The sequence below is a fragment of the Saccostrea cucullata genome, unplaced genomic scaffold (genome assembly GCF_032062105.1).
Source record: "Saccostrea cucullata isolate Sc308-1 unplaced genomic scaffold, CSIRO_AGI_Scuc_v1 ctg617, whole genome shotgun sequence".
Taxonomy (NCBI): Eukaryota; Metazoa; Mollusca; class Bivalvia; order Ostreida; family Ostreidae; genus Saccostrea; species Saccostrea cuccullata.
Window position 1 is genome coordinate 362,161 of NW_026932360.1, and position 72,089 is coordinate 434,249.

Below are 72,089 nucleotides of genomic sequence, written 5' to 3' on the forward strand. Positions count from 1 at the left end.
ACCTGAGTTACTTCAGAGCAATTAACACCTTTCGTGGTGGATGTGATAATCCGTGTTTACATTAGCATGATTAGTGCCATGAGACGTACTCTGTGAAATGCGGCGGTGACGCAGCCCACTTGAAAAATATATTATATGATTAAATTACAATTTAAAAAAATTAACTTTGTTTTAACTCCTTTTACCACATTAAAACATAAACACAAAATATATGTACGCGATTTACAAATCAATATATAAATCGGGATCGAAAATCGAACGCATTTCAAAATGGCGCCATAACACTGTGGGGGAAGACGTAGTTTTTTTTACATAAAAATCAAAAGTTCAATCTAATAATTAGCACATCGTAAATAATTGCGCATTGCTGTTAATACATTGAATGAGATCTTTGACAAGCGAAACCCGGTCCGCTTGATACATAGTAGGCCTATATTATGCGTGCCTGTCCTGTATATTTTGATTGAGGTAACATTTCACCCGACTTTCATACTTCGTGATTGAACAAATAAGAAAATACATTTAAGTCATGTGAGACTATTCTATAATTTCAGACTCCAAAATATTGATTTATTTCATCATTTAATTTTATTTATAATATGTATAGATGTACTTGTAAATAAACAACGAAATTTTCGAAATTGATATTTTCCTGCATTTTTCCTGCACTCCGGATTCTGTCTAAACCGGCCAAATTTTATGGAACCGGCGGTAGCCGGTTTGGACAAATTATACTGTAATTCTGTGTATCGGTTTTTGATTTCGACGAAGGGTGTTGGTGTTGTTACTAAAAATAGAAATTTCTGTGAAATTCTTTCAAAATGCTACTCCTCCTACAGTTTTGGTCTGACTTCAATATAACTTGGCACACAAGTAAACTACACTAAGATACATAATTCTGTGTATCGGTTTTTGATTTCAATGAACGATGTTGGCGTTGTTACTAAAAATAGAAATTTCTGTGAAATTCTTTCAAAATGCTACTCCTCCTACAGTTTTGGTATGATTTCAATATAACTTGGCAAACAAATAGACTACACTAAGATACATAATTCTGTGTATCGGTTTTTGATTTCGACGAACGATGTTGGCGTTGTTACTAAAAATAGAAATTTCTGTGAAATTCTTTCAAAATGCTACTCCTCCTACAGTTTTGGTCTGACTTCAATATAACTTGGCACACAAGAAGACTACACTAAGATACATAATTCTGTATATCGGTTTTTGATTTCAATGAACGGTGTTGGCATTGTTACTAAAAATAGAAATTTCTGTGAAATTCTTTCAAAATGCTACTCCTCCTACAAATTTAGTCTGATTTCAGTATAACTTGGCACACAAGTAGACTACACTAAGATACATAATTCTGTATATCGGTTTTTGATTTCGACGAACGGTGTTGGCGTTGTTACCAAAAATAGAAATTTCTGTGAAATTCTTTCAAAATGCTATTCCTCCTACAGTTTTGGTATGATTTCAATATAACTTGGCACTCAAGTAGACTACACTAAGGTACATAATTCTTTATATCCGTTTTTGACTTCAATGAACATTATTACCTTGGTTAAAAAAGATAGCAATTTCTGTTACTCTCAAATTTGCTACTTCAAATACAGTTTTAGTCTGATTATAATATAATGTGGCTTGCAAGTAGACTACACTAAGAACATAAAGAGACTTATTCAAGGATCATTATTCTCTTTTTTGCCTGTGCAAATTTTCAATTCCCAACTGCTTAAGTACTTTCCTCTTCCTTTGCTATAAGTACAAACCAGTAGAGCTTCAGTCTCGACAGAGACTTCTGGTTTAAAGTGATATGACAATGTCATTTTCAACATAAGATAACACTTGCATTTTGTGCCTAAGAGATGACTCTTGTGTTTATATCAGTGAGTTCAGGAATTTCAATTGCGTATGTGACCAGCGTTGGATTTCACAGAGAATGCGTCGGATTGGATGGCTTCATGCATTTTTCTATGGAAATGTAATCGTGTGTGTTATTCGTAATTCTTTGATAGGATGTGAGGAATTCCTTTGTAACATTAATTGTGATAAAACAAAAGCTTCTTTGCTTAAAGTGATATGACATAAAGGGTTTTTCAGCATAAGATAACACTTGCATTTTGTGCATAAGAGATGACTCTTGTGTTTATATCAGTGAGTTCAGGAATTTCATTTGTGTATGTCACCAACATTGGATTTCACAGAGGATGCATTGGATTGGATGGCTTCATGCATTTTTCTATGGAAATGTGATCATGTGTGTTATTCGTAATTCTTTGATAGGATGTGAGGAACTCCTTTGTAACATTAATTGTGATAAAACAAATGCTTTTTTTTAAAGTGATATGACATAATGACAATGTCATTTTCAACATAAGATAACACTTGCATTTTGTGCATAAGAGATGACTCTTGTGTTTATATCAGTGAGTTCAGGAATTTCAATTGTGTATGTGACCAGCGTTGGATTTCACAGAGAATGTGTCGGATTGGATGGCTTCATGCGTTTTTCTATGGAAATGTGATCGTGTGTGTTAATCGTAATTCTTTGATAGCTAGGATGTGAGGAATTCATTTGTAACATTAATTGTGATAAAACAAATGCTTTTTTTTTAAAGTGATATGACATAAAGGGTTTTTCAGCATAAGATAACACTTGCATTTTGTGCATAAGAGATGACTCTTGTGTTTATATCAGTGAGTTCAGGAATTTCAATTGTGTATGTGACCAACGTTGGATTTCACAGAGAATTCGTAGGATTGGATCGCTTCATGCATTTTTCTATGGAAATGTGATCATGTGTGTTATTCATAATTCTTTCATAGGATGTGAGGAATTCATTTGTAACATTAATTGTGATAAAACAAATGCTTTTTTTTTAAAGTGATATGACATAATGACAATGTCATTTTCAACATAAGATAACACTTGCATTTTGTGCATAAGAGATGACTCTTGTGTTTATATCGGTGAGTTCAGGAATTTCAATTGTATATGTGACCAGCGTTGGATTTCACAGAGAATGTGTCAGATTGGATGGCTTCATGCGTTTTTCTATGGAAATGTGATCGTGTGTGTTATTCGTAATTCTTTGATAGGATATGAGGAATTCCTTTGTAACATTAATTGTGATAAAACAAATGCTTTTTTTTTAAAAGTGATATGACATAAAGGGTTTTTCAGCATAAGATAACACTTGCATTTTGTGCATAAGAGATGACTCTTGTGTTTATATCAGTGAGTTCAGGAATTTCAATTGTGTATGTGACCAACGTTGGATTTCACAGAGAATGCGTAGGATTGGATCGCTTCATGCATTTTTCTATGGAAATGTGATCATGTGTGTTATTCGTAACATTCTTTCATAGGATATGAGGAATTCATTGATAACATTGTGAAAAGGCAATTGCATTTTTTTTTGCAACAAATTGACACTTTGAGCATGAGATTACACTTATCTTGCATTTTTACATGAGTGATTTCAGGATCTTTAATTGTGTGTGTGACCAATGTTGGATTTTACTGTGAACACATAGGATTGGATCTCTTCATGCGTTTTTGTATGGAAATTTGAATGTGTGTTAGGCTTCTCCATGAACTGTTTAACTGTATTGGCCCCAACACAGTTAAAATTTTCTCAAATACAGTAACCATTCACATTTTATGCGTGCAACACAGTTAAAGATGACCTAGCTGTGATAATCGGAAAATCCAAACATCTAAATTATTATTGAGTGACACTAAGTCAATTTAACTGATGATTGTACAGAAATCATTTTATTGATGTAAATAAACTGTTTATGGTACCCAAAAATGTATTAATTTAGTATTGTGAAAATATTTCTTTTTTTTTTTGATTCAGTAATTGAACAAGACATCTGACAAAATCAGAGCAAATTTACTTTAAAAATTGGTAACCAGTTCGACTGTATCGACTAGAATATCCTCTGCTTTTCAGAACATGTTCTTACTTCATTCAGTATGTACGGCCATGTAACCATTTGTGTAACGAATTACTGATTTTGAAAAAATGAGTATGTGTGTGTATTATTTTTAAATTATAATGAATAATGGTTTAGTTGTAAATTTGATCACAAAGTATTCAAAATTTTAATGCTTTGCGTTAACTCTGCAACAAGTAATTAAATTTTAAATGACGGAGAACCCTGATGTGTGTTATTCATATATTCTTTTTATGTGTGTTTCAAAGCCATTGATATTGAAATATATCTTTAGGTAGTTTAATTTTCATTTTTTGAAATAGTTTTTTTTTTTTATCTTTTCTTGGTCTAATCTTCTCTGTTCTCTCTTTGCCGGGACTTTATTGTTGAAGATGGTGGAATAAGGACTTGGAGGCAGCTGGCTCTTCATCATTGGAGGAGGAGGCTGGGCATATTGGATTGGAACAACATGCCAACAATGCTGGACTGCAGGTATTTCTTAGTCATTAAGGAATAACACAGGTAAGTTGGTTTCATTATCATTTTGACACTCCTACTAAGTACTAACATTTCCCTCCCCTTCCCCTCTCTCTGCACATCTTACGTAATAATGATTTTGTTTTTTGTTCTGTTGTTTTTTCTTTGTCTAATCTTCTCTGTTCTCTCTTTGCCGGGACTTCATCGTTGGAAATGGTGGACTTGGAGGCAGCTGGCTGTTCATCGTTGGAGATGTTGGAACAAATCACTCTAACAAACTTCCAACAAATCATCCTAACAAATCATCCTAACAAACAACTGTAATTTTTGGGGTATAGGTTGATACTTTTTTTTCTCAGAACCATTGGCCGTCACCCTATTTAAAGGATCGACCTTATAAGACTCAAGTGACCCTAAATCTGTAAAATTTGGGTCAATTTTAAAATAAATATGCACAGTTTTCATAAATTTTTAATAATTTTATCATTTAATAAAAATAATTCAAAGTAAAGAATTAAATGTATTTTCGATTGATTTCTTGCTCATTAAGTTCCACTGAATATCCACTGATGTACCAAACAAAAAATTATTTAATCGTCTCAACAAATAATGTTTCATTAATGTACATTTTACAATGTGCTATCTGTCTCCATCTTGTGAAGTTGGAAGTCACACACGTTTACTGAAAGTAAAACCACAACCGTATCAAAAATTAAAATCCAAAGTTTTTACAATTGCAAAAATAATTGTCTTTTTTTTTTAACCATTTATGTGTAACGATCATATCAAGAGGTAAGCTAAGTAGTTTTCACGTGTTCAGATGCATAGTACCTATAAATATGTAAGAATCTCTAGAAATCAATAAACAACGCTTTGTCCTATATTCAAAATTCACCCTATTTATGATTTTTCTAAAAATTAGAGCTTAAAATGAGACTATCGACCTATTTAAACCATCAATGTATGCCCCAAAAATTAGGGTACTAACAAATCATCTTATTAAAGCTACTAAAACTACTAACAGTCTGCTTAATGATGTGTGATGCGTCTGGTGTGTTGGTGTTAGTGTGTGTGTGCTAACTGTGCTTGTCACCTCTCACTTCATCCATCACCGCTGGCTACATGTAGCAGCAATGCAAAAAGGGAATGTCTTCCCCTGCCAGTACATAGCCTCTCCGCAACAAGTCCTATGCGATGCCTCCAAGTGGAAGCAGACGGATACTGGGCACTTTTTGTCCCAGGCTAAGTTCGCAAGGGCGTCTCAAAAGCCTTGGCTAGCACCTCACCTCAGAGAGTTGTAGTGGTTAAAGCCACAAAGTAAGGAGTTGATCCTTACATCGCGAGTTCCTATTTATATGGAATCATCCTCAGGTAGAGTAGATTCTAGTTCGTTCAAATCATGACCCCCTGAGGGGTTAAAAAACAGTCTAAAACAAGAAACAAAACAAATTTAGCAAAAAAAAAAGCAGAACAGAAGTTTTGGTCTATGAAATATATTTACATAACAGAATTTAGCCCTTAAAAGCAGAGGAGAAGTTTTGGTCTATTAATATATTTACATAACAGAATTTATGGAGTGTCAATTTTATTAACTTGATCGATCATTTTGCTGAAATGAGCTAGGTGCAAAATCAATATTTTCAAATTAATGCATCTTGGTTGCCAATTCAAATGAATTGATGTCAAGGGATGCAAAAATTGTGGTAAATTAAAAATTATTCTTGTGACTATAAATAGAGATAAACTATAAACAAGAGGTCTATGGCCACAATGCTCATCTTAGATACATGTGCATTGATCCTGCTCAAGGTTCTTGTGAAAGAGAAATTTATACCAGATATGAATGCAGCCTGGCATATACGGTAAACACACATGCTTATATACATATAAAAAACATGCTTATAATAAATTGACGCTTTTGGTGAAGTGATTTTCATTTCTTAATTGAAGGTTTAAAATATATTTTGAAGTTAATTATACAGGTATAATGAATTACATTTCTAACATTAAATAAAATTGCTACTCCCTGGCAGGTCATTATAACCATGTTTTGAGTACTATAGTATTTATATCTTTGATGTTAATTTAACAAAGTAAATTCGCCACTCCCTGGCAGGTCATTATAACCATGTAAGTACTAGTACTTATATCTTTGATGTTGACTTCGTCTTCTGTGGCCAGGTTCTTCTATCATATCTCAGCTTCAATTAGAAAGTAATTCATAATATTTTTATCAAAACTCATGCTTTTATATATTTCCATTAAAACTGATACACTTTAAATACACATTCAATGGTGAGAGATTATTGATATTCAATTAGAACACGTAGTGTCATAATTTTCTGACAATCTTGAATCCTGTGAACTTGCAACACCTAATTTTAAGCAAAGAGGATCGACACACAGGGTACTATTTTTTTTATTCATGTCGCATTATCACAGAACATAATAGCAAAGGTATTTATGTCCTGTAGAAAACATTCATGTTTACCTGAACACCCCCCCCCAAGCTACATGTACATGCCGGCTTAGCGGATCTCTAACTTTGAAAGAATTTTATTCTCTATTGAGAGAGGTTTTTCCTTTTTGCTATTCACATGACAACAGTGTAATTGATAGTGCAATTATATCGAATTTAAAATTTTTAATGCAGAAATCACTTTCTTGTCTAACAAATGTATGAAAAACTTCAGTCAGCATTTGACTCAATGATAATTAAATTGTATTTACTAACAAGATCATTATATTGACTATAGAATTTACAAATTGAGAACTTGAAATGAGATGGCTGATAGTCTTGTTTCTTCAACTTATTTGTTAAAAATGTGAGAAATGCTGTTTATTTACAATATATTATGCTTGTAATGGGACTTAGTCTGGGCCCCATCCTTGATAGCTGCTAGCCTGTTAGTTTATATAAAAAATTGTTGACAGAGAAGGCTCAGCTGGGAAATAAAAATTTGGAAAAAAAAGTTATTACAATTTTAATTTTCTTAAATAATTTTTTATTGCTTGTTAAGTCTTAAGTTTACACTTCACAATCTAAAGTTTAAATTTAAATATTTAAGCTATATATGGTGTATCTGAGCTAAAAAACAAAAATATGAGATTAGGCGTAGATTTACAATATGATATTTTTTATTGATGTTCAATTAATTTATTTTGAACTTAATTTATTAATCCCCACGTTTCTATTAGTTAAATTGACTTTGAACTGTATCTGATATTTATTTCCGACTTATTTCAATCCTTTTAATTTTAGTTAGTCTGAACTTATCAAAATTACTCCATATATCGCTTTAAAACTTTGATTCAAACAGTCAAATTTTGAATAAAGAAAACTTTTTACATTTTCAGTTTTTTTTTTTTTTTAGAATTAGAACTACTTCAAATATCCAAATTTTAAAAAATGCCAAACCCAGTTTGAATTTTTTAAACCATGTCACAAATGCTTTTGGTCCAGCAAAAGAGTTTTGTTTAGCTGCAATAATGTAGCCCCCTCCTTTTTTTCGGAGAGGCCTTCTCCAGAAAATATAAGATATGATAAAAAGCGGAGAGGGCTATACATCAATGCAGCTAAACTTTTTTTTATTTATTTAGAATATTGAATTAAATTGAAACAGGAAAAGTTTAAATTAAATTCAAATCAGGTTTGGAAATTTGAGAGCTAGTTTGGATATTTGAAGTAAAATTCTGAAATTAAAAGTGTTTTAATTATTTGAAATTTGAATCAAAATTCTAAATTTTAATAAATCAAAAACTTCTTGAACTTAAGAAGTTTAAGAGGCCATTAATTGTGGTCATGCATTTACAGACTATATTGATCTCTTCAATTAGAAGTAAGAGCTCCATATAAAGATATACAAAAATGATCATATTTTAAAATTAAATGTGTGAATTTTTTTCTTTGCCAAATGATAGTTGACAGCTTAATTAGGATACCATTTCAAAAAAGATATATCTGATGGTTAGTTTAAAAAAATGAAAGAAAAAGAGCTTGCTCATACCCCACGCTCCCCCAAAACTCGAAGTGCTGAAATTGCCGTGAAAAATAAAGGAATCCCAATATCCTGGTAATATGCACATCTACACATTGTGTATTAAATATCTGCAAAGTTTGACGCATGCAGTTCTGTGCAGCGGTCTATGAGAAGTTGCTCTGACAATCTGTTTATTTCTATATTCAAGATATGGCCAAAAATATTCAAGTTAAAAAGTGCCACCGAAATTCCCAGAAAAATAATGGAATCGGAATTTCCGAGTAATTTGCAAATTAAACACTGTGTACTAAATATTTCCAAAGTTTGAACAAATTCTGTGCAGCAGCTTAAGAGAAGTCGGCTAACAATCTCTATATTAAGATATGGCAAAAAATCTAAGTTGAAAAGTGAGGAAATTCCACGAAAAATTTCAGAATCGGAATTTCTTGGTAATATGCACATCTACACATTGTGTTACTTTTAACGAAATTCTGTGCAGCGGTTTAAGAGGAGTTGCGCTGACACATCTCTATATTCAAGGTAAGGCCAAAAAGCTAAGTTGGAAAGTGCGGAAATTCTAAATATCTGCAAAGTTTGATCATTAATTCTGTGCAGTGGTTTATGAGGAGTTGCGCTGACCCCCCCCCCCCCAAAAAAAAGGACTGACGAACTGACTGACGGATGGGTCAAAAACATTCCTCCCGCAACTTGTTGCGTGGGGTATAACATGCACGGATCTAAAGGGGGGTCGGGGGGTCACCCCCCCCCCCGGAATTTACAAGGTTAAAAAAAATATATCTATATATACTAAAGCAAGAAAAAAGTTTTCATGAACACCCCTTGGAAAAGGCTGACCCCCTGGTAAACGCGAATGTGTGTGAAATGGGTATGAAAAGTTAAAGATTTCAGGTAATACCCCCCCCCCCCACACACACACACACACACAAAATAGGTTTTTGACGTTTGGGCGAGTTTAGTTTTTTTTGTTTTTTTTTTGCTTGTCGAGAAATTTCTGGGATAGGATTTTTTTTTTGACAGGGGTGGACCCCCCCCCCCCCGGAAAAAAATTTCTGGATCCACGCCTGTATAAAAAGCAAAAGATGTACATATGGTACTAATCGAATGTTAAGTGTAAACTTTCTGAACAAATGACAGATTAAAATCTCGTAAGTTTAAAATGCACAAATCATTTTTGAAAATGTTAATTTTGGATAAAAGGGGTAAAATATCTAAAATGTATGGAATGCCATATACGACAGCCACTGCTGACTGCTTACTGCCAACTGTCAGCTGCTTACTGCCAACTGCCACACATATTTGAATAAATTTTATTTTCATATTGATATTTATGTAAATTTAAAAAAAAAGGCGCGGATCTATAGGACATTTTTTCCAAGACGGTCACTCTGGTAAAAAAAAAAAATCCAACCAGAAATTTCTTAACAAGAAAAAAATACGTCAAGTTCTTTCCTAAATGTGAAAATTTATTTCGGCCGGGGAGAGGGGGTTCTTATGCGGCATACCTTCATGTGTATGACATTTTTCATACCAACTTAACACGAATCCACATTTTCGGTTGGGGAGGGGTGGGTGGGTGTAAGGTCCCTTTTAGTTGATTTATTTTATACATTAAATAACTTTTAGTTGGTTTAGTTTGTGCATTAAATAACTTTACAAATTTCAGAGGGGTGTTCCGGACCCCTCTCTCGAGCTGGATCTATGTATGTAAAACATATTTTATTTGTACAAACAAAGAGATATAAATGTTTGATCGGCGTTTTCTAAGTGGAGGGTCCAAGGTCAGTTATACCGGTCGTTCGTTTAGTTCATTTAACGTATGACTGTACTTCGATCTATGCATGTGCAACATTATAACACAGAGTGATATACATCTTTTATTTGAGGAAATTTTTAACTATAGAGTATAATGGAAAACGGAAATTTATTTTCAAAACATCTTTCTCTGCGAAACGACAAATCTTTTTTATTATTATTCTCTCTTCAAAGCTTTTGTTGTCCCCGGGGGAGGGGGGGGCTTCTTTATAGATTAAAAGCAGAAAATAGTCATTTTATTACCTATTTCAAATGGGAAAACAAATAAAAAAAATTAACAGTGTACTTTATCAACCGCATATATTGAATATTACATAAGATAAAACATATTGGTCATTTTATTCAATTCAATTTTACCAGGGTGACCCCCCTGGAAAAAATGTCCTGGATCCGTGCCTTTTTTCCCCCTTTTTTGGGTGAAAATTCATATAAATATCAATACAAATATAAAATTTATTCAAATATGTGTGGCAGTTGGCAGTAAGCAGCTGACAGTTGGCAGTAAGCAGTTGGCTGTCGTATATGGCATTCCATAAAAATGTGACATTTTTAGAAATTTTAAAATTTAGATTAATTAATTTTTGTTTGAACTAAAATATTGAATTTCAATAAATGAAATCAGTTCGAGTTTTTGAAATTTAGAATATGAACTAATGTATTAAAATGCCAATATTCTAAATCATTATAGTATTAACTTGAATTAGGATTTTGAAAACAAACATGATAAACTATTAGGTCATTCAATTCAATCGGGTTAGGCCTTCCTCTCCACATTGCATGACATTACACGGTTATACCGGAATTTGTTTTTCCGAACTGCCTGATTGGGTTAAGTAATAAACCCTTTTGTATTTATTTTCCGTACAAATAGACTATCCATGAACTGTCGATTTTTTCCGTGGATCCGTCTTCCATGTTTTGTCAACCTTCGTAGTCATCAGTCTTGCGCACTGTTTAGTATGACCTCTTTTATTTCCAAGCGCACACGTAACGTTGATTGATTTGTTGTGTGGACTTGTTGTTTGATCCGCTTTACAGCTTCTGATACCAAGTTCTACAAAAGACATATTTATTAAGGACAGATTCTAAAAAGAAAACCATGGGGTTGTTTTCTGGAGATTTATTTCCAACAAAAATGAGTTTTATTATATTTATATCATACATGGGATTGTTCATTAACCAAGGTGGGTACTACAATCATAACAATGTCTAAACTGTTAGACCCGACTTAAAGAAACCATTGCAGCTATTATCAAAACCACGATTAGTTGGCACAAACATTTTGAATGAACAATCAATAGAAACTAAGCGATTTAGTCATAATAAATGATTTATTTGATTCCCAAAACTGTAGTTTACATGTACTGATGTAGCTAAACTTTATATTGTGCATTGAAAGTTGGAAACTCTATACACTTTGTAGTTTTTATTACATAGGCTTATTGATGGTGCAACGTTAAGGGCAAACGCAGAAACTTTTTACCCATTGCTTCAAACCACTGATGCAATGCCAAATGAAATTTCAACACAAAATGTTGTACATTATTTCATTTTGCATTGCTGCAGATTTCAATGCAGAATAGAAATTAACTCAAAAAGTGAAAATAAAATTTATAGGATTATTACATTTTGTATTATTTGATTTTCAATAAGATTAACGCAAATTGTAAAAACTCAAAATGTAATAAATTTTTTTTGATAATTTCATTTTGCGCCCAGATTAAGCAAAATGCAACAACGCAAAATGTAATGACATGAAAAGTCATGATTTTTGGATCAAAACATTTTCAAAATGATTTTGCGATATTATTCTTTCATGTTTAATAAGTTGAATCTGATTTGTTGAAAAATATTTATTTAAAAAAACTAATATGTTGGTGCGACCGTAAATGTGGCCAGTGCAGATATTTATTTTGCTATAATTTTTTAATCGGGCTCGTCAAACTGCATGTGACAATTGGTGCGTCTAGACTCTGTCATCACATGACTATGTATGTAAGTTACGTTTCCAAAAAGAAGCCTGAACAATGCTGATCGAAAGTAAATGAAGAACATTTCATTTACCATGTTTACTATTTATCTTCAATATTTATCCATCAAATCAGGGAATGTTTACTTTTAGTTGAACTTTTGCTGCGATTCTCGTGAGAACGTAGCTTTAACAAGTGATGCATTGTGGGTCCAAATTACTGCGTCGAAAAATTCTATCGAATGAATGTGCAGTAGTTCAAATTTTCTCTTCGCACAGGTGTTGCTTTAAGAGCTCGCAGTGACGAGCGTCACCTCGCGACGCTTACTGCGCTCGCTATATTACCCACTGAATAATGAATTAGCCATGCCCTCCAGCATAGCAACAGTCAACACTGCTTGACGACAATGCTAATTTTATAATCAACCATATATGCAATATCCATTGAATCAGGCATGGTGAGTCAAAATTTCTCTTTGAACAGGTGTTGTTGTTAGAAATCGCTACACTTGCTACAAATTTTATGATGAATACTAATGGCAAGCAGTGAATCTATAAGTACTCTTGACTCTGATATTTTACTCTACATGCAGTTTCCCTTAATACTTCTCATTCTGCTTCAAAATTCATTCAAATAAACATAAATATTTTAGCAATGATACGACTTAGTACATGATATATAATTACAAGGGTTGTCACAAAATTTCATAGACTGAGCTCATGTCTTTTTAAGAAATTAATGTATCTTTATAAAATTTTCTGGATGGATAAAGTGTGTTCTAGGCAGATAAATTATGAAGTTTTATCATGTTTACAATGCTAACTTGAAAATAATTTGAGTAATATAAGATTCGAAGTGATGTCGATCTCTTAACACCCGGAGCAATCTGCATTTATATCAGTCTTTCTCTAATGGAGTTGCACAGTGGCACTCTTGCCCAATTCTTAGGCCTGTATTTTTTTTAGTTTCCATTATTCACATACATAGAGAAACCATTTTAGTCATTTTAAATACTAAAGACCAGAACACATATCCTTGTCTACCAAAGATTTATGACTTGTACATTTCTGTAGTACTTAGTGAATTCAAGATCAAAACACTTGATCATAGTACATTGCACAGCCTATGCCAACGCAGCCACCATTTTTCAAAAAGTCAGATTTCAACCTGATGTATATTATATAAATATGCCTGTTTTGGAGGGTAACAGTTGAAACTGACACCCCAAGGAAAACCATTGTCAACCGACGCGTCAGAGGAGGTTGACAATGGTTTTCCTTAGGGTGTCAATTTCAACTGTTACCCTCCAAAACAGGCACCATTTATTTTATTATACTGAATGTCTTCTTGATTTAGGATGTCGGCAAAAAAAAATTGTCGATCGTCTTTACGCTCACATTTAGAAAGTTTTATTCAAACTCCTTGCTACTTTGAAAAAGATTTACTGACTACTTTATTGTTTATTTGATATTCTAAGAGTCCTTAAATATTATCTGCAGAAACATAAAACTGAGATAGTCTGGAGTCTACAGAACTAGATTTACTAGAACCACCTGTCAATGCAAACTTGTATATACTCATATTTTTAATAAAACATGTATCTGATCGGTCAATATTGAATACACAAAAACGACTTGTGAATTCTATTCAATATTGCTCAAAGTCATACTGTAGGACAGACATTATAGCATTAATCATGATAATTGCAGTGTTACTATTAGTAGTTACACACATTTTATGTAAATTGTTTAATACATTCATATGATATATTTTTTTTTATTTTAAGGTATACTCGTGACTGCATCCAAAAATAAGAATAATACCTATAATTATAACACAGTGACAGTTGTTCTACTGACAGAGTTACTTAAACTGGTGGTATCTTCTATTGTATATTTAAAGGAGTAAGTATCACTGTATTTTTTGTTTACCCATTACAAAAAAATTAATGTCAATTGTGACAGATTCAAAGTTTGCATACAAGTTATTGCCATGCTTTAAAAAGTGTGTGGTGTATCAATGAACAACATGGAATTTTGAGGAACTGCTTGTAAAATGTGTTCTGTAACAAATCTTGATAAGTTAATCGTTGTCTTTAACCAAGTTTATTAAATGTTGTATGTCTAAAAAATTTTAAACATTTTTATGCTTTATTTTCAGCAATCCTGTTTCTAGTTATTTCTCAGAAATCTACAAACACAGAAATGGTGAGTCTTTTATATTGCTTAAAACAGCAGATACAGAGAAATTTGAGACTAGAGATTTTAATGAAATCCTGATTGATCTGAACAAGTTCTTATTTAATGAACAAAAGGACTTTGTTGGAGATCGCAAGAGAAAATATGTTGCATGTACACATAGTCACAATCAATAGTAGTGAAATAAAGACATTGATTTCTAAACTGCCAGTGTGGGGTGGGGGAAGATTTATACAAACAAATTTTTTGTTGCAAATATGTAATATATATGATAATTATAGGTGTAAATTTCTGTAATATTTTCATACTAATAGATTCAAATGGACTGGTATTTTACCAGCCAGGTTTTCATTGTCACTGTTATTTTTGCATTAAGAGAACAATTGGGCAATTGCTTTTGGACAGCTGTTTACATTACCAATTGTGATGTCCCAGTACATGCAATATATTTCCCATTTCATATCAAAAAATTACTTAGCGCCTTTCTTGTTTTTCTACACAAGATCAATGCTTACTTTCAACATTAATATATAATTTTATTCTCTTTGAAAAGGACATTTTCTTTTCTGAAAGACTTATTGGCATGCCGGGGTTATTATATTAATGAATATGAAAAAAATCCAGTTACCTTTTTTTAAAGATTTTCTGATAGATTAAGAATCATAAAATCTTAACAAAAGATTTTTCTTAAATGGAGTGTAGCAAAATATTTTTTAATGTTTTTAAAAAATCACTAGTAAGTTGGGGTCTGAAAAAAATTACATTTTACAAAGAATACAAATTATAATTAGCAATCCCTCTGTAATTGATTTAATTTTATCTTTGTTTAAATCTGATTTTTTTTTCAGTGTTGATGTATTATTTTGTTCCTGCTGCTCTCTACTGCCTGTACAACAACCTGCAGTTTGTCAATCTAGCAACCTATGACCCCACGACTTATTACCTTCTACTGCAGTTCAGGGTCGTAGTCACGGGTGTAGTATTTCAGGTATGTTAATTTTCCACCTCTTCTAATAACTTCAAATCACTTTGCTAAATACATTTAAATATTATAATTTTTTCACATTTTTGAATTTTTTCTGAAGAACTTGGGGCCAATTTCAACCAAACTTGCCTCAAAATATCACCGAATATAGTATTATAGGGGATTTGAATAGGGGTGTGCAATATTACCGGTATATCGGTATATTGCGGTATTATCCACCACGATAATATATCGCGATATGAAAATCAGATACCGGTATTTCACGATATTTATAAAGATATATAAAAACCTCCTTTATTGTAGAAACTGTTAAAATAAAACTGTAAAATTTAAGTCTTTTTCTTTCGTTGAAAGAATTTTTTTTTCGGGAGAGAGAAAGAGAGAGGAGAGAGTATTGGAAGCTTTTAATTCACTGTTGCAGTTTTCTATCTTACTTTGAAATAAAATTACTAATTAATAAGACTTTAAAATAAAATTTATCAGGAAGAAAATATATAAAACATTTTTACAGGGTGTATACCATATGCATTGCGGTTCTCAAAATCTCACATTGAATCTACACGATCGACATCGCGGTGAAATGTCAAGTTCAATATACATGTACACATATTACAAGTATTATCGTTTTCCTACCTCTGCTACAGTTTGCAAATGCTAAAATTTCGCATGCTGAATATATTTAAAAATTGGATGTTTGATTTCAATGGAATCAATAATACTTTACATATGAAACACAGAACCAAGCAATACCATTGACAATACTGACCAATCGCAGTGAATAAACAACAATTACATGTGAACGGACAAAGCAAGTTTACTTCCTATAATGACGATAGCTACATAGTACAACAGTAGCAGAGTAGCCTCACTAATTCCATTCTTTTTAAATTTTCTTATACATGTTAAACGTATTTTTAAAAAACCCATCCGGTCAAATCACAACAGATATAATACATGATTTTAGGACAGAAAACGGGCTTTGACTGACCACGTGTTGCTCCTGACTACAAATGCCGTACTGGGAAACAATCGTTCAATGTGATTGGCCAGTATTATTGGGGTATTGTTGTATTCCGAGTTTCATATGCAAATTAATATTGATTTCGTTGATCCAATCGATGAGTAAAATGATAACTAGCACACAAAATTTTAGCACGCCCCATCAAGCAAACTGTCACGCTGTTTGTAAAATGATAATAAATGGTCATCCATGTTTTCACTTGTAGCAGTGTTGTTTTAATTATTTTTAATAACTTTCATGCCATTTTAAACACCTTATGCTATAGCAGGAGCATGTATATATTAAAAGAGGTCATTAAAGGATTGTAGTCTTGATATCAGTGAAATTAGGTCGGGTTAGACTAAATTACCAAAACGCACGAAAACAGGTCACAATTTCTTTCTGTTTTTTTTTTAAATTTTATTTTGTTACCACAATAAAATTATTTTCATATAGGCCTAATATGTATATTGTTTTAATCTTTAATGACATTTTATGCTACTTCATTAACCCCCCCCCCCCCCCAAAAAAAGAATTCAATGAAAAAAGATTATATAATCTGTAAAAATTTTTATTTCAATGTGAAATTTCTCCAAGAGAGTTCATCTTGTTTTACTATTTTACCTGGAATTTGATTAAAAGTAAAGTGTTAATTTGGTGTGCAATCAATGTCTTATCCCTCCTCCCGCTTTTAAACTTAAAGATAAATTCAAATAGTCTTTGAACTTGACAGCATTTCAAACATTCTGCTCAAATTTATTAATGATAATTAATCTACAATATATTGCAAAATATTGCAATATATCGCAATGTGGATTTCCTTCGCAATACCCAACTCTAGATTTGAATATACATGTACAGTTAATTCTCGATAAACCGCCACCTTTTGTAATTTAGAAATCATGGCGGTATAACGAATTTGGCGATGATTTGAATTTCCTATATTTTAAAACATAGTTACCTTTTAGAAATACCATAAAGCGTTTTTTCTTATAATTACATGTACATGTATATACAACAGATTTCTCAATTTTAAATACTTCAAGTAATTTTTTATGTACAACTTCTTTAAAACAAAATGTGCGGTTATGAAATAAAGACATGTACATGTGCATTTATGTACATGTAAATCGGCACGTCTGATATTGAAAAAACATGCTGGGTCGATCGGCGTGATATATTGCTGAACGTACGTTAAATAGTTTCTTGAATAAATTTATTGTTTATGTCATCATTGTTTGTTAAACGTTAAACATTTGTATCGTATAATTATTTTTAAGCAAACTTTGCATTGTTTAAAGCAGAGATCATCAAAATAATATCGTATTCGGCGTACTTTTACAACTACCTCTTTCGTGGCGAAGCCGTGACTAAATGTTTTTTTTTTAAACAAAACAACAGTACAAAATCATTGTAACCGTTCATATCAAAATTATTTGTTCATTTAATTCTAATTTAATTATTTAATTGCGTGTACCTTGTCTGGCTTTGCATGCTTTACAACAGGGATAGCGTCAACCAATTAGCCGCGCTCCACTGACCGCACACACCTGTGGCGGTATATCGAGAAAATTGACATTTAAAAATGGACGTTTGTTTTGAAAACAGGGTGGCGGATGGCGGTATGCGAATTTGGCGTTATAAAGAGAATTTTATATAGCAGGAAAAAGTGTGTCTTGGGGAATCATGGCGGTATTTGAAAATGGCGATGAATCGAATTTTTTTTTACTGTATAGCAAAGCATTTTTTTTAGGGGGATAAATTTTTAAAAATCTTAAGAGCCACTGGGCCAAAAGAATTGAAAATTATCTGAGGCATGATTCAAGTTTGTTCAAATCATGACCCCTGCTATAAATAGCAAGTCTTAATTGGACATATATTCATAGCAAGCATGCACAGGTTGTGCAGAATCAAATTTATCGAATCGTAACTTCTGGAGGTAGGGTGGGGTCACAACAAAGTTGGGGCCAAACGTAAATTCCACTTTAATAATGGTATATCACTATTATAGTGAATTTTCGCTATATTTTCAGCCAAATTTGCCCTCGATTTTAACCAGATATCATGCTTGCTGTTCATAGTGCAAGTCATGTGCACACATATTAGAGAAATTGAGAATCAGATTTTTTTGAAAGCTACCGCAATCACTCGTCGCTATGTTAAAATGCAATTTCCGCTTTAAAAAGTATGTTTGCATTATTAAATGCATCGGAAGAAAATTTAATAGAATATATAATATGTAAGGGTGCCAATTTGTATCCATTTTTATACCCACAAATTCAAATTCACTCAAAGAAATATGAAATACATGTATCAATAAAAACTTGTGTTCTGAAGAACAGCAAAGCCATGATTTGTCATTTTGATTTAGAAGCATTCACAGATAGTGTAGATTCAAGTGTGTTTTATCATGGAGGTAGGGTGGGGACACAAGCCCCTCAACCCAACCCCTTCTCCCCATACCAATTTTATATGGAGAGGACTTATTTAGGCAGTGCCTGCTGTCCAATCCAGTTATGTTTATTCATAATAGAATATTGTTTAAATTATTAAATTATTTATATAAGTATATTTAACCTTTTCAATACTGAGCTGATTTATACTTTCACAAGCCAAAGTGTTTGGGTGAGCAATATAACCCATGCGTCTTTTGTTATGGCTAGAATCGTAAATCTCGAAAAATTAGCTATCATATATTCCATATTATCCGCCCCGGGCGCTTAGAAAATTGCGAAAAGGGGGTGGTTATTTTGGTATTCTCTTTATAATCTTTAATGTCATATTTTAACTTTAAAAAAAAAAAACTTTTTAAAAAAATAAATATAAAGAACCACTAAATTAATGTCTAACTTTTCTAACTTTACTTTAAGTAAAGATAATCTACCCAAATTATGCTAAATGACTAGTTTCATTTTCTTTTTCTTCAAATTTTGGCAGACTTTTGATATGATTCTAAATGATTTTAATCACTGTACATGGGGCCCTTATCTCCTGATAATTGAAAAACAACTATGGGGTGCTTACAGGGGTAGGGGTGGTTAATAGGGATTATACGGTATTATTTTTATTTAGGTAATGTTAAATCTGCAAAAATAAGAAAGTTAAAACAAATGTCAATGTAGAATATTCTTTTTCTGATTTCAGGTCATCTTTAGCAAGAAATTAAGTAGATATCAGTGGGTTTCGCTGACATTTTTGACTCTGGGATGCATAGTAAAAGAGTACGGCCATGACAGCAAGTCATCCCTTGCCACATCTGCTGCTTCTACATCCAGTTCCCTCTCGGTCTACTTCAACCGCCATCTTCTCCTCATTCTGGTCCAGGTCTTCAGTTCCTGCTTTGCAGGTGTTTATAATGAATACCTACTGAAAGACAAAGGAGTGGATGTTCATATCATGCTGCAAAATGTGTTCATGTACCTGGACTCAATTTTGTGTAATGCTCTGGTGCTAGGGTTCAAGGGAGAATTTATCAGTGCATTGGAACCTGGAAACATTGCAGCTATAATGCAGCCTGGGGTTTTAATTATTGTTGTAAATAATGCTGCCATTGGCATTGTAACCAGTCTTTTCCTGCGAAACTTGAATTCCATCTTAAAGACATTTGCCAGTGCCTTAGAGCTCATGTTCACTGCTGTGTTGTGCTGGATCATTTTCGGTATTGCTATTGATATTTACACTGTTTTGGCCATTTTTATTGTATCTGTTGCTACAGTGATGTATGCCCAGAGTCCAGTAGTTAATTTGGCAAAGACTGATGTTGAAATTAAGGTTGACCCTCCAACAAAGGAATCTGTATAGACTTAAATAGATAATCATTTCACTTTCTAGCACTGCTGGTAAAAATGTACATGTGTGTGGTATGAATTATTGAAATCCTTTCTTTCAAATCGGCAAACAACATGTGTCAAACTTTTTAGAACCTTTTACATTTGTGGATACTACTCTTTAACTAATATCAATTAAGATCTTACTTAAATACATATGTATATTCTTTTCTTTTTTTGTGGGAATGCATTGTTTTTCTGGTCTGAATACAGTAGATCACTTTATTTTCATGATGATATTTTCATTCATTAATTAATTGGTATTTATTAGCGAGACAAAATTTTCACAAGCTGTGGTTTCTGTTGTATATAACCATGTATATGACAAAGATATGGGAGAATAAAATTTTTGCACAAACACATTCACACGTGTATGCAAATATAAAGTTCTCATGAATAAAAAGTGATTTACTTTACAGTATTTTGGGGGTTTATTTGTATCATTGTTTGATTATTATTGTGGGTTAGAACTATATTGTATGCAAGATGAGCATAATTATTGGGTATATATTGTATTTTCTTTACAGGGAATAATGTATACTTTGTATATACTTATATAATTTATTGTTAATTTCTATGTGAAACTTTCATTAGAAAAATATAAATGTATAACTGTCAAAACAACACAAAGATGTATTTTGTACAGTGTTTCAGTAAGTTATGGAAATAACCACTCTCTCCAGATATATGATTTTCTGTAGACTATAAAGCTCAGAATGTTGTGATTCCTTATAACATTTGTGATAATTTTTCCTGAAATTAATAATTTTTTGTGATGTAGACTTCCAGAAATCCACAATATACATTGCTTAATTGATAGTCGTGAGACATACAAGAAGTAAACTGCATTCCGTCAAACTTGTCTTTGACGAGTGAGGAAATTGTATTTTCAGATTCATAAAGTCATTCAAGGTTATAGATTTTTATTTTTTTCTGCTTGTTTGGTTTTTATTTTGGAATAAAAGATAAAACTTTTGAAAATTTTTAAACTCAAATTTATCAATGCTTCTACAAATCATTTTCAACATCATATCATTTTGAAACTCCATTAACAAATTTAACATACCATATTATTTAATGCAGTCAAATATATTGCCTTTCAACTGTAAAGTTATTAAATTCAGAATATCAAAAAGTGCATTTTTGCATAAAGGTGCTGGGTTATGGTTAAGTTTTTTGGAGATAGTACTTTTATCTATAGTAACTATGTTGTGTGTTTCATTGTACCAGTAAGTTTCAGTTGCAATTTCAGCAAAGGAATGACCAGGTTATTTTTACTGGGAAGTATTTTATAATTTTTGCTGCAGCAAAGACTATTTCAACGGTGTTCAAAACAAAGTGATATTAAATTAATGCAGCAAATTTTCCTCTGTGTATTCCTCTGTCATAACTCTTTAATTTTGAGAAATATTTGGAGAAAAATTACATTAAATGCATGTACATGTAGTTCTAAGAAAATCTGTTAACTTTACTTAAAGGGCAGGTTTAACAGGTTAAAGTTTTTGGTGCATGTTTCAACTATCAGTTAATGTTGCATGAAGAACTAGTTTAGTTTTTATATACTTAGTATCAAAATATAAGAAAGGTTGTGTATTATACAATGCAATGAATAAAATTTCTGAACATGTTTGCATAAATAACTGTTCCATTAGTTCACCACAGTATTGGATCTTATAATATCAAGTCAAATAATTTTTTAGCATGTATTTCAACAGTGTTCAAAACAAAATGATATATTAATGCAGCAAATTTTTTGTATACATAACTCTTAATTTTGAGAAATATTTGGAGAAAAATGACATTAATTGCATGTACATGTAGTTCTAAAAAATCTGTTAACTATTACTTAAATGGCGGGTTGGAACTCGGTCAATGTTGCATCTAAAACTTAGTACATGTAATAATATATGAAAGGTTATATCAAACAATCTGAATAAAGTCCAACAGAGCATAAATAACCATTCCATTAGTTCACCACAGTATTGGATCTTATAATATCAAGTCAAATAATTAGCTATAGTGTCAAAAATATATGTTTTTTTACCCCATCTCCGATGATTTTTCATTGAAATTCTGGGTTACGATTAGTAGACGTCTGTCATGTGATAGAGGAGTATTACTTATCCATGGTCACTTTAAAATTGGCACATGGTAAATATAGAGGAAATTTTCTTTTGTAACATTTAATGTTTTTTTAAGTGACAATGTCTGATAACATGTACATGTATAAAGTTAGCTAACATCATTAACGGGCACATATTTTGGAACTTTTTCTCTCTTCACCAAATTTCTTCAAAACTTTGACAATTAAATTTTATTGCAAGAAACACTCTAAAAATAATATATGTAGCACAATGTGCAATCATAATAGAAAATTAACAAGAGTGTCAAAATATATAACAAGGAGAAACAATTTTAAAACCCACAGCTACCTATAGATATAATCGATGGTGGTGTAAGTGAGTTATATAGTTTTGTAGTTACTGGCTACAGGATGATACCTCATCAGTCATAAATATACTTACGAGGTATCATCCCTTACCCTATCACTACAAAACTATGTAACTAATTATACTAGGCTGGCATATGATTTGGGTACTGTTATTTAGAATTCAATTAATCAGCATTTCTGATAAGGACAACTTTTTGAGAGGTTTGTTCAATACTGGTAATATTAAAGTCAAGGTTAACAATACCTAAAACAGTCAAATCCCTAAATATGATGAAATTTATGAAGAGAAACTCCCATTTATTGCATGAGACAATTCAATTAACGTGTACTTTCATTACATTCAGGGTGAAGTTGGTAAGAAAGAAAAGTACTAACATTGATTTGAGATTATAAATATTGAATATTTATTTCTCTTTTTTAGTGCAATATATTCCATGTGTACTCTTTTTGTTTTAAATATATATTTCATGTAATTGTTATGGTACTATTGGACTTTTACAAGAATCACTGACTTTTACAGTTGACTGTTTACTTGGACATTTAAACCTGTATCATCTACGGAGGTACAAAATTGATAATGGATAAGAAAACCGTTCTAGTGGTCATAGTAATGGTGTTAGGGGCACGTAAATGTCAAGGCCTGGATTTAAGAGTAGGATGATTATCGTTTTCTTTAAGGGCAACTTATCTGTGCTTTAAAATATCCATTGTTTTTGGTGAATTAAGGTTTGAGCTAAATATTTATATCTTAAAAGAGCTTCCATACACTGTCCTAGTGTGAAAGTAATTCGTCAACTGTACAAGTCAGCGCCTCTCATAAAAGTCCAATAGTATATATGCAGGCATGTCACAAACTTATTCAGTTTGGCCTGCCCAATGTTTTAAATAACCATATTGTGATGATTTTAAATATCTTTAGTTTCAAACTGTTTGTTGTTCTCTGTGCTTATAAATTAATTTTGAAGTACAGCTTGACTCCAATTATCAGTTGTGTTTATGTTTATCTATTTTTATATATTTTCTGTAAACTACTGAACCTTTTTTAGATAATTGTCTGTACATGTAGTTATCTAAGGGAGATAACCCATGGCTGTTGATTATGACGTATTTGTTCTGTGATTTGGTCCATAATTGAGACAATGTATTTTTGAAAGGATATGCTAAAGTAATTGTGGTAATCTTTGAATCAGATGAATATCAGTTCAAACTAGGAAAAGCCAAGTTTTAAAGGTACTTGGACACAGATTTGAAGTTAATATTTTCTCTATAATATTACGACTTATATTATGATTTTAATAGCATTTCACACAAAAATTAATTAAAAATCTTATTTCATTTAAAAGATATTGAAATTTCAAATTTTTCGGCGGGTTTGATTGACATATCATTGCACTCTCGCAAATTTAATTTTATTCTTAATCCTTAGGAAAAGTGGCAATCTCGTTTTGTATAAATGAAAAATATTAATACTATAATCCAGAAAATTCAGAGTAGACACGTTCGAAAGCAAAACAAACTCACAATACATTGTCAGTCCGTGCAGTTGTGGTAAGCAGACTGTGATGATTGAACGCACCCGGTGAATTCTAAGTATAAACAATAACAGAACTCGAGCCCTGTTTACAAAAACTGTGTACATAAGGCCATATAAAATTAATCTTTAGATTCTCATCCCCGCCCGCCCCTCTCAAAATGTCCCGCCCTGATGTTTTTTATTTTGATTTTTGGGTATTTTCATGTATTTTTATTCAGTAAGAATTTGGGTCAAAGTTTAAGAGTTATCTCCCGTCTGTATTAAAAGTCGCGTGTCGCTATTTATAGCAAAAACGCCATGTGAAGAATGGAGAAAAATCGGCAATAAAAGCAGTTTAAATGTGTAAGGAAAAGATAATTTGTCAGTATAGAGAAGGCAGAGAAGAAAAAATAGCATAAACACATATAGATACCATCACTGGCAGGAGCAAATATGTAGAGAGATTGTAACTAAGTAAAAATAGACGAGGAAAGTCAAGTTATATATAACGATCTCCAGCTGTGTGACTTAGCTTTGAAATAAAAAAAAAATCTACAACATCGTAGACAGATTTAAGAGAAGGCCTAGATTTTTCAGTAGAATAATTATTAGAACATTTATATAGATTTTGCAAAATAAGAAGTCACGCATACACAATTTATTGGTATCCCCACCTCATTTTGTTCAGGGTGTACCGTATAATGTGTACTTGATAATTTGTTAATTAACAATAAATTGAATATTTAAAAGAATATGAAAAGAATTAAATCTATTCATATTTGCATTAAGGTAATGAAAAAAATGTGTACGGGGCGTCCATTGTTTTGTTGATACTTAGGCCTATATATTAATTAACAATTATAAAAAATAAAAAATAAAATCCGCCCACCCGCCCCAATTTTTTTGCAAATTAGGATGAGAATCTAAAGATTAATTTTACCTGGCCTAACACGTGTATGCTCGATTTGCTAAATTCTGCAGGCACCTCTTAGTTCGGAATGACGATACTTGTGAAGGTGTTTTGCTTTCTAACATTTCTACTCTGAATAAAATTATTTTTCTTGATAAAAGTTTTAATATTTCTCATTAAAACACATCAAAATTGACACTTTTCCTAAGGATTAAGAATAAAGTTAAAATTTGTGAAAGTGCAAGGATGTGTCAATCAAACCCGCCAAAAAATTTAAAGTTTTAATGACTTTTAAACGAAATAAGATTTTTAATTAATTTTTGTGTGAAATGCTATTAAAATATATAATTCGTGATATTATACAGAAAAAATGAGAAAATATTAACTTCAAATCTGTGTCCAAGTACCTTTAATTGGCAATAGATAGACATCAGTTATATATATGTTAGAATAAAATTGTGGACTTCTATCATTGCACTTCCATTTTGACATGAACTGGCCAGGTCCATGCATGATTAAATGTGAAGGTTTCTCTACCAAATTGTGCCAATATGATATCAATAACTTGTATTGATTTATATTTTTCTTGTTTTACAGCAAGTAAATGAAATACTTAGGTTTGTTTGAAAAATTGAGCAAATGTTGATGTAATTTTTAAGTGGTTCCATTGTGTGGTTCAGTAAAGTTTGCAAAAAATGTGGAAAGTTACCATAATATTTTTTTTATCAATTCAGCTGTTTGTGAGGAAATAGCATGAGCTTAATCAAACACGGTCATGAGGTTCTTGGGTTAATTTTGCACTGTGTTTTAATTTATGAAAACAGTATTTCCATAGTGTTACTTATAACATTTGAAAATGACATCTAATCCACTGTAATTTTTTTTTTTAAATTAGGGATCAACATCAAATAATTTTTTAAACCACAAACAATATTCAGCTTTCATTTTGCTCTTGACTATAATTTCTGGCTTTCTGCATGAAAAATTATTCACCTATTTAACCCTTTTATTAGTTGTTTTTTTTTTTTAACTTTAATTGCTATATATTTATGCCCCCTGCCTAAAAAGGACTTAATGCTCCTATCAGTCAATACCTCAGTATCAATCATTAGTATATCAGTTGGTCAGTAGAAAAAGTGTTGTCTGTTTATGAGAATCTTTTTCTTAACAGCCCTAACCTTAGTGCACTGGTATCCACTGTGTAGTAGATCTGACTCCTTTTGATTTGGGTTCCACTGAAGAGTAGATAAGCATTTAAAATAGATTTTGAAGGCAACAGGTCAGGGGAAAACTGGGAATTGAAATGATACCGACTGCTCAGTATCTTGATAGGCATCAAACTTGGTACTCCTCTGAGGAGTAGATGACCCTCATTGATTTTTCACATCACAAGATCAAAGGTCAAGGGCAAACAGGATGTAGGAAGATTTTGCCTGCTCAATATCTTGATAACCCTGTCTTTATAACAGACGTCAAACATGGTACATTGGTTACCCTTAGGGAGGAAATGACCTCTGTTGATTTTGCAGTCATTAGGTCAAAGGTCAAATGACAAATTTTTGATGCACTTGTACCCTGTTTGAAGAATATAACTTGCCTTAACATTGACATGTGATAGAGATAGGCTGCCCTTGACAAGTAGATGAATAATACATTTATTGTTTCACTATCATTACAGACATTCTAAATTAAAATTTGTTTCTTTTTCATATTGCCATATGGGGTCATATATATTTATGTTTATCAATCATTTTTTATTTTAATAATTTTGTGGTGAAAACTGCAGTGAGATTACATGTACTGAATGTAGTTCTGGATTTGTTAACGTTTCTGTTTAAGGACATACGCAGTGTATCTTACCTACTGATAATTTTTCAAGATATTCTAAATGTAAAATTATAATACCATTACATGTTCATAGACAAAAAATCAGCATGCCTTACCAAGGGTTTTGAGAAGATATCAAATTTTGAAAACTTTTGTATTATTCAAAGAAAAATGTACAAAAATTACAAAACATAAACTCAAGATTTTTTTTCATCAAAAATCTTTTAAGAAGAGGTGTACAAATCCATATATAGGCATTAAAAATATTGCACACAGGTCCTTCATTTAGTGGAACTCTTCATCTCCAGGGAAGAACCCAATAAAGTTCAAACTACATTGCATATGACCTTAAAAGGTTTCTAACAGAATCTGTTTTTGCTTATTTGAAAATATTAAGTTTTTTTTCATCCCATCTGTCTATAATAATTCTTAATTTAAAATTTTTAAGTATAATTTGAAATGAAGAAAATCAAATTTCAGCTGAATGAAAGCTGTTTATAGCAATTTTGTATACTGTATCTGCAAGTAATTCACTTGTATTACATGTAGTAGGTGCACACTTTCAAGATGCTGTGGTGTTTAATTCAATGTCTTAATGCTCAGAATTTTCCCTTTCCTGTATTATAGGTGATTTTTTAAATATTAATTTTGATATGTGATATATTGTCTTTATATATTACATTAATTTCTTTGTGGGCGAAGAAAAGAATACAAATGAATGAATCAAGTGCATGTGTTTCCTGTTTAATTTTAAATATGAGAATTTAGAATAAAGTTAATATTTAAAAGTTCATAAGAAAACACAGTTTAATTAGGAACACTACCCATTCCATTGAAAAATTTCAGGAAGATCAGAGTGTCAGTTTTATACATGTACTGTTTGTTTATATAGCAGTTTTTTTCAGATCATAAAGATTTATATTTTACCGGTAATTACGGTAGTTGTGCATGTCTCCAAACAGATTAAATATGCAAAAGTACAATCATTTGTCAATCTCCTATGTAGAGTCGTCAGGATATTTTACATAACATATAAAACATGATAATTGAATGATTGTTTCAAATTAAACTAATAGTTCTAGGCTGATTTAGTAAATATCTCTTTCAAAACTCAAACATAAGCATAGATATTGAATTAGTTAAAACGAGTTTTAAAAAAATGCACCATCAGGGATTTCTCTTGTTTATCACTGTTAAATACGAGAGCCAATGACAGGAGTGAATGTATGAGCCGATGGTAGATAGTATCAATTTGAAGACTGCGGCAGGCTACTTACAAAAACAAGAGGATGCTACATCTTGTTTAACATTAACATATCGCGAAATTTATTTTTGTTGTAATTAGTTTGTTTGCCAAATGCAAAACATAGACTTGCACACCAATTGGTAGGACATTGTTGTATGAATTGGCGATGGATTACTCTGTTTACATGTTCATACAGAAGGCTCAATCTTGGAGAGCATATGAATGTCATATTTTGCACATATATGGCATGTCATTATGATTTCTAGCTCACCTGATCCAAAGGCTCAAGTGAACTTTTCTGATCAAAATTTGTTCTTTGTCTGTCGTCGTCGTTGTTGTCGTAAACTTTTCAATTTCATTTTCTTCTTAAGAACCACTGTGCTAGTTTCAACCAAACTAACCACAAAGTATTCTTATGCAAAGGGGATTCAAGTTTATTCAAATGAAGGACCACACCTTCTTCCAAGGGGAGATAATTAGTGAAAAATTAATGGCATATTTATTCTTCACAAGAACCACTGGACCAGGAAAGATGAAACTCATGTGGAAGCATTCTCAGGTAGTGTAGATTCAAGTTTATTCAAACTATGACCCCGTGGGATAGGGTGGGGCCACTGTTGGGTATCAAAGTTTAACATAGGAATGGCACAGGAAAAGTCTAAAAATCTTCTTCTCAAGAACAGCAAAGCCATGATTGGTCATAGTTAGATGGAAGTATCATCTGGCAGTGTAGATACAAGTTTGTACAAATCATGACCCCCAAGGGTAGGGTGGGGGCACAATGACTGATCAAAGTTTATCGTAGGGAGAGGGCTAAAATAGGCTGCGCCTGCTGCCCAATCCTATTCACGACAACATCTGTGAATAAAATATTGTTTAAATTAAAAGTTTATCGTAGCAGTACATAGGAAAAATCTTCTCAAGAACAGAAAAGCCATGATTGGTCATAGTTATATGAAAGCATCCTCAGGTAGCATAGATTCAAATTTGTACAAATTATGACTCTCCGGGGTAAGATGGGGCCACACAATTGAGGATCAAAGTTTAGGAATACACAGGAAAATCTTTTAAAAAATTTCTTCTCAAGAACAGCAAAGCCATGATTGGTCACAGTTATTTTAAAGCCATCTCTTGTAGTGTAGATTCAAGTTTGTTCATATCATGACCCCTGGGGTAAGGATGGGGCCATAATGGGTGATTAAAGTTTTAAGAAGGATTACATGAAAAATTCTTTAAAATTTTTCTGCCTGAGAACAGCAAAGCTCTCAATTGTTAATATATTATTTATATTGAAGCATTCTCGGGTAGTGTAGATTCAAGTTTGTTAAAATAATGACCCGCAGGGGTTGAGTGGAGCGACAATGGGTGATCAAGGTTTTATGTACATGGGAAAAATCGAGAAAATTCTTTATAAGAACAACAAAGCCATTGGTATTATTGATCATCAATATGAAAGCATCAAAAAGGTAATTAAGATATAAATTTGTTCTAATCATGACCAACCAGGAGTATAGAGGAGTCATTAAAGTGGATCATAGTTATACAAAGGAATATAAAGGCTATATCAATAAAAATGTTCATCTTATAAACAGCAAAGTCATTATGTATCATGTTATTTTAAAAGTATCCGTAGGAAGTATAGATTTAAGTTTCTTCAAATACCCTCCCCCCTCTGCTGAACCTATTTTTACTTGGTTTATCTTAACTTTTCAATACTGAACTGATTTTAGCTTTTACCTAGCCAGTTACTCAGGTGAGCGATGTGGCCCCTGGACCTCTTGTTACTGAATACCATGATTATGGACCTCTCGACCCTTGTATTTGGCCTACTTTACAAAACAATTTAGTGATTATGTACAACATACATATGTATTTGACTTTGAAAAGAAAAGTCCATGCTATTTAGCATCATAACTGTTTTCCTAGCTCGCATATTTTCTAGTCCAGTGGTTACTGAAAAAAATATTTTAAAAAGATAATTGCCATTAAATTTTGATAATTCTTCAGTATCTACTCTTTGAAAGAGAACATTTTTTTAAAAAAAAAAAAAAATAGAGGTGCTGTGGGCAATGAGCTCACTAAATGATACCCCTTGCCTCCCATATGGTTTTAACTGGTGAAAAAGTGATGTTTTTGTGGCCGGGAAACCCAAAATATGTGTCGGATCAAAAAGTAAAATAGGAGGTGCACAATGGCAATATGTAATAAAGATTCTGTGAAAGTTTCATCAAATTTCATTCAGTTTATGAGAAGTTGTAAAGATGGGTACCCCAAAGCGTAACAGAGAAATACAAAATGACGGACATCTGAAAATATTGATACTATATACCCTCCCGCTTTTCAAGCGGGGGGTATAAAAAACCTAATTTCTCTAAAATTCACCCAAGGATACCTTGTGTCAAGTATAGGTTTAAATTGGCACAGTGATTTTTGAGAAGAAGTTGCAAAGCTGAAAAAGTTTCCAGATGAATTTAAATTATATTAGCTTATTTGAGACTTTAGCAGAGGTGAGCAAAAAGTAACAAAATTAAACAGGTTATGGTTTTATTTAATTAATTTTTTAAATTGTAAAGCAGCCTTCCATTTCTTTAAGAAATACAAAATGAGTCATCTGAAAATATTGATAAAACTAACGAGGCTCATGGGCCTTATAGGTCATCATGCAACAACTTTCCAACTACATGTATTGAATTTGGTTCATGTTTGAAACCAGAGGCCCTGTTATCTCAATTTTGAAAGAGGCACTATTGCTTATCATAACTGTACATTTAGCATGCTTAGTATAGTTACTTTTGAAATATTCATAAGCAGAGAAGGGGCCAAAAATGCATTTCAACTATTCAATCAGTAATATTCAGTAATATTCAGTATTGCCCCAACCCTACAGGAACCCCTGACCCTGGGTACACACATTTTACAGTTTCGGAAAAAGATGCCCTTGCATTCTACTTTATGTTCTGTTAGTTACTTTACGTTCTGATAATTACTTTACGTTCTGTTAGTTACTTTACGTTCTGTTACTTTACGCTCAGCGCTCTGTTGTTTTATGCACTAAGTAAACTAACAGAATGTAAGCTTGTTAGCTTACAGAAGTTCACTTTCAGAAATCTCTAAAATTTTAGTAAGGGATTTGCTTTTAAGGTACTTACAGCTTTGTGTGGGAGATATACTGCAGAGTAGATGCAGTTTATTCCTCGAGAAAATGTATGCATGCATTGTTAACTATAGATAGACAAAAATTGCATGCATGTACACATGTATGCTAAAGTCAGCTCACCAGAACGGATATTGATAAGGTTCTAAAGAAGTGTTCCTTTGAGAAAACATTAACTTCAAATCTGTGTCTATGCACTTTTAAAAAACCAAAGTAAGCATGCTAAGTGTTATCAGTGGTGCCTCTTTCAAAATTGTGAATTTCATGGGCTCTGGGCTTCTGGTTTAAAACACGATTCAAATTCAATTTTGTTTAAATGAGCGATGGGAACTTTCTTTTAAATTCTTCACAGAAGAGCAACTGGCAAAGCCATTTGTCATATTTATGTGATATAGTGATATTTATGTGTCGAAACATCCTCAGGTAGTTTACATTCAAGTTTGTTTAAATCATGGAATCTTGGGTTTAGGGTGGGGCTGCAAAGAAACGAACTGTTTTACGGTGGAAAATAAAGGTCAATTTTGTTTAATTCGCACACACTGTTAAGCCATGGTTAGTCATATTTGTATGTAAGCACCCTCAGGAAGTTTGCATTAAAGTTTGTTAAGTTCATGCCTCCTTGGGGTAAGTTGGAGCTACAATAAAGGATAAAATGTTTATAGTAGAAAATTAAGGGAAAATCTCAAAAAAAATTCTTATGAATAGTAAACCATGATAAGGCATACTTTTATATTGAAGTATTCTTATAGGCAGGCTTTTGTTAAAATCATGACCCGTTTGTGGTCTTAATTACATGTTTTACATAGGCCTACATGAAGAAATATATGGGGGGGGGGAATCTGCTGATGTGAACGTTGTGGTCAACAGGTCTCTTTTAGTAACAGGTACATCGGCATTAGACACAAAATATTACTATAATTAAGGACGTTCGATCCTGAGATTTTCAGCGTAATTTGGTCAGGCCCTTTATTTATAAAATTCTGCATCATTTTTAAGTTCTAACATTAAATCTGACTTCTACAGTGCAAATTTAACTATATTCAATGAAAAGACAGCGATTAAATTCCATTCAAGTAGAATTAAGATAGGGACTATAATTTGTGGCGGAAGGGTTTTTAGACGAAAATGATCAGTTTTTCCATTTTGACCTATAACAGTACTGTTAATTTTGGATTCTATTTTTCCATCATGGTTGCACAAAAAGCTGTTTTTTTGCAGATAATTGTGTTATGCTGGTTCTGAAATATCTATCAAATTATTTCTTATGAATTCTATCAACAAAGTGTGACAAATATAGTAAATATATTCTGAAAATCCAGGAAAAAATTGAGCCAATTTTAACTTAAAATTGACACTTTTTTAGTAATATCTGAAAATTTACATCATATACCCCCGCTTTTGATTGATTGATTGTATACTGTTTAACGTCCCTCTCCAGAATATTTCACTGATATGGAGACGTCACCATTGCCGGTGAAGGGCTGCAAATTTAGGTCTATGCTCGGCACTTACGGCCCTTTGAGCAGGGAGGAATCTTTATCGTGCCACACCTGCTGTGACACGGGGCCTCGGTTTATACGGTCTCATCCGAAGGACCGCCCCATTTAGTCGCCTTTTACGACAAGCAAGGGGTACTGAGGACCTATTCTAACCCGGATCCCCACGGGACCCCCACTTTTGATGTTCTATTCTAAATATTCAAGATAAATTTGGCTTATTTGCTTAAAATCAGAAAAAGTTTAAGACTTTAAAATAATTTTCTTGCTTATTAAATTTTCAATGTCAGAAAAATCACTTTTTTTAGTGCAGAAAGGTCAAATAATTGATTATGCGAAGCAGTTAAAACTTTTTCTTAGTCACGATTTTTAAGTGTCTTTTTTTAAACAAACTTAGAGTTCATTTTGTTTCATGCTTTAATTGGATAAAAATATTGGAGGGAAAATGTCAAAAATATAATTTTTAATCAAGACACAAATTTCAGTGCAAAAAGGTCATATTAAATGTACTTTAGCGCCAAGAGAAGCGTATTGACCCCCATATTTTTTTGATTTGAATTTTAATAAAGCTATGTATGTAGAAACTAAAAATATACTTGGCAAAAAAGTTTAAGACTTTAAATATCAGTATAAATGCACTGTAGTTTACCTTCATTTATTTTTCTCCACCACGCCGCTATCAGGGAAAATACAGCATCTGTATAACTTTGCATGAAAGCTATTATCAATCCTAGTTTTTATTTGGGCTACCTTTATGATACTTATATATTTTTTAATCAAAATATGCTACAGCAACTCAGACTACCAACAATAAAAGAAATGTGCTGAAATGGAGACAGCCTTAACTAGATATCATTGAGATGGTGGCCATCTCAAAGGGCCCCGCTTTTAGCAATGAACATGAAAATGTAACATAGCTGAAAAGGGTTTATTTTGAAGGTGTTTGAGATGAAAGGGGACAAAAAGTAACACTCCCTGGGAAAAAAAATACAATTAACAAGAGGCCCATGGGCCACATCGCTCACCTGAGAAGCTTTGACCATTCTGTTCTTTACCAGATTTCCCCCTTGTTATACATAATGCATCCCCACCCTACCCCACTGATCATAATTTAGACATTTTGAAATCTACACTACCCCATGATCCTTCCATGGGCACATATAATTCAGCTTTTTTGGCCCAGTGGTTCCTGAGAAGAAGATTTTCAAAGATTTTTCCTATATATTTCTATGTAAAACTTTGATTCCCTGTAATGGCCCCGCCCTTCCCCCGAGGGTCATGATTCCTATAATTTAGAATTTACACTACCCCAGAATGCTTCCACATAAGTTTCAGCTTTTCTGGCCCAGTGGTTCTTGAGAAGAAGATTTTCAAAGATTTTTCCTGTATATTTCTATATAAAACTTTGATTCCCCATTGTGGCCCCACCCTTCCCCCGGGGGTCATTATTTGAACAATTTAGAATCTATATTATACCAGGATGCTTCCACATAAGTTTCAGCTTTTCTGGCCCAGTGGTTCTTGAGAAGAAGATTTTCAAAGATTTTTCCTCTATACACTGTAATTCTATGTAAAACTTTGATTCCCCATTGTGGCCCCCCTACCCCCGGGGGTCATGATGTGAACAATTTAGAATCTACACTATACCAGGATGCTTCCACATAAGTTTCAGCTTTTCTGGCCCAGTGGTTCTTGAGAAGAAGATTTTCAAAGATTTTTCCTAAATATTTCTATAAAACTTTGATTCCCCATTGTGGCCCCGCCCTTCCCCCTGGGGTCATTATTTGAACAATTTAGAATCTACATTATACCAGGATGCTTCCACATAAGTTTCAGCTTTTCTGGCCCAGTGGTTCTAGAGAAGAAGATTTTCAAAGATTTTTCCTATATATTTCTATATAAAACTTTGATACCCCATTGTGGCCCCGCCCTTCCTCCGGGGGTCATGATTTGAACAATTTAGAATCTACATTATACCAGGATGCTTCCACATAAGTTTCAGCTTTTCAGGCCCAGTGGTTCTTGAGAAGAAGATTTTCAAAGATTTTTGCTATATATTTCTATGTAAAACTTTGATTCCCCATTGTGGCTCCGCCCTTCTCCCGGGGGTCATGATTTGAGCAATTTAGAATCTACACTACCCCAGGATGCTACCACATAAGTTTCAGCTTTACTGGCCCAGTGGTTCTTGAGAAGAAGATTTTTTAATGACCCAACCCTATTTTTGCCTTTTCTTGATTATCTCCCCTTGCGAGGGGATATGTCCCTTCATTTTAACAATTTAAATTTCCCTTCACCCAAGGATGCTTTGTACCAAGTGTGGTCAAAATTGACCCAGTGGTTCTTGAGAAGAAGTCGAAAATGTGAAAAGTTTACAGACGGACAGACAGACGGACGGACGACGGACAAAATGTAATCAGAAAAGCTCACTTGAGCCTTCGGCTCAGGTGAGCTAAAAACTTAGAAATGCATCCTCTATGAAAATTGTTGCATATCCTCTATCATAATATGGAAGGAAAATCACAAAAGTTCCATATCAAGTCAATTTGTTTGAGGCTGAGCGGACTTAAGGGAAAGAAATTATGCAGCGAACAAAAACTTTAAAAGGAGAGGCTATTTTTTACCCTTGACCTAGAGACTTTGTTCAAGGTCATTGCACATTCACTGAGCAAGGGCACTCTGTGAGCGAAGTATGAGCAACATTGGACTAATAGGAGAGAAAATATGCTCCGAACAAGGATTTTCATATAATTCTGCTATGATTTTGAGATTTTGAGGGCCAGTCAAGAACATCTACATTGTTTTGAGTCAGGAAATCTCTGGTTGTTCGAGCCGTGAGTGTTGTTGCGTTGTCCTGCTGGAATGTTAAACCAGGACCATTGGTGCGAAGATACGGCAGTACAAATGTAGAGAGTATCTTTGAGCCGTCAGCGTATCGTTCACTACAACAAGTCTTGTCCGGTTTCCTCAACAAATTCCTCCCCAAACCAATACACTACCATCCCGAATCTGTCTACTTCCGTCACATAGCAACCAGCAAAAGGCTCTCCACGTCTCCTTCAGACGCGGGTTCTTCCATCGGTAAATTTCAAACTAAAACAAGACTCATCACTGAAGAGTACTCTGGACCAGTCTTGCAATCGAAAGCGCAAGTGATGCTGTGCCCAATTCCGTCGCGAATTTTTATGCCGATCTGTTAGTTCTGTCCCTTTGTACGGTCTACGGGCTCTCAAACCGCAATGCTTCAGTCGGTTTCGCACTGTCTGAGACTGAGGGCCAATCCTTCTCCCTAAAGCATCGTGAGCAGAATCTACCGCAGTTAAAAATCTGTTTCGCAGATGGAGCAAATGGATTTGACGGTCCTCCCTAAGGGTAGTAACTCTAGGTCATCAGTTGATCAAGTGGTCTGGAAACGTCGCCAGAGAAGATTGTCTTCCGAGTTGTTCTGACTGTCGCCGCAACAGCGTTTTTGGGACATACCTGCTTGGAGCATCCCTATGGAACGCTCACGTTTATCTTTGGACAATCGAGGCATTTCAAAAAACGCAGAAATTTAACCAAATTTTAGATTTTCTTTGAGGACTAAAGACAAGGATTTTCTACGCCAAGAATTGTACGGATACACGTGGTCTAACTTTCTCGAGCACGGGCTTTTCTCCATTGTGCTCACTTAAGAGTTAAAAGGTGTTACGCTTGAATGATCAGGAGGTTTTTTTTTATCACAACTGACTGTTGCTTAGGTCTCCTACATAGGACGTTTTGTTTTAAAAGTTAACGTTCAAATCTAAGTAAAACAAATGTATTTTTAGATATATACCTTTTTTTTGTTCAGTATATGATACAAAAGTGTTGCTCAAACTGAGACAAAAATTGCTTGAATTCCAAATTCTGATACAAAATTGTACAGATGAATTTCTGGGTTAAAGGCAGAACATTATTTTAAAAATATTCAAATCTTACCTATAGCTTTGTGATGCCAAGGCAACAGAAAAATTGTAAGATCTTTATTTGTGAAGAAACTTTTACACAGAGATACGTCAAAGGTATGGAGTTGCCACTGTGTACTATGTGGGCTAGCTCATTATTCATGTAATTATTTTGTCCGGTCCGTTGTCCCGACCCTATGCATGGTGATAGAGAGAAATGGCAATGTCAATGTTTCAGGAAAAACGTCCTCTTTCAAAATGATGAATGGTGGTAAACTTTAAAAACCATGCTTTAAATATGTACCTTGAATTTCTTGGCAGTTTTCACTGTGGTTCATCTCCATCCTTCTCCTTCAAGTGAATTCAAAACAAAGACAAGAGTAAAAGCATTCAAGGTGTTATTTATTTTATAAAACATGTTGATATAAAACATATCAACAAATAAATACCGGGGTAGTATAAAGACCAAAAACAGTCCACAAAATGTATTATATTTAAGGAATAACTGCCTTACTTTTCGATTTCATGATGTGATCAATCGCGCAAGCCAATCGATTGATCATTGTCATGACATTGAAAAATGAGACAGTTATTTCTTATATTTACATATATACTGATTCCGCCATTCCACGAGATTTAAGCCCAGCGTCTGTCTCTACATTTGTCCCGCCCCGCACGTGATTTTTCTTAACCGCGCCTATCGATGAACCAGCGCATTCATGAAGAAATAAAGTACATTAAGAACTATTTTATAAATAGAGAATAATACATACCCTTTTCCACATCACATCCTGTATATCCGCCCTCGACCAATATCAGCCAGAGGGCCGAAAATACCACATCACATCCTGTATCAGCCCTCGACCAATATCAGCCAGAGGGCCTTCGGCCCTCTGGCTGATATTGGTCGAGGGCTGATACAGGATGTGATGTAGAAAAGGGTATGTTTTATTATATTTATTACATACTTAGTAATAAAATACAGAACACATTGAGTTGAGAAGAAAGTAAATAAATAAACATGCACAGACTTCTTACAATGTACACGGTCTGTTGTCTCATACGGTTTTAGTTACTTATATTTCAAATGTCCCCGATTCTTAATTTGAAAATAATCAATTAATTATTCATTAGATTACATTCAAAAAGTTAAAATTAAGAAAATTATGTAACCCCCAAAATATGTGTATGATCACAAGTACAGTGTTTTTTTAGGTTTAATTTATTCAGTGTGTGATATTGATCCGTATCAGCCCTGCAAATTCATATCAGCCCCGCAAATCCATATCAGCCCTGCAGGGCTGATACGGCTATTGTGACGTCAGCCATATCGCATATGCAAAAAATCTGTATTTATTACTAAGTATGTAATATGTAATTTTATCTCGGACAAAAACATTGGAAATGTAAATATAAATGGATATTTCATCGAGAGAACATATCTTCAAGAAAACAAAGAAACTAACCGTCGTCTTTTATAATAGGTCCCAAAGATAACCAATTAAAGCCATAATTTTGCCTTTTGTCGGTAACATTAGCTTTTAAAGCACTATTCATTATTGTATTGAAACACAGTATTGATGAAATATTTTAGCATTTTTTTTCATACAAACTTGTACATGTACTAGAATACTTGTAAAAATTAGTTACTTTAAGCCGACCAGTGATTGCAAAATTCCTTTTGTTGATCTATTACTGAATAGCTTTTTTTTTATTAATTCCATTAAAACTATCCTACCCAAATAATGAAAAAAAACAAATTCATTAATAATGGTGAAATTTAGCTACATTTTCAAAATTTTATCATTACCGTCCTTTAATACATAAAAAAGTATACATTAGAACCTTGCCAGCCACATGGTAGTTGATCATAGGACCCGTTTACCCTGCTCACCACGGAGATGTCATGTTGTAAATTTTGAATTTACCACTTATTAAAAAAAAAATTAATATCAAGCATTTATTAAAATTTTTTTGTCAAACTTTCATAAATGAAAGTTTTATTAATTCCATTAAAACTGTCGTTTTTAGCTTTAGTTCCCTTTTTTGTGCTGTGTTGTTATGTTGTTATTCTCTTTTGGGAGAAGTTTCTTGCAGGCCTCAAATAACTTTTTGTCATGCAAGTTTCAAAAAACTTTCTTTATAAATTATACTATAATTAATGATGATTAAGTGGACTATCAGAGTATACGAGTACTAAATTATTAATTAGAAGAAGAAAGTTGTTTTTTAAAAAGAGTCAACGTAAAGATACAAGCATGAAAATATACATCTGTCATCAATATGATGTACAAAAACTCGAAGAGATTTTATATATTGTGAATGTGGCCAGGGTAAACACTCTTCATAAACTATTGAATATTATTGTTTTATATTCTCATTCTACTTTTCATTATATTAACAAAAAGGATAAAAAGCTCATACAGTAACTTTATAATATAGATTGTGTCTTTTCAAGAAATTCGCAATTAAACTTTTTTTTAATGGAAACTAACAGAAAATAAAATACGGACACACACATCAGCTTGAATATTTTTGCCAGAGTCGCCTCGTCACTAAACGGGGGACGTAACGCTATCCATACTTAAAATTCAATTAAGAATTTTAAGAAGGAAACTAAATGTATTTTATACCCCAATAAACTTCATGAAATAACACAACAGTCATTTAAAGCTTTCAGTTCTCCGTCTCGGGGAGAGAGGCCCTCGGCCGCCCTATCTCTCACTATTTCCATGGCTTCGGCTTCTGGTATACCAGGATTTTTTTTCATGTAATCTTTTTTATCTTTTTCAAGAATTCTGGTTGCTTTTTCATAGTACTTATGTGTGTAATGTTCTTTACCCTTTCTAGAATTTTCCTTGATTAAGTTTGTAAGCATATCATCAAATTTTTTAACACATTCTGAAGGTATTTTCTTTTTACTGTCCCCAAATATGACGTGTCTAGCATTGCATTTTACGTTCAATTCAACAACTTCTGGGGCCTCTGACATCATTTCTGTTAGTTGACTTTCGTCATCTTCTAATTTGGAAACAACCAGGATCATATATGTAAACGCACTTTCTCCTAATAAATTATCGAGAAGTTTCAGCATCTTAATATCTTCTGCTGTTATCCGTTCATCCGCTGACAAAACCAAGACAATGGCGTGAAATCCTGGTGACGTGCAAAACAAACATCGTCTAATATCTGTTTCTACATCGATACCCGCATCTTTGGGTGAACTCATTCCTGGTGTATCATATACTCGATACAGAAAACCATTCCTGGTCCCCACGCCGTATTCACACCTCCTTGTGACAGATGACCAACATCTTTTACTTTCAAAACGCTGCTTTCCTAATATTCCGTTTCCGGTATGACTTTTACCAGCTCCGATTTTTCCAATAAGAACGACTCGTCTTTCTTCAGGTTCAGCCTGACTGTTCATTCCTTTTTCTTCAGAAAATACTGCCGCCTGTGCTGCAGCAATCTCTGAAATACAGAGTGGATTTTTCTTTAAATTACTAAGTATTTTCATGATTAATTAATTTTAATATTTTTTTCCGGTCCTGGCCAATTCTGAGTATAAAGCAAAACAAACAGATGTGTTCGTAAACACTAGATGATGCCCCCATGCAAGACAAAGGCCAAGGTCAAGAGGTAAAAAATGTTAATATCTGTAGTGCATGAAGCCCAAAAACCACCCATTTAAGAGATACATGTATGACAAAAATTGAAGGCTTTTAAAAAGTGAAACAAACTCCAAGGTCAAAGGGTAAAATTTAATGGCACCCATGGGAAGGTCTTGTCACAAGAAATATACATGTAAGATATAAAAGTCCTAGCAGCAATTGCTCAAATGTTAGAATCTCCTTTGCTAGCAAGGTAAAAAAAATTTTTCAAAATTCAAGTAAAAACTCAAACTGTCCAAAAGTCAAAATGTTGGGTTTTTCAGAAGTGCTAAATCATGAATATTTTATGGATCACAAGAGAGAAATGCTAAAAAATCAAATGTAATTGCTCTAGTATATTTTTTATAAATCTAGAGTTGAAAAAACCCTAAATATGGCCAAAATTATAGTTTTTTAAAAGTGACCTTGAACTTGCATAAATGATTTTGGTTCAAAATATTTATACACAAGAGAAGCAATGTTTGTGTCAGTAATAAATTTTTACTTAATAAAGTCATAGCATCAGACTGAATTATAAATTTTTCTTCCAGTAAAGTTTGAACTTCCCCAAAAGACCCAAGGTCAAACATCCTTAGGTCATAAGCAATCTTTGTGTGAAATGAGAACTTACAAAGTTTAAAGATATGGACCAGACACAAATTATGAAATTTTTCTTCCAGTGACCTTAACCCCCCAAAAGTTAAGGGCAGGTCATGTTAACAATCTTTGTGTGAAATTAGAACATACCAAGTTTATCCAGAAGAAATATATGGACCGGACACGGAATTAAAAATTTTTTCCTCCAGTGACCTTGAACTTCCCCAAATGACCTTGGGTCGAGGTCATTACACACTCTTAGGTCATGGGTAATCTTTGTGTGGAGTAGTAGATTCTAATGTTCTTTAATTAGTGACAGGAAAATGCATACATTTTACAGCTGACCCGGTCATTTCAAGGTGATTCCTTATGAAAGATTATGAATAAACTTTAATAAAAGTGAGATAAAGGCCCTAGTTAGGAAATTTGGTTTGTAAAAGTATATCATTTATAACTAGGTTCACATAGGCGAAAAAAAATATATTGATAGACCGGAGAGCTACAGTGCCACCCATTGAAAAAAACTATATTTATTGCGCACAAAAAAGTGCGCTCGGTTCTTAATTAATTTTTCCAAATTCTTACCTCAATTGCAAATAAGGAAAGATTTCAAAAAACAGCTATTTTGAATTAATATCAATATATAGTTGTGTAGAAAAATTGGAATTGAAAATAAACGAAATGTTTGATTAAAAAAAGTTGGCTATTAACAACAATTATGAGGAATGTTTGGTTGTGGAAAACTTCAAAAAGGAAAGAATATGTTAGGAACACACGGTTAGTAATACACAAATATTAAAAAACATGGAGAAATCTTCGAGAACCAAGGCACTCTTTTGTGCGCAATAAATATACAGTTTTTTCCATGGGTTTACTGAAAGTCTCAGGTCTATCAATATATTTTTTCGGAGAGCAAAGATGTTCTGCAGGAGTGTGTCCGTATCCGTAGAACTGTTCCATTTCACTGATGTCATGTACAAATGAATATGATCCTTTTAAAAAAGTGTACTGAGAATAACGTTTCAAGTAAAAAAAAAAAACATAGTGGGATAAAGGCCCTATTGAGAAAATTGGTTTCTCAGAGCAAAATGTCATTTATAACCCACTTGTGTTCCTGTCCGTATCCGTAGGACTGTTCCATTTCACTGATGTCATGTACAAATGAATATGATAGCAACTATCGAAGAGCAATCCAGCATCTGCATTCAATAAATATTCTTTGAAATGGAACAAGTTTCTGAAAGAAAATGCTTTCACTGCGTCCCTCTCGAGAATTTTTCACTCATATGGAGACGCCACCATGCACTTGCCGGTGGAGAGCTGCAAATTTTGTCCTATACTCGGCAAGGCAGAAGAAAAAAGAATGCTTCATTTTATATACAAAAAAAAGAGAGAGAGAGAAACAGAAAAAAAGAATATTAAACAAAGATGCTTGTAAAAAAGAACTTACATGTACTTAAATAATAACACATCAAACAATAAAGAAGATGGGGGGGATAAGGCGGGCGAAGTGCCTATAGTGCGATAGATAAGTGAAAAATTTAATCTTAATTAAATATAAATTTTATTTGATATTTCATCTAATATTAAAGTATTCTTTATGTAAAATCTCTACAATTTACAAAAATCTCACAAAAACCGAAAATATTTGCCTATGAAAAAGCTTACGCACACTAAAAAGAACAAAAACGATCATTTTCTCGTACTTTAACAAAATTTTTAATATGATTGGGTCTTCGCTCCATTTTTTTGAAAGATGATCCTAAAAGTTTGCAATAAAATACACAATTTTTTTTAAAAAAATAACCCACTATACCTTAAAAGTACACTTTTATGACACAACATTCGCATCTTTCTGAGAAATACTTCAAGTCCATTAGTCCCAAAGCAGTATGCTATTGATACATTTTTAAATATGAATACCATCTATTAATTTTATGAAAGAAAAAAGACATAATTTCAAAAATTTCAATAAATAGAAGTTAATTGAAATACTAACACATATTGAATAACAATAAAATTCTAAATCTTCTTCTAAACGTTAAAAAGCCTTTTCAATATCCATAGCTATAATTAGGTACAAGAAGGACTTCCAGAATTTAATAGCCATTGAAAAATCTCATGTTATGTAATTCCTCTGAAATTTTTTGAGGAAAATAAATGATCAGTACTTAAAATTTCTTAAACTTGTATACGTTTCACTTGAAACTCATCTCCCCGAACAGTTACAACAACCCTATTTTAGCAAAAATACAAACACCATGGTGAGCATGCAAAATGCTTGTTTACCAGCAGGTATTCTAACAGGAGTAATTTATGCTTATGTTAATAAAAGAAATCTAAGTCTACCATTTCATTATATTTTCTCATCAAAAGGTCAGCCATAATCGAATGGGGAATTTTTTTTTTATTTCTGAAAAGAAATGTTACAATAAAAATGCCAAATGCCTGTAATCAAATCGTTGCTAATAAATGTAGTAGTAAAGGTCCTAAAGGTCACGTTCGAATCCAAATTAGAATTAAAAGAATGCATCCTTATTGTTATGATCTATGTATGTTTGTTCAAAATGGGAATTGCACATAGCTTTGTCGATCTGGGTACATACCTCTAAATTTTTTAATAAGTATAGAGGAAGAATGTAGTGCACTAAATGAAACGGTTCCTGAACTTGCAATCAAAGGTGTACTAAAACGATATAGTTCTTGAAATTGAGTTTAAAATTGGTAAATCATGACATCTGAACTAAAGTGATTGAAAGTACAGAAAAATCCAGGCCACTCTCAAAACCATTTTCAGTTTTGAAATATCCTTGAAAAGAAAGGAATTGTTTGATGTATGCATACCTTGGAAATTTTCCACTTTTAGTTTCATTTTCAGATGTTTTGAAATTGGGGATATTCTGCCGGGAAAAGGATCTAACATGTCACAGAGAGAGAGAGAGAGATTTCAGAGCTTTCATTTTAGGGGCTGGCCATAACTTAAACATTCAATGTCGCCAAGTAATTGGTTTATAGAGGACGCTAGCAATTGATAAGTGGACTGTTACAAGATTTTAACCTGGTCACTTGTCAATAAACCGTTGTCATTTGAAGTATGTGAAACCTTATTTGATCAGATTTAAAATTCTCAATAATATATCAAAATTCCAAAGCCATGATCGGGTCATAATTTTAGCTTCCTCTAATATTACAAGAGAAGTTATGATAAGAAAAGTATGACAGAGAAAACAATGAACTATACTGTAGATTGTACACATGTATTTATTTATTATTGTAAGAAAAACCAACCTGATGCCTTAAAAGATTCAAACGATGCATCCGTTTCTTCAGAAGTGGCCATCATGAATCTAAGAAAATTAAAGTTCAGATGTATATTTATTTAAAAATCTTAGCTTTCTTCTAACTTGAAGAAGAGAAACGAATCTGAAAATACTGTAATACCAGCATTCAAACAGTAAATATTGGAAGATAAGAAAAAAAATCACCGAACTGTGACGCTTATGTGAATATATTACGGGAACAGTAAGGTTAGTGTAGTAAGATAAACGAGATTTCTGCTTCATGTCACAAATGTTCCTCCCAGGCATGCAATGAAATAATACTTGCAGTTATAAATTTTTGCCTTTCTCTGTTTCTCATTGTATTTATTTTCTCTATAAAAAGCCTTTTACCTACTTGAATTTAAGTAGAGTGTACTTACTGGAGGACGATGCTTTCGGTGTCTGTTTAGGTGTGTAGAGGTCACTTCTCGGTAGCTCTGTGAAGATTCCAGACGAAGATTCCTCCGCGCCTGACTCATCACTGACTGCAGACGAGCCATATGTGAGGAGTTCTCTTTACCATGCAGTGAAAACAGGGAAAATATTGAGGTCACTAGATGTAGAAATGTTACAGTTCTTCCAAAAGATGGATTTATGTCGCTAACAAAACACTCGGTATGTAGTTGATATTTTTCTATTAAATAAACACCTCGACTTTACAGAGGCCTATAATTACAGTGACTGTAGGCGTTGTGTGTAGTACATGTTTGAACATAAAATGTGTAAATGTATGGTGTTGATGGCCACAACAGTGCTTTCCTTGTCATTTCCTATTGCGTTTTGGAATCATTATTATATTGTATTCTTGTTCCTGAAGAACATGGTATCACTGAATTATTAGTATTTTTTTCAGTATATCCCATCTATTCATATACATTATAAACTATTGATTCCTGTGTTATAAGGTGGGGTAGCTTTCCCTTATCATGGATTATTTGGAATTTCAAGGCAGAACAAGATGTGTATGTGAAACACTATGTCCCCAATGGTAACAGAATTCTGGAGTGGGACGTAGACTGATTTCACAGACGGACTTACTTTGTTAAATATTTTCCCTTGCAAAGGGTCATTACTTTTTCCTCCAAATACAAGTCAATTGGATTTTTTATACCGCTGGATCGGAAGATCCCGAGGATATTGTCCTGTCTGTTGTCAACTTTAACCTAGCCCATAACTATCAAGGGTAAGGGTTTACCATTTCAGCAAGATGTGTTTGTGAAACACTGATACTCCCGTATGGCAGCTTATGGCAAGGCTTGAATTTTCTCAAAGGCATGTCAAACTCCAAAGGTCAAGGTCAAAAGGTCATGTGTTGGTAACCAAAGGAAGGTCTTGTTACAAGGAATATGCCTGTGAAATATGAAAGTCTTATTTCTAACTGTTCAAAAGTTATGACCAAGGTTCGTTTTTAAAAAGTTGGTCAAACTCTTAGGTCTTGGTCAAAATATTTATACCAGCTGAAAGGTCTTGTCACAATTAAATCACATGTGAAGGATGAAAGCCCTAGCTCCAACTGTTCAAAAGTTATGACCAAAGTTAAAGTGTGATATTTTTTAAGTAGGTCAAACTCCAACGTCAAGGTCAGGCGGTCAAATTTGGTGGTTCCCATGGAAAGGTTTTGTCACAAGGAATACACCTGAGAAATATGAAAGCCGTAGTCCCACCCACCCAATCATTATGGGCTAGGTTAAAATTGACAACAGACAGACAGAGAGAAAAACAATATACCCCCGGGATCTTTCGATCCGGGTGCATAAAAAATCGTTTCATGAAACAAAAAGATAAAACTTGAGTAAAAAGTTAATATACCGAAGATTCAAGTTTGTTCAAATCATTTGACCCTGATGATAGGTCGGAACCACATTAGGTGATTAAAGATTTATATAGGGAATATCTTTAAAAGTATTCTCAAGAACAGCAAAGCCATAATTTATATAATTTATTATAGTTATTATGAAGCATCCGCAGCTGGAACAGGTAATGAAGATTCAACAAGATATGTTTGTGAAACACTATGCGCCCGGTGGCAACAAAGTACGATAAAGCTATTTTTAGCTTATAGCACACAGTCAAGGTCACAAGGTCATTGACCTTGGTGTCATTTGAAAGAACTAAATTAATTATGGAGTAAGCATGCTAAATATGTAATCTCTATTTCCTATGGTTCAACAGTTATGGCGAAAGTTCGGAAAAAAAACTATTTTTAGCATATAGGTCAAGATGACAAAGTCATCGACCTAGGAGTCATTTGAAAGAGCTTAATTAGTGGAGTATGCATACCAAATATGAAGTCTCTATCTGTCACGTTTCAAAAGTTATTGCGAAGGTTATAGTTGACAACAGAAAGACGGACAAACAGAGAGGACAAATTAGCCACTGATCATTCATGTGTACAGTATCTTTATTTGGAGCTCTTATAAATGAGATCAAATTAGTCTAAAACGGCCTCAACCCCTCAACCACCCAGACCTCAGAGGCTCTTAACTTTGATTTCTGTCAAGTAAATCTGTCAATTTTTTTATGTTTAGTTCAAAGGTCATTTGATCTCTGACCTTATGGTTCACAAATCAACATGGGCACTGTAAAGCGGAGCATCCCCTCTCAGGGAGTATACGTATAAATCAAAGAAGCATTTAACAGCTGTTTGACATCGATCCCGGTGCAAATTATGTCATCCGTTTCGCACAAGGACAAACTTGCACACTATCGCCAAAGTATATCCCCTCCAATCCGTTACGAGAGGGATTGTAATAAGCGTTAAGTGCTCCATACAGGGAATCGGTGTACCAAGTTGTTGTCAGTCAAGAAAACAAAGGGTTTTCAAGATATTGAGCAAACAGCAGCTTCTTTCTCATAGGCGCTTGGGTCAAGGATACTGTATATTTTCTATATAATGCATTGTCGAGGAAATTCGAACTTACTCGTAACATTTTTTTTCAGTGTGCAGTGTTAATTTTTAGTTTTTTGTAAACCTTTGTTTCATATAGAAATTAGTTTATGCACGCTTTAAAAATTACATATCCCACTGTATACTAAAAAGCAAGTCAGGGATATGTAATTTTTAAAGCGTGCATAAACACGTTCTAGTGTATATGAAGCACAAAGGTTTACAAAAAACTAAAAATTAACACTGCACACTGAAAAAAAATGTTACGAGTAAGTTCGAATTTCCTCGACAATGCATTATATAGAAAATATACAGTATCCTTGACCCAAGCGCCTATGTTCTTTCTTAGTAGTTTAACGTCATCCTCGCAAGCCAGGGGCCATGAGTCAACACGTTGCCGTTAGACTACAGCAACGTGTTGACTCAGGGCCCCTGGCTTGCGAGGATGGTTTAACGTTGACCTTTGGCCTTGTGATTTTAAAATCAAAAGGGGTAATTTACAGTGTAAACCAATACACCAAGTTTGATGTCTGTCAAATAAAGGATTCTCAAGATATTGGATGAACAATACTTTGTCTACCGACTGACTGACCAAAGGGGGCTATAAATGAATCACGTTAGCTGACTTTCTTCTCGTGTAATTATTGCTAATTAGTACAATTCTCTGTTATCCTTGGACTTTCAGTAAGACTTGGCATGAACGACGTGACATAATTAGCGTTTGAAATTTACACAGTCTTTCATTCACTGTTGAAATATACATGGTATAGAAATTCGGACGAATGTCAACAAGTGTAGCAAGGATCCAATGATAACGTTTCGTACGGCAAAAGGTGGGGCTTAAGTCGTGACATCATAGTCAACAAAAGTGTAAAATTGCTGATGTTATTAAAATTTCTTAACCAATGGGGATCTTTGTCGCCATTTGAGAGACGCTTATTACGTAGCGTCGAGTATGCCTGGCCTTACTGAAAGTCGATGACAGTGAATTGTACTAAATTTTAGGAAGAAATAAAAATTAGACCACTTAACAAATAATAGAGGAGCTTAAAAATCAGTTACCCGAAATGCTGAAAAATTCTTATCAATATTATATACTGATGCTTTTATACTATTTTATTTTTTACAGAATTAGGTCTAGAGATGGAAATGTCGGAATTAAATGAAAAGACACAACCGGAAGTCAAGGTCTTACGAGTTCTTGTCGTTGGAGGTGTAGGACATGGGAAAAGTTCCTTCATTAACAGTATGTTGGGAGAGGACAAGTGTACTGTCGGCAACTCTTGGGGAGTGGACAAGACAATAACGAAAGAAGTACAAGAATATGACTGTAAACGAAAGGATGACGTAATGACCTTCATAGATACGCCGTCATTAAGTACACTGGCGTCAAGTAGTAAATTCAGGGACCTTTTCAAAACTGGATTTCATGCAGTTGTGATTGTCATTTCCATAAAATCAGTCACACAACCTCGGACTCCTGTGTTAGAACAAGTAAAAAAAATATTTGGAGGCAAAGTTTTTCAATATGCCCTGGTTGTTTTAACGTTTGGAGACTATTTGGGAGACACGACAATTGAAGAATTTTCAAATGCTAATGCTGACTTGAAGGATTTCATTGAAAAAATGGGGGACAAGCCTGTTGTAATAACGAACACACTTGAAAAGGATAGCGCCGAAGCTAATGACCAGAAAACTCGGTTTTTTGTTTACTTGGAATCTGTACTCAGAAAAAATGAAGACACGCTGAAAGAGAACGGACCTTGTTCGAATTTTTGTTCGTGTTGCAGAAGGTGTTGTGATTGGTGTATAAAAATCTTTAACAACATGGACGGCTGAACTCAACCAAAAACGAACAGTATATAATACCAAAGGCGGATTCAGTTGATAATTCCGAAATTTTATCTATATCTTGTGTCTTGTATAAAACTTGAACTATAAATAAACGTATTTTTATAAAATATTTAAAGATAAAATTACCTGTTAATGAATTATTTTTCTTGACATTCCACTTGTATATATAATTGCAAGATGCGCTTGAAGTGAACATAATAAAACATTATTCACATTATATATCTTTTAAAACATAACATTAATTTAAAATCTAAAAGCTAAGGATGATCTATAATGAGTCAAACGTAATATAAAACGATTTTTTAACAGCATCGTTCATACAGATCTCAAAAAAGTTATGATGGCAACATGATCTTACAGATATCAAAAAGGGACATGGCATGTACAAAGTAATCGGCACGAGACGGATCGAGAAGTTGGCTGAGTCCATCTCCTTTTAAAAATAAACATTTGAATAAATTGTTGTTGAAACAAAATAAATACATGGCTTTAGGGATATCCGATACTCGCCCAAGAAGGATAACTCTTTAATCTATAATTTAATTCAAAATGTCTCAAAATGAAGCTTCAAATTAAATTGAAGTATGTATTTTTATGCAACAATATTCTTTTTATGCATCTCAGTGTGATCCAATGTTTTAAAGAAACCGAATTTCCTACACTCTAGTCTTAGATATCAATGTTTAATAGCTTGATATGAAATTATAGGGCATTTATGATGTTAACGCTTTACACACAGTGCATTATACAGAAGAAACTAAAGTGCTGTATAAGTATAAAAAAAAAATCATGCATTTTCTTCAAAGGCCTCAATAATTAGAAATTCCCATCTAAAATGTATTAATTCTTTTGATCAATTTTCGATTAGAAAATGCATAGTTTATGTTTTTATTCGCATTACCTTAAATTTAAGTTTGATCGCCAATTGTGCTTCACTCTATATATTTGGGGTCATTATCTGAACTTATTTGGAACAAGCAAATTCAAAGAATTGTGGTCCCCCGCTTTCGGTGTCTTAGTGGGTGAGATATCATTTTTAATGACATATTGTGTCAAATATGAATGCCCTATCATATGTCATTTAGAAATGAAAACCGAAGTCGAATTTTTTTTAAAATATGGTCACTCGTAAAGGTCAAGGAGTCAGAAATCATAGCATGCTCGGAAATATCTTGTCACAGGTAATGCACATGTCAAATATGAAAGCCCCATCTCTTCTTAATCAAAAGTTAAAATGATCAAGATGTGTTTGTGAAATACTGATGACCCCGCAGGCACAAAGCAACGGGGGGGGGGGGGGGGGGGCGGCAGGGGCAGGCCCCCCACTTTTTTTCCCAACATTACCTTTACAAATGAAAATGTTCATTGAAAGGTTGGTTGCCTCCCCCCCCCCCTTCACACACACACACTTCTTACCACAGGAAAGTGGTATCAAGGAAATGTAGTATTGTATTTAAAAAAAATTGGAACTGAAAGAAAGTTGGCATTGGAAAAAAGTGGCCACTAACACCCCCACCCCTCCCTACGAAATAGGATTTTCGACTTTGGGCAATTTCCTTTTTTTTTTTTGCTTGTCAATTTCTACAGGTGAGTAAAAAAAAATTTCTCTGGCTGCCCCCCCCCCTTTCAAAAACGATGCTACGTGCCTGCCCCGTATGGAAACATAGTGAAGATTAAAGTTTTCTTAAATGCTAATTTATATTGGTACCCAAATAGTGTCTTCTCACAAGAAATACGATTGTAAAATATGAAAGCCCTAGCACCACCTGTTCAAAAGTTATGGCCAAGGATAAGTTTTTGAAAGGTAGGTCCAAACTCAAAGGGTCAAAGTTGTTGGTTTCTTAAGAAAGGTCTTCTCACAGATATTACGTATGTGTGAATGAAAGCCCTAACCAATACCGTTCAAACGTTATATGGCCAAGGTTAAATATTTTTTAAAGTAGGTCAAACTCAAAGGTCAAGGTCAGAGGGTCAAAGTTCTTGATATCTAATGAAAGGTATTTTCACAAGGAGTATATATGTGAAGTATGAAAGACCTAGCCCTAACCCTTCAGAAGTTATGGTCAAGTTCTGTTTTTTAAAAGAAGGACAAACTCCAAGGTCAAGATCAAAGTTCTTTGTATCCAATGAAAGGTCTTCTCACAAGGATTACATATGCGAAGTATAAAAACCATAGCCGTTTTCATTCAAAAGTAATGGCCAATGTTAAAGTTTTTAAAAAGTAGGTCAAACTCCAAATTATTTTCTCTTTAAAGAGGGTTTCGCTTTTCATTAAAAAAAAAAATAAAATCCTCTTCAAAATTGCTTTGTAGCAAGATTTGTTGAAATTGATCTCCGTAGATCAAAAATAAGTCAAAGATGTAAAAGAAAGTAAACAGACGGACAAACAGACGGAAAACGGAAAAAAAATGTGATCAGAAAAGCTCACCTAAGCTTCCAGTTTACGTGAGCTAAAATGTGTTTGTGCCCCCGATCGTAGCTCATGGCAAAAGTAAAAGTTTCGAAAAATGCAAAATAAATTCCAAGTTCAAGGTTTACAGGTAAAAATGTAAGTATTCCAGGAAAACACCTTTGAAATACGAGAGCCCATTCTAACAATGGCTACCGTTCAGAAAATATGGTCACGGTTAGAGTTTTTCAAAAGAAGAAACTTCAAGGACCAGTTATAAAAGTCAAAATTGTCTGAAAAAAGAACGTTCTTGCCACAAGGAAATCACAAGTGAAATATGAGAGCCGATGTACATGTACCAACAATTCAGATGTTATAGCCTTGGTAAAATATTTCAAAAGTAGATCGAACTCCAATGTTTACGTCAAAGGGACAAAATTATTCGCACCAAAAATAAGTTCTTTAAACAAGGAAACATATAAATGACCCTATAACATCACATATAAATGACCCTATAACATCAACGAGTCAAAGTTAATGCCATGCAAGAATTATGTTAAAAAAAGTATAAAAACTCCAAGGTCACTATTAACAAGAGGCCCAGGGGCCACAGCGCTCACCTGAGCACATCAGCTAGGAAAAAGCACATATCATGATTTGGACGAACTAGAGTCTACACTACCTGAGAATAATTCTACATAAATATTACTAATCATGGCTTTGAAGTACTTGAAAAGAAGATTTTAAAAGGTTTCCCTTTATATTCCTATGAGAATTAATTTTTGGTCGGCCATTTTGGCCCCACCCTACCCCCGGGGGTCATGATTTGAATAAACTTGAATCTATCTGAGGATGAATCCATATGAGTTTCATCTTTCCTGGCCCAGTGGTTCTTGAGAAGAATATTTTTAAAGATTTTTCCTATATACTCCTATGTAAAACTTTGATCGGCCATTTTGGCCCCACCCTACCCCAGGGGGACATGATTTGAACAAACTTGAATCTATACTGTCTGAGGATGATTCCACATGAGTTTCATCTTTCCTGGCCCTGTGGTTCTTGAGAAGAAGATTTTTAAAGATTTTTCCTATATACTCCTATGTAAAACTTTGATCGGCCATTTTGTCCCTACCCTACCCCCGGGGGTCATGATTTGTTCAAACTTGAATTTACACTATCTGAGGATGATTCCACATGAGTTTCATCTTTCCTGGCCCAGTGGTTCTTGAGAAGACGATTTTGAAAGATTTTTCCTATATTTCCTATGTAAAACTTTGATCGGCCATTTTGGCCCCATTCTACCCCCGGAGGTCATGATATGAACAAACTTGAATCTACACTACCTGAGGATGATTCCACGTGAGTTTCATCTTTCCTGGTCCAGTCGTTCTTGAGAAGAAGATTTTTTAAAAATGGCATTAATTTTTCTCAAATTCATAATTATCTCCCCTTGGAAAAGGGCGTGGCCCTTCATTTGAACAAACTTGAATCCCCTTTACCCAAGGATACTTTATAGCAAGTTTGGTTGGAATTGGCCCAGTGGTTCTTGAGAAGAAGATGAAAATGTGAAAAATTTACGACGACAACGACAACAACGACAACGACGACAGACAACGGACAACGTTTGTTCAGAAAAGCTCACTTGAGCCTTCGGCTCAGGTGAACTAAAAGGTCAAAATTGTTGGTACACAAGGTAAGGGCTTGTCTCAAGCAACAAACTTCTGAAAACGTTCATAGCTTATGACCAATATTAATTGTTTTCAAGTTTAACTTGTAGTCAAAGTCAAAGTATTTTTTAATAATAAAAGTACATGTATGATATATTATACATTCGAAAGATCGTGTAAATCATATGTAGACTAGATACATGAAATCTCCGATTGCACAGGACTTTAAAAAAATGAAACCACAAAGTTTATGAGTAAATTTTGCTTTGTGTCATGGCGCGATACTTTTTCTTTTGATGCTGGTCGGTCGCCGTACTTTGAATCAGATAGAAAACATTTGGCTGAATTTCAAAGTATTATAACCATAACTAGGGGTGGAGGTTTGCCGTACAATTAACTTCCAATTAATGTACTGTACAATAACTTTCGAAATAATTCAATAGTTTTTGAACATTTTTTCTTCAATTTCTGTAAGCTTATAAAACCTAGCTTTATCCAGAGGAAACATTTGAAATCTCAGAGAATCCAAACCCCTTTCAATCTGTAAATGCATACTAGTATACTAGTATGTGACAGGAAAAAAAGTAATTGTACTTGAATGTAATTAATTACATTTAGTAATTGTAAATTTGATTAGTTACACGTCTTATAAAGCCTGTTATTTAATTAAAGAAAAAGTCAAAGTAATTGTAATTTAATTAATTACTTTTTAAAGTAATTGGCCCCCATTCCTGATACTTGAAAACCATATTCAAGAAGAATTTATGTAAACTCATTAGTTAACTGCTTTACATAAAAATTTAAATATGAGTATACGCAGAATTTCAATTCATGAAATTAAATGAGTGTATGGATGAAAGAGTCATCTCACTCTCTCCGGGGTGCCTGTTATGTTGTTCATGCTCTTGTTCATAAACGATTGGATGTGTTTCACCTATGAAGGTTAAATACAGTGCAGTGTAAACTACGTGTATAACACAATGGACAATGTTCATTGGTGAGTTGTTCTCATTGTTCATGTAAGGGCACACCGAAAGAAAGAAAATAAACAATTGGCAAATGACACAAAAAGAATTATATAAATCTCCTATTCTTCTCCTTAAGGTCTCAATATACAATCAGACTTATGCATACACATGTACTCACTTCTGTCGTTAAAATCTCACATTTAAAAGGTTTTCTTTGGGAGCCCTTTTACATAATTACAATCGACCTGTCCGCTCGTTGACCTCTGACCCTCACGCGAGAACTGCAATCGTTGGTGAAGGCGCATATAGGCGTCGGAGCCGAGGTGTGTGGGGGGGGGGGGTGCTTCGCCCCCTTTTTTTCAAAGATAGACATAACATAGGCATTGAACACTGGGGCGTAGTTGCGCAGTTTCGCCCCCCCCCCCACTTTCCACAGATATGTTGCAGATTAGGTCAAAAAAGGGGTAAGTGGTAGTACTTGGAAAAAAATTGGTACTGAAGGAAGTTCGAACACCCCCCCCCCCACACACACACACACACCCCTCGAAATAGGATTTTCTTGTTTGAACAATGGATTTTTCTTTTTTGAACAATTGTTTGAACTTGCTTGAACAAATTTCCTTTTTTTTGTTGCCTGTCATTTTTTATTTTTGCAGGTCTGAATTTTTTTCTCTTACACTTAGCCCCCCACTTTCAATTTGTTTCAATGCCAATGAGACAACACACAGTAAGGGGTGGTAAACAGTGGTTACTGAATAGCAAAGATCATATAAGTTCGTCAAAATTAATTACAAAAGGTAAAATAAATAAGGTCGCTAATAAGGTGAAAAGAAGTAAAGAAATTTTCTCAAACAGGGTCAAATAAAGGAAACGCTAATAAATGTTGTTCAATGTACCATCCCCATCAGTTTATGTTTCATAATACACGAATACATGTAGCTTCAACATAAAACTAATAGACACCAATGTTCTGAAAATATCTCGTAAAATTTAAGAAAAACTATTTTCATAGGTTCATATATGTATGTTTTTCTTCAAGTCGCCCGCGTTGCACAGTTGACTCGTTTAGCTAGATCTTGTAGGCATACAGCGTTTGCTTCACTGTTGCGAAGTAAGGAGTTGATTAGCTGCGGAACTGTAGCGTAATGGTTTTATATTTTAGTCAACACAGATCCTATAATGAAAATGATGTAAATTCAACGGCGCACGATTTTTTGTGCACGGTTGGTAAGAGTTTCTCCATTTTCCAGCATTGGTCAATGAATAATTACCTTTTATTCTCTAATATTCTAGAAACATTTTTCAACCAAAATGAACACTACATCTACCTCCAAGCCCTTTAAAATCGTTTATAAAGACCAAACTCACTTGTTATGAATTTACTGCCATCCGAAAAAAAAATCCGAGTTTATTGGTCTGTAGAGACAAGTATGAAGGGCTGGAAGGTAAATGATATATGCAGATTAGATAAAGGATTTATCTTAAATTGTTGAATGAAGTGTAATTGATTTAAGGAATAACTGTCTTATTTTTCGAATTCATGAAGTGATCAATGGATTGGCTTGTGTTATAATTTGCATAAACGCCGAAGGCGTTTATGCATAAAATTATCACACAAGCCAATCCATTGATCATCTTCATGAATTCGAAAAATAAGACAGTTATTCCTTATATTTACATGCTTTGATTCCGCCAATCCACGGGCTCCAAGCCTGCTTCTCTCTAGGTGTTGCCCCGCCCTGCACGTGGGTTTTTTTTTTGGAACCGCGCCAAAACATTCATGAGGAAATCAATTACATTTACAATTGGTAATTTTATCTCGGACAAAGACATTGGAAATGTAAATATTGACCAATGCTGGAAAGTGGAGAAATTCTCACCAACCGTGTGCAGAAAATTTTGCACCATAAATTGAAAATTTAAATTGCAAAATTATTTTCATTACTGGATCTGTAGCATTATGGCCAAAGCATAGGCATTGGAAATTGGGGGTTACATTTTTTCGTTGCTTTAGCCCCCCCCCACTTTCAATTTGCTTCCCACGCCTATCCAAAGTCTAAAGAATACATTTGGAGAGACCTTGGTTAGCTACGAAAGCCGGATAGGCTCAATTCTGAGAAGATAAAAAAAAAAAAATAACTCGTTATAACGAGTTAGTTATCTCGTTATAACGAGTTAGTATCTCGTTATAACGACTTAGTTATCTCGTTATAACGACTTAGTTATCTCGTTATATCGAGTTAATTTTTCTTGTTATAACGAGTTAATTTTCTCTTCATAACAAGTTAAAACTGGTCTAAAGTTGAAATATCCAAGTGATAGGAAGTATTACGAAAGCCATGAAGGGACACGTCGATTTCTCAAAAACGTAAAATTAATTTGAGATCTCGAATTACACAATCCGTTCCCACAGATTTGCAATTCGTTCCCTCGATTTATAATTCGAGATCTCGAATTACACAAACCATCCCCACAGATTTGCAATTCGTTCCCTCGATTTATAATTCGAGATCTCGAAATACACAATTCGTTCTCATGGATTATCAATTCGTTCTCACAGATTATCAATTCGTTCCCTCAAATAACACAATCTGTTATCTCGGATTGTAATTCATTCTCTCAGTTTAAGCAATTCGTTCCCTCGGAATGTAAAACCTTCTCGTGATTTCATTAATATCAGCTATCTGTACATATCAGATATGGCAATGCGTGTTTAATGAATAGAATATTGTAATTGTTTACATCATACCTTTTATTACATATTACAGTCCAAAATGAGAAAATAACATGAACATGACTCAATTCCATATTCAAGTACTGATATTTATACAAAAAAGTCCTGGGTTTTGGTTTACGTGCATATTAGAATAATTGAAAGTACTATATAGTAAAAGTAAGTTTGGCTTCTGTGTAATTATTTTTTATCTAAATAAATAAACGTTGAATTAGTTATAAAAGAGATTAGGAACGACCGCGGTTGCTGAAATACACGAATCGCATTAATTGATTCAAATATAGTTGGATTTGAATGTATCCAACATTACATGTATATATATATAAATGTAATAAAATTCGCGAGCACAGATTGCCAAAATCATTCGACTGATGTTACAAATCGAGATCTCGAATTATTTATCCGTGGGATCGAATAGTGTAATTTGAGATCTCGAATAATAAATCGAGGGAACGAATCGGTAATCCGTGGGATCGGATTGTGTAATTTGAGACCTCGAATTATAAATCGAGGGAACGAATTAGTAATCCGTGGGATCGGATTGTGTAATTCGAGATCTCGAATTATAAACCGAGAAAACGAATTGATAATCCGTGGGAATGGATTGTGTAATTCGAGATCTCAAATTAATTTTTACTTTTTTGAAAAATCGAAGTGTCCCTTCATGGCTTTCGTAAAGTATAGCATATAAAACCGAGTCGATCTAGTTTGTTTATATAGTGTGTATAATAAAGGTTTTATGGAAAAACTAGTTGTTTTTTTTTTTTGTTATTCGAGGGGTTATGCCTGTGATTGTAGTTCGTTTATGTATAAACGATGCAGTTGATTCGTGTTATTTACTTAAAAGTCCGCAGACAAATACATGCACATGTATATACGGAAACTTATGACTGCCTCGTTATGTTATGACATGAGTGGGGAGTAGCCCCCGAATTTTACGCCCATGACCTTATTGCTGATGACTCCATACCCCCCTTCCGCAAAACATTTCTGACTCTCAAAATAATATATATCACACTGTAAGTTTATATAATATATGTTGCATTAACGCCTGCGTTAGCTTGCTATTATAATGCATAATTTAGGTACTTAGACATTGATTATGAAAGCTATTAAGTCACTCAAAACATGTAAAAAAAAAAATTAGTGTCTTTTATCGGAGAAAGTTCTCATACATAAATTGCCAAACTTTGAAGCATGTACATTTGGCAATATATATTTTAATATTGTGTCCTTGGAGAAGTTCACGTATAAATGTGTAAATGTGTTCGAATAAAGATTGCTATACTTATCAAACTGTGATTATTGACAGCAAGATAGTTCAGGATTAATATTATTTAAACAATATCGCAAATTAAATTTGCAACTTTTTATCAATTTTTAAGTTAATTACGACTGATAATTATCAACTAAACATTAATGGCATTAAAACTACAGCCATTTTTAATTCCTTTATTGCTATTAAATTTGAAAATAGAGGGGCAACTTATTATTTCGTTATAACGGGATAATTATCTCGTTATAACGAGATAACTAACTCGTTATAACGAGTTAATAAACTCGTTATAACGAGATAACTAATTCGTTATAACGAGATAATTAACTCGTTATAACGAGATAACTAACTCGTTATAACGAGATAACTAATTCGTAATAATGAGATAATGAACTCGTTATAATGAAATAACTAACTCGTTATAACGAGATAATTAATTCGGTATAACGAGATAACTAATTTGTAATAACGAGATAAAACTAAGTTGTTATAACGAGATAATTAACTCGTTATAACGAAATAACTAACTCGTTATAACGAGATAACTAACTCGTTACAACGAGATAACTAATTCGTTATAGCGAGATAATTAATTCGTTATAACGAGATACTAACTCGTTATAACGAGATAACTAATTCGTAATAACGAGATAAAACTAAGTCGTTATAACGAGATAATTAACTCGTTATAACGAAATAACTAAATCGTTATAACGAGTTAATTAACTCGTTATAACGAGATGACAAACTCGTTATAACGAGATAATTAATTCGTTATAACGATTTAGTTATTTCGTTATAACGAAATAATTAATTCGTTATAACGAGTTAAATATTTTTTTTATCTATTCAGAAATGAGCCTATCTAGCTTTCGTACTTTTCCAAAAAAAAAAAACTGAATTTCCAGTAAGTCATATTATCTAATATAACTAGTGCTAATTGTAACGGGGACCGTTACAGATGTTCCCCAAACGCTCCCCAACTCCCTTTTGATTCCTGTTCCCCGTAATCTCTATCAAATAAGAAATACTTTATGGAATTTAGATTTAAGCAAGGTCTTCCGAGAAAAATACAAAACATATTTGAAAATAGGCATTGGACGCGTGTTCATGTTCGTAACGACCATATTATCTTGTCTACACTATCTTTAATTTTAATATACTTAATATCAAAGCATTTAATCCAAAAGTATTAAAAAATACACTCGAATGAGTGTATTTTTAAAATTTACTCATTTCACGTGCACGCACATGCTAGCACGTGCAGAATGACTACACCTTCTTGTAGGAGTCCCTTATATTTATCTATGTTCTGAATCCCATCCTGTTTGGTTAAAAAACAAGGTAGTTATAGCCATTTGAAGTTTCAACCAATTAGATTGCAGCACACATGCATGCGCGTGATTTCATGAATTTGATCTTTATCGTATTAAAGGATATCTTCATGAATGACTATATTTCAAAATTCCAAACATTTCGTCAAAAAAGAAAGGAGATATAGCCATATAAAGTTTCAGCCAATCAGATTGCAGCACACGTGCATGCGCGTGATTTCATGAATTTTTTTCTATACCATATTTTAGGATATCCTAATGCATGACTATGTTTTAAATTTCAAAGCATTTCTTTAAAAAACAAAGGAGATATAGCCATTTAAAGTTTCAGCCAATCAGATTGCAGCACGCGCGCATGCGCATATTTTCATGAAAAATTTTATATATAATGCTGTAGATCTTCATAATGTAGGACTATGTTCAAAATTTCAAAATATTATGACAAGAAACAAGAAAGATATTGAGACTTTAGTTTCAGCCAATCAGAGCGAAGCGCACGTGAATGCGCGTGAGATCTTGCTATTTTGACCATGCCATCTTGTCTATACTACTAATGTATCCTTACATTATGAGTTTCAAAAAAATTCATCAAAGAAAAAGAAAAGTTACATCAATATCCATTATATTGGTCATTTCACGTGTTGCACGTGCGCGCTCTTGCAAGCACGTGCCCGCAAAATGACCTTCGTTTGGCAAATCTACAAAACATGTCTACTGACCCTAAAAACATTTTACCTTAGTCGGATGTATAGTTTACAAGATTACTCGTGGACAAAATTTTCCCAGGAAGAAGAAAAATAATAATAACTAGTGCTAATTGTAACGGGAACCGTTACAGATGTTCCCCAAACGCTCCCCCAACTCCCTTCTCGTGCCATATTCTCTGTAAGTTTCATTAAAGAAGGCAAAATCTATGCATTTAAGACGTAAACAACGTTTTCCCAAAAGTATACCAAGTATTTCAAATTTAAGCAACGCAGGCGTGCGCATGTGATTGCATGAGCGTAATGACGATATCATCTTGTCTACACTATTTTACTCACTGCACGTGCACGCAGGTGCATGATGACCATACCTTCTTGTAGGAGTCCATTATGTCTATCTATGTTTTTAATCCCATTCTGTTTGGTTGAAAAACAAGGGAGTTATAGCCATTTAAAGTTTAAGCCAATCAGATTGCAGCGCACGTGCATGCGCGTATTTTCATGACAATTATTATATATCATATTGTAGGACATCTTAAAGTATGCTTATGTTTTAAATTTCAAAGCATTTTGTAAAAAAAACCAGAAAAGATATTGAGATTTTTGTTTCAGCCAATCAGAGCAAAGCGCACGTGCACGCACGTGCATGCATGTGAATAGTGACCATACCATCCTGTACGAGTCCTTTATGTCTATCTATGTTGTAAATTCCATGCTGTTTGGTTGAAAACCAAGAAAGTTATAGCTATTTAAAGCATAAGCCAATCAGATTGTAGCGCACGCGCATGCGCGTGATTTCATGAAAAATTTTATATTATATTGTAGTACATCCTAATGTATGTCTATGTTATAAATTTCAAAGCATTTCATCATAAAACAAAAAAGATATTGAGATTTCTGTTTCAGCCAATCAGAGCAAAGCGCACGTGCATGCGCGTGAGTTCATGCAAATTTGACCATGTCATCTTATCTACACAACTTATATATCTTTATATAATGAGTTTCAAAACATTTTATCAAAAAATATAAAAGTTACAACCATGTTAAATATATCAGTCATTTTACTCATTGCACGCGCCCGCACGTGCATGCGAATGCGCGCAAAATTACCTTCGTTCGGCACATCTACACAACATGCCTACTAACCCTAAAAAGGTTTTAACTTAGTTTGGTGAACAGTTTCTGAGAACACTTCCGGACAAAAAAGTACCGGAGAAGAAATAAGAAGAAAAAAGAATAATAATAATAATAATAATAACTAGAGCAAAGCTCGTTGCAAAGCAACGAGTAGGTCTTCCGTCCGGTTTTGACCGGAAGTGACGGAACAAAAGAAAGCAATGAGCTAAGTAGTCTCCAGTGACTTTATAATTTCAATTTTGAATCAAAACCTTCAAAATAAGCCATTTTTTGTAACTTCCGGTTTGACCGGAAGTGACGACGACGCACGGAAAAATTACTTTTTATGCTTCCAGAGACATATGTAACCCAAAAACTTGTCAAGAACGGCAAAAAAATGTGTTTTTCGACTACTTCCGGTTTTACCGGAAGTGACGACGCCGGACGTATTTTGACGACGCCAGTAGATTAAGCTTGTCATTTTGAACAACTTTTCTTCTTTGACGTATTACAAATTCTAAATACTTTTGGAGATATAAAGGAAAAACGTTCGGCCCCTCTCGGCCCCTGAATTAAGGGGCCAGCCCTTTTTTCGAGGTATCATTTGAAAGATCTCCGAATTCTATACTTTTTTTGTTCTACATGTTTTAACAAAATATTTCTAGGTAAAAAGTTATCGTAGAAAAAGTGTTAAAAATTTTGAAATTCTTGATAGGACTATTTTTGGGCCATAGCGAGCGTCGGCGCTTCGTACTTCCGGTGGTTGTGATATACGAAATTCACTTCTCCAAAGGTTGCTCTAGCATCACTGAAAATGTCATGCTTCTGCGTTGAGTGGTTTTTCAGAAAACTGCCGGACAAAGTGACCCTCTGAAAATCCCTAAAACGCGGAAAACTCAAAACCGGAAGTGACGTCATCAAAACCAAAAAAAATAGTTCTAGTTTTTTTCATGCTCTATCAGTCCTGAAAGTTTCATGAAAATCGAGCAAGCCGTTTTCGAGAACTCGCGTGCACAAAATCGGTAAGAAAAAAAACAATAATAATAATAATAATAAAAATAGTGGAAAAGAAACCTAAGAATAACAGTAAGGTCTTCCGCTGAAGACGGAAGACCTTAATAACTAGTGCTAATTGTAACGGGAACCGTTACAGATGTTCCCCAAACGCTCCCCAACTCCCTTTTGGTGCCATATTCCTTGTAAGCTTCATTAAATAAGACAAATTTTGTGCATTTTTAACTTTAACAACGTTTTCCCAGAAGGATGCCAATTATGTTCAAATTTTAGCATTGCACCCAAGTCCATGTGAATGCATGTGCGTTATGACCATATCATCTTGTCTACACTATCTATATACTTTAATATACTGTATACTAAAGCATTCAGTCCAAAAGTAATAAAAATCACTCATTCAAGTGTATTTTTAATTATACTCGTTCCAAATGAACGCACGTGCGTGCACGTGCATGATATCCATACCTTTTTGTAGGAGTCCCTTACATCTATCTATGATCTAAATCCCATTCTGTTTGGTTGAAAAACAAGGGAGCTATAGCCATTTCAAGTTTCAGCCAATCAGATTGCAGCACACGTGCATGCGCGTGATTTCATGATTTTTTTAAAATCATATTGTAGGATATCCTAATGCATGAATATATTTTAAATTTCAAAGAATTTCGTCAAAAAACAAAGGAGATATAGCCATTTAAAGTTTCAGCCAATCAGATTGCAGCACTCGCACATGCGCATGCTTTTATGTAAATTTTTATATGTCAAGCTGTAGATCTGCATAATGTAGGACTATGTTCAAAATTTCAAAGGATTCTGATAAGAAACAAGAAAGATATTGAGACTTTAGTTTCAGCCAATGAGAGCAAAGCGCACGTGCATGCGCGTGAGATCTTGCTATTTTGACCATGCTATCTTGTCTATACTACTAATATATCCTTACATTATGAGTTTCAAAGCATTTCATCAAAAAATAGAAAAGTAACGGCAATATCCATTATATTGGTCATTTTACGTGTTGCACGTGCGCGCTCTTGCAAGCACGTGCGCGCAAAATGACCTTCGTTCGGCAACTCTACATAACATGCCTACTAACCCTAAAAAGGTTTCACCTAAGTCGGATGTGTAGTTAACAAGATCACTCGTGGACAAAATTTTCCCAGGAAGAAGAAAAATAATAATAATAATAAGAAACAGAGTAAAAACAATATGTTCCCCAACTTCGTTTGGGGAACATAATAATAATAAGAAACAGAGTAAAAACAATATGTTCCCCAACTTCGTTTGGGGAACATAATAAACAAGATGTGTTTGTGAAACACTATGGCATCAAAGTGAGGAAAAGCTATTTTAGCATACAGGTCACAGTCAAGGTCAAAAGGTCATTGACCTTGGTGTCATTTGTAGGAGCTTAATTAGTGGAGTATTCATATACCAAACATGAAGTCTCTATCTTTTATGATTTAAAAGTTAAGGCGAAGGTTAAAGTTGACAACAGACAGGCGGACAAACAGATAAACAGACAAACAAATAAACAGAAAAACAGACAGGACAAAAACAATATACGCCCCGGATCTATCGATCCCGGCGCATACAAAAGTAATTTAACACACCCCCTAAAAACACTTGGTTTAGAGTTGTCTTTCTTTTGACGCAACAAACTAAATGGATATAATGCCCAAAATACTGAGTTGATCCGTTAGAGTTGTCTTTCTTTACTGTAAGTTAAACATTTTGAGATGGCTCGCAGAGCTAACATGAACTTCTTAAACAGAGTTGGGATCATGTGTCATGGAGGAGTAAGCATCCGCGGTTGCTGGTCAAATTTGCACTTGCTCCTTTCAGTACCCTTTAGTTGCCATCTTTATAAGTGTCAATGGTGAACATATTAATTCACCATTGTGAGTTTTGTAACACATATTTTGAGTGTCGAGCATTGATTACAAGAATATAATCTGGTATTGGTAAGTTCTGAAAAAAACTTGAGAGAAGTTTCAAAGTTTTTTGCAGTTTGATGTTGCAGCTTTTGTTGGAGATCAACAATATACGTATTAATTTGTGACTAAAATATCCGTATATATATATAAATTAAAGATATAAATCACTGTGTATTGAGTGTTCCTTCTTCCCACATATAACATTCGTGGACGGGAATCTTAGTCTTTAAAATACATGTACATTTATTGGTTCATTTTACAATAAAGTTTTGTATAAACCAAGTTTTAAAAAGAAAAACTCCGCCAATGCCGATGTTTATAAACTTTTTTTTCAAGGTATTTTAATAGGGCCTCGTTATTAATATTCAATTCATTTTTGTCGAATACTGAAAAAAGACAACACGGAACAAAAGTAATAAAGATATTATATTGTACAGTAATTATTTCATAATTGTGTCGTATATTCCACGACCTATAACTGCACTTTAAAATGAGTACTACCGGTATGTACGTCCAGATATTTATATACATTTAAGTAGATACTTTCTTCGGCTACGGGTTAAATTGAAATCGGACCATCTGCCGTCCTTAAAAATCTCTAGTATACATGTATTCCATAGAAATCCAAGACGATTAAAAGTTGATAATACTGGTTTTTTCCAAGTACATTTTTTTCAATCTTTTAATTAAAACTCGATGAAGAGGAATGAGTTATTTAATAACGAAATAAATTCCTTTTAAGCCCTTTAAAAAGTAAACATGAAAAACTGAGGCGATGTATGGATATTGAACGGTGTTGATTCTCTGCATGTCGGTCGATCGGTGAGTGTTTGCTCGGCTTTGTCTCCTTCTAGAATTTGGCTTGTACTTCTAAGTTTAATTAGGACTTCTTTACTAGATCTTTTAAACAAGATCTGTTGAGACCAAAACTCGGCATACTTTTCTTTACTCAAATTCAATCGTTGTTTGTTTGCCTTTGTTCCATACAAAACCATGAGTTTCCTTTGCAAAGTTTTGTTCAAAGGAAGAGTAAGCACTTTAATATTTTAGACTAAAAAGACCCTTAAAACTAATGGTCTGGATATGTGTCTCGGAATATTTGAATACTTGGACGGGGAAAGAGAAGGGGTATCAATTAAATTCTAATAATACCAATTTCAATGTGGGGTCGACCAGTATAGTAACACCCACCCTTCAGAGAGATCGAGAAAATTAATATGTTCAAGAATTACGGCATATTCTATAGATTTTTCACAAAGACATAATAAATTGATTAACATTGGTTAAATATGAAGCCCTGTGTCATTGGTGATTTTGAATATTTATATATCAAATATAAAAGAAAAGATATTCATTTCGAATATACTTTGAACACCCTAACTCTCATCAAATTTGACTAAAAATTGAATAATTTCTATATATGTATTCGAAAAGCCTTAATCAGAAATCATACTGTACTGTAGGTCAAGACCCAGTACTATATTCTTTATTTATTCCCCCATTCACAGATGATGTTGAGTAATGTATATCCATCTTTGCAACCATTTTTGAAATTTAAAGTTTGATCAAGAAAGAAAACATCAAAGTTTACAGTCAGTAGGTTTCCAAATATACAATTCTGCTAAATATAATGCACGAAATATTTCAGATTAATTCTGCATTTTTGCATACATTTGATTTAACTTTTTAAAAAAAGATATGACAAGATTTAGGCTACTTTTCCTTTTACTGCCATAGTTAAAATAATCTATGACTACTTTTAAAGATTTTCAGAGAAGAGGATGCTGTCTTGAAGTATTTCTGTGATAGAAAATTCCAATGTTACTAAAGTCACTTGTTTTTCCATCTACATGTACAGTTTAACATATGATCACTGAGAATTCTGCTAACTTCCTTATAGCTTAACACTGTTCTATTTTATATCCAATAAAAGAAATATATCCAAGAAATGAAAAAAAAGAATAAGATAAAAATATTCCAGCGGTAAATTCGCTCGAGAAATTGTTGTTTGTAATTCTTTCCCCTAATTTACAATTTTCAATTGTTAATGAGTAGGTGGCAAATTATAATTAGTCATGTACTCATTAACAATTGAAAATTGTAAATTATAGTGAAAGACAGTAATGGCGTGCCAGAAAATACAATCTGAGAAGAAGTCGACGTCTATTCATTTCTGTTAGGGGTAAAATAGCCCTAAATGGCCTAATTTATAAAATTCCGTTTTTCAAACCCATTTAATGAGTTGAGTTCTTCCACCCTTGAGACCAGCAAAAGAGAAAAACCTATGAGAATGCTCATGTATGGACAATAGTACAGCTGTCATAGAAGAAAAAGAGCTCAAGAAAAATATTGACACAAACTCATTGACTTTTCGAATATTGGCATTGTCATTTTATCCAGCACAAAGCATTATCTGAAATTAGAAGATGCAAAATATGTGGTTTTAAATTTCAAATCATATCCGTAAAGTTCAAATGGGTAGGTCGATCCACTTGCTTGTTCGCTATGTAGGTGCAGTGTATGGCATGTTCTTTTAAAAAAAAAAAAAAAAACTAGAGGTACTGTGAGCAATGAGCTCACTAAATGATACCCCCCGCCTCCCATATGAATATATTGGCAGTTTCCATGTTTTGCTCTGGAAAATCCAAAATATATGTCAGATCAAAAAGTAAAATAGGAGGTGCACAATGGCAATATGTAATAAAGATTCTGTGAAAGTTTCATTAAATTTCCTTCAGTGGTATGAGAGGAGTTGCGGATAAGAGATGGGTACCCAAAAGCGTAACAGACGGACGGACGGACAGACGGACGGACGGACAGACGTACAGACGGACGGAAATACCGATTACTATATACCCTCCCGCTTTTCAAGCGGGGGGTATAATAACGGTGTTCTGTCAGTATGTCGAAAATACTGGTCGATATTCGATATTCCCACTGGAATTGAAATTTGTCCATCTAAATATACAGTGACATGACCATTTTATCCGTGATCTTTTCCTTTGACTAAACTGTCAAAGTAATGGCCCAAACTCAGTTTAATTCAGTCAAACTTAGTTAAAACTCCCGGTCGGCAAAGACCATTGAATATAAATTACTACATGTACTACTTTGTACAGCAGCAGGACAAGAAAATAGAGGTGTTTGAAAGACACTGATGACCCCGTATCTCAGGCTCAAAGCCAAAGTAAATCTCAAGGAAAATACGTTTGAAGTATAACAGCCATAGTACCAAACATTCATAAGATATTACAAGGTTTGAAGTGTTTCAAAAAGAAGGTCATACTTCAAGGTCAATATCATAGGATAAAAAAAGACACCAAAGGAAAGGTCTTGTCACAAGGACCATATATTGATTGATTGTACATGTATGTTGTTTAACGTCTCTCTCGAGAATTTTTCACTCATATGCAGACGCCACCACATGTCGATGGAGAGCTGCAAATTCTGTCCTATACTCGGTACTTAGGGCCATTGAGAAGGGAGGGATCTTTTTCGTGCATGCACCTACTGCGACACGGGACCTCGGTTTATATGGTCTCATCCGAAGGACCGGTCACAAGGTCCCACAGAGGGATTCGAACCAGCTACGTTAGAATCAACTCCTTACTTCGCTACTCAAAAGCAGACGCTCTAACCACTGCGAAACGTGGGTGACAGGAACATATATTAAGGGGGAACCTATGTCCGAAAAGTCTTTGTGTGAAATTTTCAAAACTTTGACATTTCCTTCCTGACCACTTGCTCTTAATTTTTAAGTATTAAAAACAATACCTTTATATGCTTATTTTTACACAAGAGCACGTGCAAAAACAGTGTGAAATGCTAAAAATAGATTATTTTCAGACATTATTGTTGTACTCCAAATATGCGCTAAAAAGTACCAAAAATGTCAAATCACATTCGAAATCAACAGGTATTTAATTTATATGACTTGCATCTTTAAAATGAAGGCAAATTCATTGTAATTCATCATCGCATGAAAAATTATAAATGAGCACAATGTAAGTATCACCCCGTTTTTTTTTGTCGTATTTTTTACAATTCCGACATGCATAACAGGTAATATCTTAAAAAGTCTTTGTGTGAAAATGTTGTAATTCATAGTTTTTGAAAGAAATGACCCCTTTCTTTATTTTAACAAAGAAAAAAGTATGTATTACCTTTATGATAAAACAAACGAGAAATATGACGTTTTCTTTTATTTTCGTACTCTTCTGTCATAAATATTGACCTTTCTGCACTAAAAAAAAGGTAAGTAAGCACGGACAAACATCTGAATATAAAACTATTTTGCAAAAAACGAGTATTTTTTTTATTAGAAATAATTTAAACAGATAAACTCTTTTCTTCTTCATTCTAATCATTCTGCCCCCCCCCCCTTTCCCCGTCAACAACCAACACCTAATAGAACCTAGGAATGACTTTATACAATAACATCTACATATACTATAAATTAATATGTAAATATAGGTACAAGTACATTTCTTAATTTGTTTTTAGTTTTATCCAGAAAATACAGTTAATGGTAAACATAAAATTAAACATATTTCTCTGATTTAAGCCGCTTTCTTTCTTGAATTTTATCATATTTTTTGCACTTTTATATCGGCATATCATGGAGGTATTTCTTTACAACTGAAATTGCTATGAATTATCCACCAAAGGAATAGAATTCTAATATTAACAAACTCCATAAATCAAATAAAACTGTTATAAATGAAAAAATAATTTTTTTTTTGTAAACTGTACGTTATTGATTAATAACAATGTTATGCCTATAATCACATTTGCCAAAGTCAGCGGGAAAAAAAACGTCGCTATTGTGACGTCACATAACACTGTTTTGACGTAGAACGACATAGGTCCCCCCTTAAGGTCAAGATCTAGTAAATGAAAGGTGCCTACAGATTTTTTAAACTTGAGAAATAAATTCCTTTATTGATGCTTTACAACTTTAGGTTGGTCAAATAAGGTGTTCCGGGGCATTACTTGTAGGTAAACAAGATTAAAATCTGTATTTTAAGCTGCATTTTCAATGAAAAATTAAGAAAACCAGTCATGAATATGGAAGTTTTTCTCATATTCGACAAAGGAAATGTATCCAGATTGCCTACATATTAATTATGACGTCATAATGGATCTAGCATCAAAAAAGTAGTCTCAAGCTATTTACTATTTAAAAGTTATAGTAGTAGTCAATGTTAATTCTTTTTCAAATATAGGTCAAAATCTGAGGTCAGGGTCACAAGAAATTTGACGTCCCAGAGAAAGGTCATCTCTCAAAGAATACGCATGTGACATGTGATGAAAGTCTTAACAACTACTGTTAAAATATTTATGGCCGAGTTTAAAGTTTTTCAAAAGTAGGTCAAACTAAAAGGTCAAGGCCGAAATGTAAAACATTTTGTCACGAAGAAAAGTCTGGTCAAACGTGGAATAAAAATATGAAATATTAAAGCCGTATCGCCAACTGTTCAGAATTTTTGTCAATTGTCAACATCAAGGTTTGGTAAAATTTTGCAGAACGGTAAGTCAGACTCCAAGGTCAAGAGGTCAAATATGTGGGTACCCAAAAGAAAGGTCTAGTCACAAGGAATACAAATGTGAAATATGACATCATCAAAAGTTGTAGGCAACGCTGAAGCTATTGCTGACAAACAGATTAATATATATAAACAGACTGAGACGGACAGAACTATGCGTTCTGGAAGCTTCAATTAAGGGGACTTAACAAAAACTGAAGAATATTTAAAGAAAATGTTCTTTACCTAGTGACCTATGATTTTAAGTCAATCTATTTTAAAAAAGAATGAAAAGTTCATCAACTAGATTTGTCTTTCACGCATTTCTTTGTATCTATGAATATCTTAAAATTATATATGAACATCATGCACTACTTAATGAAACAAATATCTTGAGGCAACGGAAAAACTTTCAGCAAAGTTCAATAAGTTCCATTGAAATTTAAAAAAAAGAATTCTTTTAATGTACTTTAACATTCAGCTGCTGACAAGTGAAACTTTACAAAGGACGCAAATGTCTAAAGTGACCTTACGGAAAGATATTAAGAATACATAATGCACACATTTTGAAATTGTAGCCGAATATAGATTACAGGGTACAGGTTGAACAAATATTGCCACCCAAAGGTGACAACAAGCGCCTGATATTGAGCGCGCGATAGCAGCTTTCATCAGCCGGTTATATCTGTATAACCTCTGGGTGAAACATTGTCATGTTTGCTTGTATTTGCACTTTCATCCCATTTTAAGGTGTTTCTGTAATAAAAATAAACAGAAGAGGTCACTTTAAAAATAATCTGTATCTAACTTCACACCCTGTGATAGATACCCGACAAAAATTCCCTTGTTTGATCGAGACGGGATCATTTTTCATATCATATACACACTGGCTCCATATCTTGACAAAATCCTTGTCTCGGTCAATATATTCGATAGCGGGCTACAAACATTCCAACACCAAAATTTATGAAACCTGCGCGACGTATATATTTTAACGCAGGAAGAGTTTTTAAAAATCAATTCCTGACACACTCACCAAGCTGTTTCTCATTAGATTACCTTTCAACCCGATTTGGCGTCCCTTTGTCTGCCTGGGCTTCAAAAAGGTCAGATTAAATAACCCGGATGACAAATTTGCTCCAATCAGATAATCTGGAACAATAGGCCATAGTGTATCAGTTGCTCTTGCGATACTGAGCTGCTGGAACGGAGAAACTTTTTCCAAATAGCACAATAATAAACCATTTACCTTAATCCAGGTATTTTTGTATCGATAACAACCAAAGTAAAAAGAGGTTTCTGTAATTTTTTCAAAATATATTGATATCATGTTATTCATATAGTAGGACGTCTGTTTTCATCAACTAGTACGAAATATTAAATTTTGCATATTATGGATAGAGTGAAAATCTTTTTACGGTTTCTTTTTCTGTCTAGAGTAAAATGGTATTTTCATATCGATTTCACGACCCAGGAACAGATTTTTAAAGTAGTTTGTTTAAACAGTGCACTTGTTGCTTGAACAAAGCGGCACCAAACGCACGTAATCACACACCTTCTTATCGTAAAATGACATGTGCAGGGTTACTGTTGATAACCAGTTTTATTAAGAACCCCTAGAATAAAATAGGTTTTAACCATTCAATTATTTTTACCGAAAGTTGGAAAAAAAACCCAAAAAATTGAGGAAAAAAAGAGAAACTAGAGGTACTGTGAGCGATGAGCTCACTAAATGATACCCCCCGCCTCCCATATGGTTTTAACTGGTGAAAAAGTCCATGTTTTCCTGTGGCCGGGAAACCCAAAATATGTATCGGATCAAAAAGTAAAATAGGAGGTGCACAATGGCAATATGTAATAAAGATTCTGTGAAAGTTTCATCAAATTTCATTCAGTGGTATGAGAGAAGTTGCGGATAAGAGATGGGTACCCCAAAGCGTAACAGACGGACGGACGGACGTACAGACGGACGGAAATACCGATTACTATATACCCTCCCGCTTTTCAAGCGGGGGGTATAATAAAGAGTATGATACTGCTCTTTAACTCCTAAGCAATGTACCCCATCCGAGTCCAAATAGAAGCATAAAAAGGACCGCTGTCTTGGAATACTAATTCTAATTTTCTTGCTGTTGCTGAATGAGTAGACACCTGTAACTCTAAAGATTACCATGTATAGATAATCTCGGCAGATAAGGAGACCGTCTTTGTCCGAGACCCCCTGAACAAGCTATCCTTTGGAACATCAACCATTATCTCATTTACAGAACAGCTACTACCTATCTGTTCTTAGGCTAAATATGGTCTCCGTTGAAGTATTTGAAATCGCTTTTATATCTTTACAGTAGGTGCATTTACGCTGATGATGTTTGAATAACAAA

General features: G+C 33.7%; 3 protein-coding genes and 1 long non-coding RNA gene across 5 annotated transcripts; 3 read left to right on the plus strand and 1 right to left on the minus strand.

The window, feature by feature from the left end:
• The first annotated feature begins 11,260 nt into the window (after nucleotides 1-11,260).
• On the plus strand, nucleotides 11,261-21,267 carry LOC134234952 (UDP-galactose transporter senju-like). Its single transcript, XM_062717030.1, has 5 exons — nucleotides 11,261-11,419; nucleotides 13,992-14,109; nucleotides 14,366-14,412; nucleotides 15,252-15,391; nucleotides 19,533-21,267. Exons 1-5 carry the CDS (start codon nucleotides 11,335-11,337, stop codon nucleotides 20,187-20,189), a joined length of 1,047 nt encoding a protein of 348 aa, XP_062573014.1. The 5' UTR covers nucleotides 11,261-11,334; the 3' UTR covers nucleotides 20,190-21,267.
• Nucleotides 21,268-25,504: 4,237 nt separating this feature from the next.
• LOC134234958 (uncharacterized) lies at nucleotides 25,505-27,645 on the plus strand. The gene is made up of 2 exons (XR_009985294.1): nucleotides 25,505-26,941; nucleotides 27,284-27,645. It is a non-coding gene; the product is annotated as an uncharacterized LOC134234958 (long non-coding RNA).
• An 11,309-nt stretch (nucleotides 27,646-38,954) lies between these two features.
• LOC134234953 (GTPase IMAP family member 4-like) lies at nucleotides 38,955-44,817 on the minus strand. The gene is made up of 3 exons (XM_062717031.1): nucleotides 44,690-44,817; nucleotides 44,278-44,336; nucleotides 38,955-40,213 (listed from the first exon to the last, which is right to left on the minus strand). Exons 2-3 carry the CDS (start codon nucleotides 44,330-44,332, stop codon nucleotides 39,384-39,386), a joined length of 885 nt encoding a protein of 294 aa, XP_062573015.1. The 5' UTR covers nucleotides 44,333-44,336; nucleotides 44,690-44,817; the 3' UTR covers nucleotides 38,955-39,383.
• On the plus strand, nucleotides 44,795-49,267 carry LOC134234954 (GTPase IMAP family member 7-like). 2 transcript variants are annotated; one of them, XM_062717033.1, is made up of 2 exons: nucleotides 44,795-44,924; nucleotides 48,326-49,267. In XM_062717033.1, the coding sequence occupies exon 2, from the start codon at nucleotides 48,340-48,342 to the stop codon at nucleotides 49,033-49,035; it is 696 nt and encodes a 231-aa protein (XP_062573017.1). In that variant the 5' UTR covers nucleotides 44,795-44,924; nucleotides 48,326-48,339; the 3' UTR covers nucleotides 49,036-49,267. The 2 variants fall into 2 exon arrangements, with proteins under 2 accessions (XP_062573017.1, XP_062573016.1); XM_062717032.1 differs by lacking the exon at nucleotides 44,795-44,924 and adding an exon at nucleotides 44,954-45,132.
• Nucleotides 49,268-72,089: the final 22,822 nt, after the last annotated feature.

What these genes read in the sequence shown, in the direction of transcription:
- LOC134234952 (XM_062717030.1), top strand. Translation starts at nt 11,335, where the DNA reads ATGGGGTTGTTTTCTGGAGATTTATTTCCAACAAAAATGAGTTTTATT. An exon ending in TCTATTGTATATTTAAAGGA is followed by an intron (nt 14,110 to 14,365) that starts GTAAGTATCACT and finishes CTTTATTTTCAG; the next exon opens with CAATCCTGTTTCTAGTTATT. An exon ending in AATCTACAAACACAGAAATG is followed by an intron (nt 14,413 to 15,251) that starts GTGAGTCTTTTA and finishes TTTTTTTTTCAG; the next exon opens with TGTTGATGTATTATTTTGTT.
- LOC134234954 (XM_062717032.1), top strand. Translation starts at nt 45,036, where the DNA reads ATGTATGGTGTTGATGGCCACAACAGTGCTTTCCTTGTCATTTCCTAT. An exon ending in TCTTGTTCCTGAAGAACATG is followed by an intron (nt 45,133 to 48,325) that starts GTATCACTGAAT and finishes TATTTTTTACAG; the next exon opens with AATTAGGTCTAGAGATGGAA.
- LOC134234953 (XM_062717031.1), bottom strand. Translation starts at nt 44,332, where the DNA reads ATGATGGCCACTTCTGAAGAAACGGATGCATCGTTTGAATCTTTTAAG. An exon ending in TGAATCTTTTAAGGCATCAG is followed by an intron (nt 40,214 to 44,277) that starts GTTGGTTTTTCT and finishes TCTGTATTTCAG; the next exon opens with AGATTGCTGCAGCACAGGCG.